Here is a 72,089-nt window from a genome sequence, read left to right on the forward strand (position 1 = left end):
TATTTCCCTCCCACCTACCTATACTAGGGGCAATTTATAATGGCCAATTTACCTATCAACCTGCAAGTCTTTGGCATGTGGGAGGAAACCGGAGCACCCGGAGGAATCCCACTCAGACACAGGGAGAACTTGCAAACTCCACACAGGTTGGAGGACAGAATCAGGTTTGACTGTGAAGATTAAGGGGGTAATGTAATCGAGGTGTATAAGGTGATTAAAGGGGTTAATAAGGTAAGTAGAGAGAAACTATTTCCTCTTGTGGGGAAGTCCAGAACAAGGGGATATAATGTTAATATTAGAGCTAGCCAAGAAACACTTCTTCACACAAAGGATTGTGGAAATCTGGAAGTCTTTCACTGCAAAAGCTGATGAGGCTGGGAGTCAATTGGAAATTTCAGAACAGAGGCAGATAGGTTTTTGTTGGACAAGTATATCAAAGATTAAGGTAGCAAGGCAGTTAGATGGAGTTAAGATACAGATCTGATTGAACAGGCTTGAGGGGCTGAGTGGCGTCCTCCTGTTCCCATGTTCCTATGTCCTGCAGGCCAAACAAACTTGCCTGGACTCATTTTGCACACAGACCTTTTCATGATCAAAAGCAAATCTTCCAAGTTCTGAAAACAACTTGCACAGATCCTGTTTGTGGGTTTTTGTAATGTTAAACTGAAACAGGAAGTTGTGTGTCGGGGACTTTCCACTCCAGGTTGTTGCCAAGTGATGTGTTTCATGAAAGAGGAATGCAGTAGGTGGAATCAAATTCCCAAGTACGGAGTCCAACTCTGAGGACCATGTTCATTGAATGATAGAACAAAGAAGGAGGCCATTCAGCCCATCATGCCTGTGCTGGCTCTTTGAAAGAGCTATCCAATTTGACCCCCTGATCTGTCCCCACTGCCCTGTGTTATTTTTTTTATCCTTTTCAAGAACTTATCTAATTCCTTTGTAAAGTTACTATTGAATCTGCTTCCATCACCTTTGCAAACAGCACATTCCAGATTGCAACATCTGTTGTTGGTGGGACCGATTTTAACTCGGTCAATCTGGTAGAAGGCAGAATAGAAATATCAAATTCTGGAAATATTCAGCAGGTCTGGCAGCGTCTGTTGTGAGGGAAACAGAGTTAATGTTTCAGGTCGATGACCTTTCCTCAAGGGGCAGGAGGGCAATGGCGGAGCTGTATTCACTGTTGCTGCACTTACAGCCCATTCTTGGTCAGATTCCGTCTGCTGCCATCTTTGCCGTGGACATCCGGTCATCATGTCTCGGTGGGTAGCTCTCTCGCATCTGAGTCAGAATGTTTTTTTATTCATTCATGGGATGTGGGTGTTACGGCAAGGCCAGCATTTATTCTCCATCTTTAACTGCCCTTGAGGAGATGGTGGTGCTGACAACTGAGAGGTGAGGCCTTTTCAGAGGGCAGTTAAGAGTCAAACACATTCTTGTGAGATCAAGTCCCACTCCAGAGACTTGAGCGCATAAATTAAACTGATACTCCCAGTGTATACTCAGGGAACGCAGCACTGTCAGAGGTGCCGTCTTTCAGATGAGATATTAAACCTCCATCCACTCTCTCAGGTGAACATAAACAATCCCACAGCCCTATTTAGAAGAAAAACTGGTGGCCTGGGCCAATATTTCCCACATTGCAGCAGTGACTACATTTCAAAAGTTCTTCATTGGCTGAAAAGTGCTTTGAGATGGCCTGAGGTCATGAAAGGTTCTATATAAATGCAAGTTTGTTCTTCTTTCTTGATACGGAGTGATATCAAGATTAAAACAAATAAGTTTTACAATGCAATAGACGAGAAAGTATGATGTGGACCCTTAAAAACAGGTGCATGTAATCTTGAAAATGAAATAAGGAAATATCAGGCTGGTTGAATAATTACCATGGAGGAAGCAGATAATGGATCTGACATTGCAGGAATAGTAACAAGGAAACGATGACCTGAAAGTCACTACAGTTAACCTCAGCAAGAAAAGCATATTAGAAAAAATAATGGCGATAAAGAGTGACAAATCCCCAGGACCTGATGGTTTCCACTCTAGGGTTCTACAGAAAGTTTGTGATGAAATTACAGATGCTTTAACCATAATCCTTTAAAGCTCTACAGTGTATAGTTTTGGTCTCCTTACCTAAGGAAGGATATAGTTGCCGTAGAGGGAGTGCAGCCAAGGTTCACCAGCCTAATTCCTGGGATGGCAGGATTTTCCTATGAGGAGAGACTGAGGAGACTGGACCTGTATTCTCTAGAGTTTAGAAGAATGAGAGGTAATCTCATTGAAGTATACAAAATTCTTACAGGGCTCAACAGGTTTGATGCAGGAAGGATGTTTCCCCTGGCTGGTGGGGGTTCTAGAACCAGAGGGCATAGTCTTAGAATAAGAGGTAGGCCATTTAGGGCTGAGATGAGGAGGAATTTCTTCACTCAGAGGGTGGTGAATATTTGGAATTGTCTACCCCAGAGAGCTGTGGAGGCTTAGTTATGAGTATATTTAAGACAGAGATCGATAGATTTCTAGATATTAAAGATATCAAGAGATACGGGGACATTGCGGAAGAATGGCATTGAGGTAGAAGATCATCCTTGATCCAGTTGAAAGGCGGAGCAGGCTCGAGGGGCCGGATGGCCTACTCCTGCTCCTATTTCCTATGTTCCTATCTTCTCTTGATTCAGGAATGCTTTAGATTGGAAAATTGCCATATGTAACTCAAATATTTAAGAAAGGTGAGAGAGAGGAACCAGGGAATTATAGATCAGTTAGTCTGGTGTCTCTAGTGGGGAAGTTATTGGAATCTATAATTAAGGACAGTGTGGCTGAACACTTATAGAAATTTGAGCTAATTACAGAGAGCCAACATGAATTTCTAAAGGATAGGCCATGTCCAATGAACATAATTGAATTTTTTGAGGTTGTAACTAAAGTAGTTGACAGGGACTGTTTAGTTTAGAGATACAGCACTGAAACAGGCCCTTCGGCCCACCAAGTCTGTGCCGACCATCAACCACCCATTTATACTAATCCTATATTCCTACCACATCCCCACCTGTCCCTATATATTTCCCTACCACCTACCTATACAAGGGGCAATTTATAATGGCCAATTTACCTATCAACCTGCAAGTCTTTTGGCTTGTGGGAGGAAACTGGAGCACCCAGAGAAAACCCACACAGACACAGGGAGAACTTACAAACTCCACACAGGCAGTACCCAGAATTGAACCCAGGTCGCTGGAGCTGTGAGGCTGCGGTGCTAACCATTGCACCACTGTGGACTGTCTGTAGACTTCCAGAAGGCATTCAATACCTTTTCACATAAGAGACTGTTATCTAAAATTAAAGCTCATGGAATTGAAGACAAATTATTGACCTGGTTAGGAAACTGGTTAAGTGGTAGAAGACAGAGAGTAGGGACAATGGATATGTTGGAGAAATCCAGATTATGCCAAATTGTTGAACAAATTCTCCGGACTCAGACTATGAGAATAAACACTTTATTTCATGATATCATGGGGAGCACACCTTACCTAAAAAAAAAAAAAGAGAGAGAGTCCAATGCTTCTCCACAGAACAAAGGAAATCCACAATGGATATACAGTTACTCAGCCCATCCCAGCTGGACACAATCCAATCAGAATGGTTATTGATTACATACATTACACATAGTACCAATTAAATTACTGATTAGGCATCATGTGGCAACGTGATCAGCTCATGCCAGCCCTGATCACCAATTGATGATCTCAGGCCCCATCAATTATCCTTGAGTCTTCCAACTGTCACTTTTAATTGGGCCTGCATTCCTGAGGGTGCCATGCAGTCTGCAGTTACACTGATAAGAGGGGCCCCTCTCGGTGTCTGTGTTATGCTGTACCAGGCTCAAACTGCAAGCTAACTAACCTGTCCCACAATGCCTCGGGTAAATACTCCATTTTGTACCAATATGTAGCTATACTTTCAACTTATATATGAGAGTATATATATATATACACATATATTCACTAGGATTATATTAATCTACTTACTCAAATAACAGTTATAGAAGCAAAGCTCAGAAAACTTCTCCCACAGGGTATGTACTCAAATTGGAAGGAAGTCACTATTGATGTCCAATAAGGATCTTGTACTGGTGCCTCAGCTATTCACTATAGTTATTAATGACAGAGACAACACAATAGAGAGCCACATATACACATCTGCTAATGACACAAAGATTGGTAGCATGGTAAGTAGTGTAGTCGGGAGAATTAAATTACAAAGAAGTATTGATGGGATACGTGAGTGGCAAAACTGTGACAAATGGATTTCAAATCAGGTCAGTGTGAGGTCTTCCATTTTGGACCAAAAAGAATACATCAATGTATTACTTAAATGATAAAAAGCTAGGAACAGTTTAGAGATTTAGTTGGTCCATGTGCACAGAACATTAAAATACTTTAGTCAGGTACAAAAAAAAATCAAAAAGGCCAGTAGAATGTTAGCCTTCAGAGGGTTGAAATATAACTACAGCTATACAAAGCCCTGGTCAGACCACAGCTGCAATACTGTGTACAATTCTAGGCATCGGACCTTAGAAAATAAATATTGACCTTGGAAGGAGTGCAGTGCAGATTCCACCAGAATGTTACCAGGGCTGCAGAGTTAGATTATGAGGATAGATTACGCAAACTTGTATTCCCCAGAATATTGATGGTTAAGGGGTCATTTGATTGATGTTTTTAGCATTTTGAAAGCAACTGATAGGATAGTTAGAAAGAAACTTTTTCTGCTGGTATGAGAGTCTAGGACAAGGGGACATAACCTTAAAATCAGAGCCAGGTCATTCAGGAGAGAAGTTAGGAAACACTTTGTCATATAGGGTGGCACAGTGGCGCAGTGGTTAGCACTGCAGCCTCACAGCTCCAGCGACCCGGGTTCAATTCTGGGTACTGCCTGTGCGGAGTTTGCAAGTTCTCCCTGTGACCGCGTGGGTTTTCGCCGGGTGCTCCGGTTTCCTCCCACAGCCAAAGACTTGCAGGTTGATAGGTAAATTGGCCATTATAATTTGCCCCTCGTATAGGTCGGGGAAGGTGGGGATGTGGTAGGAATATAGGATTAGTATAAATGGGTGGTTGATGGTCGGCACAGACTCGGTGCGCCGAAGAGCCTGTTTCAGTGCTGTATCTCGAAATTAAAATAAAATAAAGGATGGTAGAAGTGTGGAACTCTCACAAAAAGCAGTAAATGCTGGCTCAAGTAATAATTTTGATGCTGAGATCAATAGATATTTGCTGGCCAATGGTAAAAAGGGAAATGGAGTCAAGGCGGGTGGAATAGAGTTAAGATGCAGATCAACCATGATCTTATTGAATGGTGGAATAGGCTTGAGGGGCTGAATGGCCTACTCCTGCTCCTATATTCTTTCTTTCTCATTGCTACATGCGAATTGGGGTTATGTAATCCTGGACCAAGTGCAAGGACTCTCTAGCAGTAGTGGGCAAGAGAGACAAGGGCCGCTAAGGTATGTCCAGAATTATATTGATGGGCCAGGGAGAAGCATTAGTCCTCCAAGGTCCTTAAAAATATTGTGGGTCACTGTGCCCTTTTCCAGGCTTTCTTCCCCTGTCTTCACTATCAGCCCTGTGCACCATCATCCTACCCCTCATCGCCAGATCAATACTGTGAGGGCCTGGAATTGGCCAGTGTTATGACCAGGTGTGAAAGGAGTCTAGGGTTCCCTTTCAGCCTTCACCTGGTCTTACTATAACAGGGTTTAATTTTAAACACACCGTGTTTTTTAGCTCCCCCTTGATGAATCCTTGTTCACCGCTTTCCAATTATAAGGCAAAGAAATGAGCACAAACAGGCTTTCTTAGGTTGAAAGAAGAAAAGTTGAAATTTATTAAACTTAAATATAAACTCTAATTCGGTTGATGCCTACAGATACATGCCGCGCCCCACGCTAGCATGCATACGTGATACTCGCATGCAAATAGAGACAGAAAAGAGCCGAACAAAAATAAAGTGGAAAGGTTTGAGGCAATATCTGAAGAGTATTTGTTATGGTTCTTTGAGCTCATTGTAGAGTCCTTGATTGTAGGGAGATCTTGCTTTTCGTTGGGGCCCAGTATTCTTCTTAAACCTTGTTCACTGTAGGAGACTTTTCTCTCTTGGGATTCATGGGCTAGATTTTACATTGGGCGGTCAGGAGCTGGTCACCGACGTAAAAGCCAGTGGCGGACCTGATTCTGCCTAGCCTGGGGATCCGTCCTGCATTTTACAGATCCCCAGGCTTTAATTGTTCCGAGGAAGGAAGTCCCACCTCAATGAGCTGCCGGCCAATCAGCGGGCCGGCAGCTCTTAGTCCCAGCAGCACCACTGGGTGTGGTGGTCACTGCTGGGACTGCAGCCCAGCCGAGGATATGGAGCCAGGAGTCCAGGTAGGTTTGGGTTGCCAAGCTGGGGGTCATCGGTCGGGCCCTGACAAGGCAAGGGTGGTCGTTTGGGCGGGAAGGGGCTCATCCTGGGTCCTGGGGTGGTTGGGGAAGCAGGGGCGGCCCTCAATTGGGCACCCTGCGCCCAATTATCAGGGTCACCCCCGGGGCGTGGAGAGGCCAACAGCTTTTCCCGGGCGGCCTTTCCCAGCTCCAGGGCTCCTGCTTGCCACGCGTAAAATCTGTGTGGAGGCGGGCGAAGGCCCTTAGGTGGCTAGTAGTTGGCAACGTAAGCACCTTGATTGGCCTGGGGGGGTGGGGGAGTGGCCCATTTTTTGCCCACCCCCCCGCCCTACGTAAAGTGGGGTGGAGGCGGAAGCGGGTAGGGAAGGTCTCCTGGAGCCTCCCGCTCCATTTTACGCCACCCCCCACCCCATCCGGCTCGTTGGGGTGGCGTAAAATTCCAGTCCATGTGTCTTCAGTGGATTCAGAGGCTTGTGAGAAAGAGGTGGGAGCAAGCAGACAGGAGAGGCTGTGGCGAGCAAGCCAGCAGAGATCTTCTCAGTCCAGGAACATTCTGCTTTCTGCCCAAACTGTGTTGTACAATTTCAAAAAACTCAGGTTGCCCAGCAGGTTAGTCATGTGACTAGCTGGTTTGACCATGTCTGTTTGTGTATTTGGCCATCTTAGCAGTCAACCTGGATTGCGAGCTCCCCCACCTTCATCGTCTGGTGATCAAAAGTCCATTGTGGATTGATTGTGTCAGGGAATGGCTGCTTTGCCCTTCCAAACACTGTCTGTTAATATGCAAATGTCTTTTCCAGCCACGGCTGATCTGTTTAACGAGTCTTCTTCACTCCAGTAACTGTTTAAAATCAATGTTCGTGACAAAGTTAATGTGCCTCATTCTTGGCAGGTGGGGGCCGAGCATGACTACAGTTATAGTGGGATTCCCAATTGTAATGCTGTTATTTCACCTCCTATGTTCCTCAGTGCCAAGGCAGGTAAAGTCAATGTTTAATTCAGTCGGCGATAAAGGCATTAGTGTCGGTTTCCGAGTGCAGGGATCGCGATGCAATTGAGGTGACGCTGGCAACACACAAACTTTGTGCTGCCGGCTCATCTCGATGATTGTGCCCTGCAGCCCATTGCTAAACCCGCAGCTGACTGGCTGCACGCTCAGCAGAGGACCCAGGTGCCTGAGTGTCTGGCACAAATTTCAGCTAACCTGCATTTCTTGAAGGCAGCCTGCACCTCTTCAAGGGGAGGTACATTGTGGCTGCAACACTGAGTGGAACTGTCTCCAAAAGTGTTTGTAACAAGTCAGAATGCATAGCAATGGAACAGCAGGTCAGAGAGAATTCTCCCAGGTTTCCTAAAGAAATAGGAGCAAGTGGCCTCTGAGGTCCATGCAAGGAGTGTGGCCCCCAGGACCTGGCTGAGGTGCGCAAAAAAGTTCATTGACCTCACATGAGTGGTCAGGGTCAGTGAATGCATCTTCAAATGCCACCTCCTACCCACTGCACCACCAACCTCACACACTGCTCAATGAACCATATCCCCATCACTCACCCATCAACAATCTCTGGCAATCGGCACTCATGCCCAACATTCAAATGTTCCACCTCATCCGCGCATATTTACCATTGCTGAAAGCCTCACACCCACATCGTGCAGCTTCCACATACTTCCAGCTATTCAGCACATCACCCAAACTCATTGCAATGCACTCACTGGCACTCTTCCCCTCCCTTGCAGGAAAAGGTGGCATGTCACAGGAGGGAACAGCAGAGAACTGGCAGAGGATGGCACAGCCACATCTCCTGAGCACCTTGACTGCAAATTATTGGTGCAGCAGCGATTGATGCTGTTACGACCAGTGTCACTGAGAACATGCAGAATGGCAGTATGTTCCTGCCTAATGCACTTTCTCAAATCCTGCTATCTGGTATGAAGAACAAGCTCCAGATGGTGTGAGCATGGGCCTCTTCCTTTCCACTCATCCCACCTCCCTCACCCCAACCCTTCCCCTCTGCTTTTATAGGTACTATAGAGATGGGATCAGCATGTGGTGATCATTGGGCATGAATGGGCCGCAGACAGGCCAAGGGAAGGGATAGCACCTATGTCAGCTCAATGGCGGGTGAGGTTGCACAAGAGTTCGGCTACAGAGGACTCAGATGAGGATCAGAAACTGTTTTAATTAATTTTTCTCTTGTTTTTGCTATCAGACAGCAGCTCTTCATTATTCTGCCATTCACACCTCCTCTAGACGCATCCTTTGTTTCTTTACTTGTCCCATGACCATTCCCTTCGTCCTTTAATCGCTACTGCCCTCCACCCTATCACAGACCTTCCCTTTCGTTCTTTTTCCAACCCTCCCCCATTTTACTTGCTTAAAACCGATTATACCTCGAAATTTTCCTAGTTCTGACAGAAGGTCATGGACCTGAAGCGTTAACTCTGATTCTCTCTCCACTGATGGTGCCTGTCCTGCTGTGTATTTGCAGCATTTTCTGTTTTTATTTCAACTTTCCAGCATCTGCAGTATTTTGCTTTTGTATTAGGTTAAAGGGGGACTCTAGCAGAATCTGTCAAGACTGTGAGTGGTCCTGACAAGGTAAATTATAACAACAACTTACATTTACACCGAACCTTTAAAGTAGCAAAACATCACAATATGCTTCACAGGAGTGTGAATCAGACTGGAGCTTGCAGCTGGGTATAAATTGGATAGACACTTGAAGGTGGGCCGAATGCCCTGTTTCTGTGCTGGTATAGTGTATGATTCCAAGAGAGTTCGGAAATATCAAAATTCAATTGAAGCTCAAAGTTACAATTTGCAAGGAATGTAAGAGGAAGAATATACTGACCACTTGGCTTTAACAAAAGGGAAACGCTGTTTGACAAATTTATTAGCGATTTTGAGGATGTAGCTAGTCGGTTAGATAAAGGGGAACCAATAGATGTAGAATACTTTGATATCCAAAGGGTTTTCGATAGGGTGCCACACAGACGGTTAATACGCAAGATAATGGCTCATGGAGCTGAGGGTAATATATTCGCATGGTTAGATGATTGGTTAATGGACAGGAAGCAGAGATTAAGGATAAACAAGGCATTTTCAAGTTGGCAGGTTGTAACTAGTGGAGTGCCGCAAGGATCAGTGCTGGGGCCTCAGCAATTTGCAATCTATATTAATGAATTAAACAAAGAGACACAGAGTGAAATATCTAAGTTTACTAGTGGGAATGTAAGCTGTGAGGAGGACACAGAGAGGCTGCAAAGAGATATAGACAGATTAAGTTAGTGGGCAACAAGGTGGCAGATGGAGTATAATGTAGGGAAGTGTGAGGTTCTCCAGAAGCACCACCTCACCTTATCTCAAAGCTGTTCTACTCCGCAGTTTCATTTCATCCTTCGTCTTATCCAACGCATTAACAAAAAACTTTTTTCTTGCTTTCAGATGTTAAGGAATGCAAGCTCCAGAAGCTGATGGGGACTAATGGCCCTCCAGATCCTTCTTCCCCTTCACTTCCCTCTGACCCCATCCCTTCTGATCTGACCCCTTGCCATGTATTCACCATACCCTCTGACCTTCCCCTCTCTGATGCTGAACATTCTGTACTCAGCAAAGGTCTCAGTTTTATCCCCTTACGCCCCCACCTCAATGAATTTCGTGCTCGGCATGATGTTGAGCTCTTCTTCCATCGCCTTTGCCTCCGGGCTCACTTCTTTGACCAGGAGTCCTCGCCCCAATCAGTAGACCCATTTACCCGCCTCCAGCATTCTCCCTCTACCTGGACCCCTCCCTCTGGCCTCTTAACTGTTCTTGATCTTTTCATTGAAAACTGTCGGCGAGACATTGGTCATCTCAATTTATCTGCCCCCTTCACTCACTCTTACCTGCCCACCTCTGAACTTGCCGCATTCTGTTCTCTCAGGTCTAACCCAGACGTTGTCATTAAACCTGCAGATAAGTGTGGTGCTGTTGTTGTCTGGCGTAATGACCTTTACCTTACAGAGGCTCAGCACCAACTCTCAAACACTTCTTCCTACTTTCCCCTGGACCATGACCCCACCAGCGAACATCTAGCTACTGTCCACAGGACTGCCATTGACTTCATCTCCTCTGGAGATCTTCCCTATACAGCTTCCAACCTCATCGTCCCGCAACCCCAGACAGCCCGCTTCTACCTCCTTCCCAAAATCCACAAACAGGACTGTCCCGGCAGACCCATTGTTTCAGCCTGTTCCTGCCCCACTGAACATATTTCTTCCCATCTTGACTCCATCCTTTCTCCCCGGTCCAGTCTCTTCCCACCTACATCCGTGACTCTTCTGACGCCTAACGTCAATTTGACAATTTCCAGTTTCCTGGCCCTAATCGCCTCCTCTTCACTATGGATGTCCAATCTCTCTACACCTCCATCCCCCATCAGGACGGTTTGAGGGCTCTCCGCTTCTTCCTTGAACAGAGGCCCAACCAGTCCCCATCCACCACCACCCTTGTTCTCACATTGAACAACTTCTCCTTCAACTCCACTCACTTCCTTCAAGTAAAAGGTGTTGCTATGGGTACCCGCATGGGTCCTAGCTATGCCTGTCTTTTTGTGGCATATGTCGAACATTTCTTGTTCCAGTCCTACTCAGGCCGCCTCCCCAACTTTTTTCTGGTACATTGATGACTGTATTGGTGCCGTTTCCTGCTCCCACCCGAACTGGAAAACTTTATCAACTTTGCTTCTAATTTCCACCCTTCTCTCACCTTTACATGGTCCATCTCCGACACTTCCCTTCCCTTCCTCAATTTCTCTGTCTCCATCTCTGGGAATGGGCTGTCTACTAATATTCATTATAAGCCCACTGACTCCCACAGCTACCTCGACTACACTTCTTCACACCCTGCCTCCTGTAAGGACTCCATTCCATTCTCCCAGTTTCTCCGTCTCCGACGCATCTGCTTTGATGATGCAACCTTTCACGGCAGTGCTTCTTGATATGTCTTCCTTTTTCCTCAACCGAGGATTCCCCCCCCACTGTGGTTGACAGGGCCCTCAACCGTGTCCGGCCCATTTCTCGCACCTCTACCCTCACCCCTTCCCCTCCCTTCCAGAACTGCAACAGAGTTCCCCTTGTCCTCACTTTCCACCCCACCAGCCTCCAGATCCAAAGGATCATCCTCCGCCACTTCCACCACATCCAGGGTGATGCCACTACCAAACGCATCTTCCCCTCCCTACCCCTGTCAGCATTCTGAAGAGATCATTCCCTCCACGACACCCTGGTCCACTCCTCCATTAGCCCCACCACTTTGTCCCTTCCCAAGGCACCTTCCCCTGCAATCACAGGAGGTGTAATACCTGCCCATTTACCTCCTCTCTCCTCACTATCCCAGGCCCCAAACACTCCTTTCAGGTGAAGCAGTGATTTACTTGTACTTCTTTCAATGTAGTATACTGTATTCGCTGCTCACAATGTGGTCTCCTCTACACTGGGGAGACTAAACGCAGACTGGGTGACTGCTTTGTGGAACACCTCCGCTCAATCCGTAAGCATGGCCCCAAGCTTCCGGTTGCTGTCCATTTCAACACTCCCCCCTGCTCTCATGCTCACATCTCTGTCCTGGGATTGCTGTAGTGTTCCAGTGAACATCAACACAAGCTCGAGGAACAGCATCTCATTTACCGATTAGGCACACTACAGCCTGCCGGACTGAACATTGAGTTCAATAATTTCAGAGCATAACAGGCCCCCTTTTTTATGTTTAGTAATTTTATCTTTTTTTCTTTTTTATTTGGTTATTTTATTTTAGGTTTTTTAGTGTGTTTAGTTTGTTTCTACTGTGCCTACCTACTGTTTCTGTTTTTTTTAATTTTAATATTTGTGCTTGGAGTGCTTTGTGCTTTACAATCTATTCACACCCTTTCTGCACTAACGCTGTGTCTTTCAGCACACCATTAACATACCGTTTGCCTTTGCTCCATGACCTTCTGGTCAGTTATTCTCTGTGACCTTGTCCTATCAACACCTTCTCTTTTGTTATCTTTTGCCCCACCCCCGCTTTACTTGCTTAAAATCTTTTACATTTCTAATATTTGCCAGTTCTGAAGAAGGGTCACTGACCTGAAACGTTAACTCTGCTTCACTCTCCACAGATGCTGCCAGACCTGCTGAGTATTTCCAGCATTTCTTGATTTTATTTCAGATTTCCAGCATCTGCAGTAATTTGCTTTTATATTATATGAGGTTATTCACTTTGGTAGTAAGAATAGAACCGAAGAATATTTTTTAAAAGGTGTGAAACTCGTAATTTTGATGTTCAGAAGACTTGGGTGTACTTTTTACAAAGAACACAGAATGTTAGCATGCAAGTACAGCTAGCAATTAGGAAGGCAAATGACATGTTGGACTTCATTGCAAGGAGATTGGAGTACAAGAATAAAGAGATCCTCCTGCAATTGTATAGAGCTGTAGTGAGACTACACTCGGAATACTGTGTGCAGTTTTGATTTTGCATTGGAGGGAGTACAGCGAAGGTTCACTAGATTAATCCCTGGAATGAAAGTTTTGCCCTACGATGAGAGGCTGAGAAAATTGTGTCTATATTCTCCGCAATTTAGAAAAATGAGAGGTAATTTCATTGAGACATACAAGATTCTGAGGGGGTTTGACAGGGTAGACACTGAGAGGTTGTTTCCCCTGGTCGGGGAATCGAGAACACGTGCGGAGTTGAAAGCTGGTCTCAGTAATGGTGCTATGAAGCTATCATTGATTGTCATAAAAACCCATCTGGTTCACGAATGACTTTTAAAGAAAGAAATCTGCCAACCTCACCTGGCCTGGCCTGGCCTACATGTGACTACAGACCCACAGCAATGTGATTGACTCTTAACTGCCCTCTGAAATGGCCAAACAAACCATTTATATGCTTAGTGCAATTATGCTTGGGCAACAATTCTGGCCTTGCCAGCAATGCCCACATCACATGAAGGAATAAAAAAAAAATTGCACCAACCTACTTCATAACCTGGGAATTATCATGGGGAATTGTGGCTGCAAATTTTCAGTGAATTATACCATTCCATCACACAAAAAGTCCCTCAAAACCCTTGGCCTACACCTACTCTCATTATTTCATCCAGTGATTACATCAGATTCTATTAAATGGAAATTCTATGGAACTGGGTAATTATTCTGCTAAAAGTCCACAACCATCTAGGACACAATTGAATAAAAACAGACAGACAAGGAAGACATTAGGAGGCGTGAACAACTGCTTAGTCAAAGGGTTTTAAGGAGCATCTTAAAGGAGGAGAGAGAGCTAAAGAGGCGGAGATGTTTAGGGAGGGAATTTCAGAGTTTAGGTCCTTGGCAGCTGAAGGCACAGCCACCAGTAATTAGAATCGGGTAGGTGCAAGGAGCCAGAGTTGGAGGAGCACCGAGATCTCGGAAGGCTGTTGGGCTAGTAGAGGTTACAGAGATAGGGAGGGGTGAGGCCGTGGTGGGATTCGAAAACAAGGATGAGCATTTTAAAACCGAGGCATTGTCAGATTGGGAGTCAATGTAGGTCAGCGAGCACAGGGAGTGATAGTGAACAAGAGTTGCTGTGTGATGGAATATAGGCATATTAGGCTTAATGAAGTAGAATTTGGAAATAGTGTATTACACCACTTAGAAGTAAAGATTGAATAAATGGCCAGTTTTCACACCTCACTGAAATTCCCCTTTAAGAAGGTAGAGTTAAATATTTCAAGGTCCCTGTTAGAATAGAATTTCTGTTGCCAGGAAATTGGAAGATAAACACACACATTGAAATATCCTGTGTGGCCTCATTAAGAGGTAGCAATAAACTTAAATGGACTTACAGGAATAAGAGGTCAAGTAAACACAATTATAAACATTTTGACCAGATAAAATCTCACAACTTCAAATTCCAGTAAAACATTAAGTGGAAATGGTAATTAAAGATATGGATTTTAAAAGGAACACAGGAAGGTCACATAAATGCTGGAAGTCAGATGACACCTTAGAAATAGTATAAAAATGAGAGGTTTTGAAAGCCAAGTTTAGTGGTGTTGTATCCTCAAACAACACTCCTCATCCTATGCCTTGCTTGGGGAATTTAAGGTAAAAGTTTACTTTAAATTTTGATGGATATTCTAAGATAATTTTGCTGTAACATTAGCAAGGTTAAACCTTTGGATTCTATGTTAGAAATAAGAATGTGTGATTACATCTCTTAGTAATATTTGATATTGTGATATACTTACCCACTTAAGAAGTGTATTGCATGTTAAATTCTTTAATAAATCTATAAAAGTTAATAAGTCGTCTCATGTAGTATTCTATATACAACTACAGAAACCCTCTCTCTGTGTCACTTTAAGTGGAGAGATACGTATTGAAAAGAGTTTCCCAGACCCTTATAATAGCTGGGATATTTATGGCTTAGCCATAAATATTAAGAATAGGCTATCCAAAAGATGGTAATATTCTCTGTTGGTTTTCTTTCTTTGAGGGAAAGCCAGTACAATTCTTTGGACTCAAATAAGTGTCTCAGAATTTGTCTGGTTTGAACTTGATTAAAGGAGATTTATAGGGATGTACTCCTGATTTGGTTTAGTCCCTATAAGGGATTAAAGTCATAAATCACTTCAGCTGCACATTCGGACATGGGCAGCAGAGTTTTGGATGAGCTGAAGTTTACAGAGGGTAGCAGATGGGAGGCCGGCCAGGGGAGCATTGGAAAGGTGGAGTCTGGAGGTAACAAAGGCATGGATGAGGGTTTCAGGAGCTGATGGATTGATGCAAGGGGAGACTGGCGATGTTACACAAGAAGGACACAGTCATGTCATTTTTTCTGACCTTTATTCTTCTGTTTCTCCTTTACAACAAATCCAAATCTTTTTTCTTTTACAAATCACATAAATCAGAAGCCACTCTCTTAGCTCATATTAATTTCGGAGCCTTTTTCAAAATCTGCCAATCTCCTGAGATGGATTCAGCATTGTACCACAGGCAGCAATGACGTAGGTGTTGCTTCAGGTACACAAGTCATTGCCCAGAGCCCCTTGGGAGACAGCAATGGTCATTCCTACATAAGTGTACATTCGAGGCTAATGTCCCCGTTTCTTAACCTTATCCATCAACATTAACCCAACTATAGGCCATTACCTGCAGTAAACCTATATTTAAGCGATCTTTGTTATAATGTGCAAATCTTAAGCAACACACCTTTAAAATGCAAAGCCACGCAAACTTCATCAAGTGCAGCGATGATTGGTTAACTCTGATGCAATCCATGCCAACCCAAATTAAAATGGGTTAATAATCCAGGAAAAATCTACTGCTTTTCAGAAAAATTCAAGTTATAAATTTGTCACTGCCAAAAATATTAAAATAGCAGTTACTTTTTTAATATAAGTTGCAAATCAGCAAAAAACAAGAGCCCCTAACACTAAATCGCCAGAAACGTTGTCCACTGCAATGCACTGTTATTCAAACTCAAGATTATAAAGCAAAAATTATGCAATGATATATGTTGTTTAAAGCTGGGACGAATCCAGAGACCCATCTTGCACTGACAGAAGAATTGAGAAAATTGTTTGCCAAACTGCCCAGTTCAACAGGGACGTCCTGTAATTGGTTGATTGCTTTGGAGGCCAAGATGTTAATGAGAGTCATGGTGTGACCTGTAAGAGGTGGTGAAATAGCTTTGGGTCACTTTATATGAAGGGCAGCCAATTATCGAGCTTAGGGCTTAACTTCCCACCGTTTCAATTAAAAAGCTAACTCCGGCCACAGCTCGTTGCCTCGGCAGATTATTTGGCAGATTAACAATGCTGTTTCTGGCAAACACCCAGCGTAGGATTTGATTGGTTTAGATTTGGCGTGTTGTCTCTATGAGAGGATCAACTGGAATGAACATAGAAGAGTTTTCACCCTTGAATATATATGCAATGAGAAAGTCAAAGTTAAACCTTCTGATCTCAACAACGGTCAAGAACATTAATGCGTTTGCAGGGAATTTGTCTGCACAGGGCCTTAAAAGCTGTACAAATTTTGTCCAAATGGAGGATTAAGGAATTTCATCCCAACCCATTAATGTGTCATCACTAATATCGCACAGCACGATCCCAACCTGAACACTGGGTGAATTAGCCTCCCTACCTACCAAGCTCCGAATGGTTGAGGCCAGTGAACATTCTTTTCACCTCCTAGTTATTGTGTTCCTGTTCTGAAAAATCCCAAATTCCCCAAATCTCTCATGCGCATCAAACCTGTCATATCTGATGGCTCCAGTCCTGAGTTTCCCAATCAACTTCCAACTCAATGCATGAGGGAGAAAGGAATAGTGTGATAGTGTGAGATGAAGTCAGGTGGGAGGATGCCCATGTGGAACGTAAACAGTGGCATGGACCAGTTGGGTCAAATGGCCTGTTTCTGTGCTGTATATTCTATGTAAATAGTCACATATTTCCCCTCAACGTTCTCTCAAGTTTATTCTAATGCATCAATCATAGACAAAACAGCATCACTGAGAAAAACACTGAAAACCCCAAGCGAACATCTCAGTGTTTCTGCAAGGCAAGTTTTGAATCTCCATGGAAAGGCTTGCAAATTCAACTTCCTTTTTCTATGATAAACCTATTATGTTTCGCAAGTTCTTCTTAAACATCTGAACTACACCCTTTATATTTTTCAGACTATTATGAAAGATGACAGAGCTCTATATCTCCCTGGTACACGATGCATGATTAAGCCACTAACAGTCCCTCTTAATACCACATGCTTTTGTGAATTCAATTACTTTTTCTACTAGCTTTACTCCTGTCCCATATTTGAAGTTTTGCTTCTTCACCTGGGTTTGTCGATGGAAACAATTCTGTAGGCTTTTTTTAACTAATGCCCATTCTAGAATAAATTTCAAAAGGAATTGGATATATAAATTTGAAAAGGAAAAAAAAAATGAGAGGGATATAGGGAAAGAGCTGAAGGCAATGGGACCATTTGGCACTTTCAAGGAGCAAGCACAGGCACAATGGGCCGAATAGCCTCCTTCTATGCTATAAGATTCTTGAAATGACATCTTGGGTCTACTCAACAAGAATTGGATCTCACTGGCAACTGTGCAGAAGTTCACCTTTCATCTGTGAGATTAGATAAACGTGATTTAGGCATTGTTTTTTTATTCTAGAGATACAGCACTGAAACAGGCCCTTCGGTCCACCAAGTCTGTGCCAACCATCAACCACCCATTTATACTAGTCCTACATTAATCCCATGTTCCTACCTTCCCTTAATTCCCCTACCTATACTAGGAGCAATTTACAATGGCCAATTTACCTATCAACCTGCAAGTCTTCGGCTGTGGAAGGAAACCAGAGCACCCAGCGAAAACCCACACGGTCACAGGGAGAACTTGCAAACTCCACACAGGCAGTACCCAGAATCGAACCCGGGATGCTGGAGTTCTGAGGCTGCAGTGCTAACCACTGCACCACTGTGCTGATCTCTTACAAAGGATTGGCAAAGTCAATTTACCTTCAAAGCTACTTCATGACTGTTCTCCTGAGCGATTAAGATTTAGCAGGTGGTAGACACAAGGTGAAACTGGCTCTTTATACCATTACCCTCCTTGGTGTCTGCTTTTCACCATGACTCTGTTCTTTTTTTATACCACACGTGGTTCATCGGAGAATAGAAATATCGAGAAGACTTTGTCAAGTTTTTATTTTCATGGCCTTTAGGTCATTTTTCTTTACTAAACATCTTGTGTATGTGAAAATACAGTAAAAAAAAAGACAAAAGCACTGACAGCCAATAGACTCAGATTCCCAACTCTGGAATTCCGGGAGGCTTCATCACATGACCTCCTACCTCCAGCCCTGCCCCTGCACACTTCCACCATTGGTCACCCAACATGACCATCCGCACACCCATCAGGAAACAAATAGGCTCTTAGTTACCCAATTGGATGATGCTTGAGAGTCAGTAAACAGGTTTGTTATCCCATCTCCACTTCAACTAATAAAGGCTCAAACAAAATGAAAAAAAAAGACACACAGAATTATTTTGAAATATACCTATGATTCTTCCCTGGGGTTTATTTGCTCATAGCAGTGTCCTGGTGATTACTCTTTAATTTTTGAAGCCTCCAAGACAATCCTGGAAGTTTGGCAACCCTACACTAGAACGTTCCCATTCACTGCTCATAATACAAAGACTTGTTATTGGATTGAGGCATCATTGTTAGGTCTCATGAACAGGGCAGAGGCTTGACCCTGTATTTTTCTGTCAGCCAGATATAGGTGCTTCTATTGTCCAAAATAAAACACAAGAATAAAATTCCCTCCCTTTATTGCAAAATAATTTCCCCATCTACAGTTAGCAATCACCATTAAGTAACAGATAAAGAGATCAAAAAGCAACATTATTGTTACGCAAGTTGACTATAGGCAATACTAGCTTAAGACAAAGTGATCAATAACCAGTCATACAGTATAATCTGGATGTTTCTGTAAGGTGTGGTAAAGTTTATTTTAGGGATATAAACTGGTACTGCTATAATTGGCTCAAACCTTGAATCCCAAAATGTGGGGATGGGGATAAACTCACTTCGTGTAAAAAAAAAAATGTAAAGGAACAACTTTTAAATTAAATTATCTACTTTTGAATTTGGATGTGGGTGTTACTGGCAAGGCCAACATTTATTGAGCATCCTTGGTTGGTCTTTGAGAAGGTGGTGGTGTGCCTTCTTCTTGAACCACTGCAGTCTGTGTGGTGACGGTGGGTTCACCGTGCAGTTAGGGAGTTCTAGAATCACTACCCAATATAAATGAAGGAACAAAGGTTTTAAGTTCAAATCGAGATGGTGTGCATGATTAATGAACAGGTCAGTATCTAAAGGAGTTCGGCAGATTAATGTAACAGTTGGGAACAATCATCAGGATTGAGTCCAAAAAGGGTCCCAACCTCAAACCATTCCAGATGCTGTGCATCACCAGAACCTTATTATTAATCTCAGATTCCATCATCCAGTTATTCGTTTTCCCTTGTACCAGTCTAGATCCCGTTTGGATTCCTGTGATTGAACCACACCTGTGTGACATTTTACTATTCAGGCCTCCTGCCTTTCTCAATGAAATTGTTTTTTAAAAAAGGGTTTTTTAAAGCTTGTACAGAAAGTCCTGAAATTCCGCAGGTATTGTTCTCCCGGTCTCCTGCCGTAACTCTGGCAGGAGTTCGGCAGAAACCCTGGGCTGGGGAGCTGTTGTACGCAGCCACATTTAGACACTCCCCCCAGAGAATGGGATTAGAGTATCCCTATGGAATTTCCTGTGGGAATATATCCTGTTTTTTGGGAGTAAAGTGAACAATGTCAAAGCTCAGGGAAATTTGTTTCTCTGTTAAAACACCAGGAAGGACAAATCTTTAGCAAGGATGGGAAGTACATTATCCAGGTAAAGGACCAGCTCTTAACAGTTATTGATCATACCCTAGGTTAATTTAAAAAATCAGTATTTGCAATTAATGTATGATTGTGGAGCGAAGCCAGTCAGGATGTGCTTGTCTGTCCACCATGACTCCATCTTCAGCCTTAATCCACTGTAATGAAACAGAAATAGTTTACGTGAGTTTAAAAATTACTCCCAAAATGTTGCTGTTTCAACAATTTTCTTAGCATCAGTTTCTTCTGGATTCTGTATGCAAACATTTTGTAAAGGTGTTTGCAAAAGAAAGAGTTGCATTCTATGCAGCGTCTTTCACGACCTCAGAACATCCCAAAACGCTTCACAGACGATGAAGTACTTTCGAAGTGTAGTCACTGTTGTAATATAGGAAATGCAGCAGCCAATCTGTGCACAGCAAGATCCCACGAACAGCAACGTGATAATGACCAAATAATCCCAGTTTTACTGATGTTGCTTGACGGGTAAATATTGACAACAACACTAGGAATAACCCCCCTTGCTCTTGTTTAAAATAGTGCCACGGGATTTTTTTACATTCAGCTGCGAGAGCAGATGGGGCCTTGATTTAACATCTCATCTAGGAAACAGCACCTACAACAGGGCAGCACTAGGAGTTTCAGCCTGGATTTTGTGCTCAATTTTCAGGATGAGAAAATGAACTCACAACCTTCTGACTGAGAGTCAAGAGTGTGACCCGTTGAGCTACAGATGACACAAATGCCCCACTTAGGTATTTCATTTGGACTGTGTTTGCATTTTCCATTGCCCACTAAGCATAAAGCTTTTGTGACACATTTACAATATTATCACTAATAGTGAGCAGAACAATTCCTTTCCCTATCCGCTAACACCCCACTCGCACTCCCGCCTTCCAGGGTTAAATTAGGAGGCCAGGTTGCACAGATAAGGATGGAAATTTTAAAATCAAAACATTGCTTAACTAGGAGCCAATGTCAGTCAGCAAGCAAAGGGGTCACTGGTGAATGGGAGTTGATGCAGGTTAGGAGGTAGGCAGCAGAGTTTTTGATGAGCTCAAGTGCAAAGGAGGGAAGATTGAAACAGCATTATACCATTCGCAATAGCTTGCTTGAGCATTAGAATGGTCATAACTAGAGGCATAAAAAGGAAATAGATGCAGTTTTCAGCAGTAGATGAGTAGAGGCAGGACAGATATGGGTGATATTACAGAGGTGGAAGTAGGCTGTCTAATTCATCCAATAAGGAATTCAGGAGAAACTTTTTTTTATTTGTTCCTGGGATGTGAGCATCGCTGGCCAGGCCAGTTTCTATTGCCCATCCCTAATTGCCATTGAGAAGGCAGTGGTGAGCTGCCTTCTTGAACCCCTGCAGTCCATGTGGGGTAGGTACACCCACAGTGCTGTTAGGAAGGGAGTTCCAAGATTTTGACCCAGCGACACCGAAGGAACGGTGATATCATTCCAAGTCAGGATGGTGTGAGGCTTATAGGGGAACTCACAGGTGGTGGTGTTCGCATCCACCTACTGCCCTGTCCTTCTAGGTGGTAGAGGTTGGGGGTTTGGAAGGTGCTGTCGAATGAGGCTTGGTGAGTTATGCAGAGTGGTTAGAACGTGGAACTTGCTATCTCGTGGAATAGTTGAGGCGAAATACCATAGATGTATTTAAAGGGAAACTAGATATGCACATGAAGGAGGAAGGAATAGAAGGAGATGCTGATAGTTTGAGATAAAATGAATGGCACAAGACGAGGTTCATGGGGAATATAAATAGTGCATGGACCCTTTGGGCCAAATGGCCTCTTTCTGTGCTGCAAATTGTAAGTAACTTGAGGAACTTGTTAAAAAAAATCACTGGTTACTTACTTGCTGCCAAACCAGACATGTTCATATCATTAGCCTTTCTATAGCCTGAAGATTGAAAGAAACCATAACTGAACATGAGAAACTAACATTGCAAATAAAAGTGATAACTTGTTAGAACTTCAATAAAATCCAGTCTGCTCTAGGCAAGGTCCAATTCCTGATACACTATACATTTGAATCTTTGATAGTGGAGGACAGTTGAATAATTTGAAGTTGAATCTATTTGGGGATCAGGGAACATTTATATAGAATGTTCCCTGAGGAACATAAATAGGTGGGTTGAACTCATGATAGAGTAGAGTGTACAAAGCCTGTGGCAAGAGATTGCTGGGTGGGTAGAGTCCATGATAGGGTAGAGTGTGCATGGGCTGTGGGAGGAATAGGAGTAATGGATTGAATAGGCTTTTCCCAATCCATGCTTCATTCAGTTCTTTTGTTAGTGCATGTACAAGTGCAATAGTTCTTCCTAGTCTGGTGGCATTGTAGCACCAAGTGGTTGTACAATCCGCAGACTGTAACACAAGTGTGCAGTGGCTCTACCCTTGTATCTCTGCAGGCAAATCTTTGCAAGATTACAGAATGGTTTCACTGACACAATGGAGTATATGTGAGCTACAGTTTCAGTATTTGGATATGCACGTCACAGGCCTGAAGACAAGCATTGAAGAGTTGAAGAAAATCCAGCTCTAGTCTAGGCTTTGGACCAAATGCTGGAAGGTGGGATTAGAATAGATGGATTGGTTACTGGTCGGCACAGACACGATGGGCCAAGTGGCCTCTTTCTGTGCCTTAAACTTTCTATGATTCTATTCAAGAGTCCAAATCATCCTAAAGGCCATCCTCAAAATGTATTCTGCTGGTTGCCATGGGCTGCAGTAGCATTTTGGGGTTCACTGTAATTGGCCTCAGTAGCTAAGAGTTTTCACTCCTGATCCCTGTTGGGTGACTTCTTCTGGAAGGTTCCAATGCATGGGCCTTGTGCGTGCCTGTCATTGGGCGTGGCTGAATTTGTATTCCCCTGAGGGGTGATCTGATTGAGGTGTTTAAAATTATTTGATGGGGTAAATACAGAGAAACTATTGATCCTGATGGTGGGTGGGGGGAATCAAGAACAAGGGATCATAATCTTTAAAATTATAGCAAGACACATTTAGGAGTGAAATCAGCAAGAACATCTTCACACAAAGAGTAGTGGAAATCTGGTACAGTCTCCCTACTAAATGTTGTGGATGTTGGGGGCCAATTGGAGCTTTCAAGTCGAAGACAGAGTTTTTTAAGGTAAGGGCATCAAGGAGTATGGAGCAGGAGTTGAGGTACAGATCAGCCATCATCTAACTGAATGGCAGAACAGGCTCCAGTGGCTGTTTGGACTCTTCCTGTCCCTTTAGTCCTTTCATTCATTCATGAGATGTGGGCATTGCTGCCAAGGCCAACATTTGTTGCCCATCCCTAATTGCTCTTGAGTGGGTGATGGTGAGCCACCTTCTTGAACCGCAACAGTCCATGGCCATGTGGTGTAGATACACCCACAATGCTGTTAGGGAGGGAGTTCCAGGATTTTAACCCAGTGACAGTAAAGGAACAGTAAATGTAGTTCAAAGGCAGGATGGTGTGTGGCTTGGAGGGGGATCATGCAGGAGGCGATATTCCCATGCGCCAGCTACATTTGTCCTTCTAGGCGGCAGAGGCCATGGGCTTGGGAGGTGTTACTGAAAAAACCTTGGCAAGTTGCTGCAATGTATCTTGTACACACTGTTACCACCGTGTGCCAGTGATGGAGGGAGTGAATGTTTGAGGTGGTAGATGGGGTACCAATCAAGCGGGCTGCTTTGTCCTGAATTGTTTAAAGCTTCTTGAGTTTTGTTGGAGCTGCACTCATCCAGGCAAGTGGAGAGTATTCCGTCACACTCCTGACTTGTGCCTTGTAGATCGTGGACAGGCTTTGAGGAGACAGGAGGTGAGTCATATGCCTCACAGAATTCCCAGCCTCCGACTTGCTCGTGTAGCCACAGTATGTGTGTGGCTGGTCCAGTTAAGTTTCTGGTCAATGGTAACCCCCAGGATGTTGATGATGGGGGATTCAGTGATGGTAATGCCATTGAATGTCAAATAGAGATGGTTAGATTCTCTCTTGCTGGAAATGATCATTGCCTGGCACTTAAGTGGCACAAATGTTACTTGCCAGTTATCAGCCCAAGCCTGAATGTTGTCCAGGTCTTGCTACATGCGGGCATGACTTTCAGTATCTGAGGATTCATATCCTTCAAAAGGGGGATTTTTTAATCACATTCGTACGAACAGCAGATCAAGAAAACTAAAACGTACTTTCGCAGCCTTCTAATCGGTGACGAGTGGCTGTTCCTGGGATCTCAGTTCCATTCAGGTAAGTGCACCAACAATATCCAGTGCTCGGCCAACACTGCTTTGACTCATAATTGCCCTTCTCATCACAACTGGGGCGGAAGGCTCCAGGAACAATCTGCGTCTCCTGGTGACGCTTCTCACATTCAGTGGCAACTGAACAAGGGAAAATAATGATTGCGTATTAATGGTGCTCTTCATATCCCAAGCTTCTCTGCTTGTAGCCTGCCTTCCGGATTTTAAAATTCTCACTCTTCTTTTCAAATTCCTCCATGGCCTCACCCCTCCCTATCTCTGTAACCTCCTCCGGTCCTACAACCTTGTGAGATCTCTGCACTGCTCCAGTTCTGGCCTCTTGCTCATCCTCAATTTTAATCACTCCACCAGTGGCGTCCATTCCTTCAGCTACCTGGACCACAAGGTCTGGAATTCCCTCTCTGCCTCTCTACCTCTTATGCTCCTTAAAAGCTACCTCTTTGACCAAGCCTGTCCCAATATCTCCTTATGCGACCTAGTGTCAAATCTTGTTTGATGATCACTTCTGTGAACCCCCTTAGGATGTTTTACTATGTTAAAGACACTATTTAAACGCAATTTGTTATTGTCACTTCCTCCATGTTAAACTTGATACCTCTGGGACTCCTTTCAAGGCACACATAATTGGGAGATGTTGCTGGAGCTGGGATTTGTAACTATACTGACTCCATGCTCTCCTAGTCAAATTGAAGTCAATGGGAATCGGGGGAAACTCTCCACTGGTTGGAGTCTTACCCAGCCCAAAGGAAGATGGTTGGGGCTGTTGGAGGCCAATCATCTCAGCCCCACGTCATCACTGCAGAAGATCCTCAAGATAGTGTCCTAGGTCCAACCTTTAGTTGCTTCATCAATGATCTTCCCTCCATCATAAAGTCAGAAGTGGGGATGTTTGCTGATGATTGTACCATGTTCAGTAGCATTCGCAACTCCTTAGATCCTGAAGCAGTCTGTGTTCAGATGCAGCAAGACCTGGACAACATTCAGGCTTGGGCTGATAAGTGGCAAGTAACATTCACACCGCACAAGTGCCAGGCAATGACCATCCACAATAATAGCAAATCTAACTAGCTCCCCTTCAATATTGCGGAATCTCCCACTATCAACATTCTGGAGGTTCCCATTTACCAGAAACCGAACTGAAACGGCCACATAAATACAGTGGCTGCAAGAGCAAGTCAGAGGCTGAGGATTCTGTGGCGAGTAACTCACCTCCTGACTCCCCAAAGCCTGTCCACCATCTACAAGGCACAAGGCAGGAGTGTCATGGAAAATTCTCCACTTTCCTGGATGAGTTCGGCTCCAACAACACTCTGGATTCTTGGCACATCCAGGACAAAGCAGTCCACTTGATTGGCACCCAATCCACCAACTTAAACATTCACCCCCTCCACCACCGAAGCACAGTGGCAGCAATGTGTACCATCTACAAGATGCACTGCAGCAACTCACCAAGGCTCCTTCGACTGCACCTTCCAAACTCACGACCTCTTTCACCTGGAAGAACAAGGGCAGCAGACAAGTGGGAACACCACCACCTGCAAGTTCCCCTCCAAGCCACACACCATCCTGACTTGGAACTATATCGCTGTTCCTTCACTGTCGCTGGGTCAAAATCCTGGAACTCCCTTCCTAACAGCACTGTGGGTGTACCTACCCCACATGGACTGCAGCGGCTCAAGAAGGCAGCTCACCACCACCTTCTCAAGGGCAATTAGGGTTGGGCAACAAATGCTGGCCTGGCCAGCGATGTCCATATCCCATGAAATGAATACTAAAAAAAGGAAATGCAATATTCTGAAGGCAGGGAGAGAGAGAGGTTGTATCCCAACATTCACGGTAAAAGTGAAGAGGGCATTGAGCATGTCTCCAGGGTGATAACAAAGAACTTAAGAGTTCCCTCTTGAGAGGGTGTAGAGGTGAAAATTCGTGCCTTAATCAGTCAATGGTGCAGCATTCTAGAACATTGCTGACAGTTGTCCTCGTGTGAGCCATTCCTTTGGATTGTAGCTTTCCATGGAATAAGCAGGACAGTCTTGAATTCAACAACGTGGAGACTTGGTGAGAGCAGTCTCATACCTCTGGGATAAAGTGGAACCCCGAAACTGGGCAAAAGTTTCCCCTCACTCACATATGATGTGAAATGAGCTTCCAGCAATTCTTCAGACCCCTGATTAATAAGTTAACAGAAGCCCAGCATTGAATAATAGAAATGAAAGATGAATTAATATTGTAGAATTTTCCTTGATGGACATCAGGGAATATTTATACAGAACTTCCTTTTTTCAGGAGATTAAATGGGTCGGTAGAGTCCATGATAAGGTGGAGTGTACATGGGCTGTGAAAGGAGATTAAATGGGTGGGTAGAGTCCATGATAGGGTCGAGTGTACCTGGGCTGTGGGAGGAGATTAAATGGGTGGGTAGAGTCCATGATAGGGTAGAGTGTACATGGGCTGTGGGAGGAGATTAAATGGGTGGGTAGAGTCCATGATAGGGTCGAGTGTACCTGGGCTGTGGGAGGAGATTAAATGGGTGGGTAGAGTCCATGATAGGGTCGAGTGTACCTGGGCTGTGGGAGGAGAATAAATGGGTGGGTAGAGTCCATGATAGGGTAGAGTGTACATGGGCTGTGAAAGGAGATTAAGTGGGTGGGTAGAGTCCATGATAGGGTAGAGTGTACATGGGCTGTGGGAGGAACATGGCTGATTTGCTTTTCTATACCCATGCTTACACTACAACAGTGACTACACTTCAAAAGTACTTTATTGGCTGTAAAGTGCTTTGAGACATCCAGTGGTCGTGAAAGGCGTCATATACATGCAAGTCATTTCTTTTTTTTTGTTTGCAGGATCACACGCTAAATACGATACAGAGGTTATGTTACTGGACTCGTAATCAAGACATTTGAACAACTAATCTCAGTAACGTGACTTCAACTCCCACTACAGCAGTCTGAACATTGGAGTTTAATTTAAAAATATAATCCTGAAAGGAAACACTGGTCTCAGTAAAAGTGACCATGAAGCTGTTCGATTATCATTGAAACCCAACTGGTTCACTAACGCCCCTTCAGCAAAGGAAACCTGCCGTCCTTACCTGGTCTGGGCCTATCTGCGTCTCCAGTCCTACACCAACATGGTGGACTCTTAATTGCCTTCAGAAGTGGCCTATCAAGCCGCTCAGTTTCTTCAAAGAATATCACATGGAGTGCAGGGGTTCAAAGAAGAAGGCCTACCATCATCTTCGCTAACAACTCCCAAACCCAAGAATGCATCATTATCACCCCTACAAAAATGGTGTCTATTGCTGTTTGTGACCGAAGTTGACTTTCTTTACTTTTGCATTTGGCAAAGCACGTGTGGATAGAACCGCGTTAGCTTTGCTGAATTATCAAATGGTCATCAGTGATGATTCAGAGCTTCTTGTGTCAACTGGTGTCAGCTTGGCTTTGTGGCTGTAGAACCTCATGGTAGAGCCATACAGCTTTAAGCACAGGAGGAGGCTATTCAGCCCATCTGGTCTGTACCCTCTTTGCGAGACCAATCCAACCTAAAACAAACAGCCAGGTTTTCTCTTATCGCCCTGTATTTTCAACATCAAGTATTTATCCAGTTTTTTCTTAGAAGCAATTGTCCCTGCCTCAACAATTCCCAGTGAAAGAAATTCCCACACTCCAGCTATGCTCTGCGTAGAGACATTTCTCCTAAACTCTCTTGCCATTGACTCCCGAACAGTAGGAAACAATCTTTCCCCTTCTCTTCTCCAGTGCAAATAGTCCCAATGTCTCAAGCCTCTCCTCATAATCTTACTCATCCCCAGTATCATTTTGGTGAATCTAGCCTGTACACATTCTATGGCTTTAGCCTGAAGCCCCACGTGCATGATACAACACTAATGAAAGGTCACTGATCTGAAATGTTAACTCTGCTTCTCTCTCCACAGATGCTGCCAGACCTGCTGAGTATTTCCAGCACTTTCTCTTTTTATTTCAGACTTCTAGCATCCGCAGTATTTTGCTTTTACAAAACTAATGGAGTCGTTTGCTAATCATAGCAATCAATCGCTATCAATGAGTCTACAACAGAGCTGGACATGACATGAGGAAAACCCCCACTGGTGGAGAGCTTAGAGAACCAAAGGTCCAAAGTCCAATCCGCCCAAGCACTTTACACTCACCTCATGTCATGCCTCAAAATTACTCATAGACTGTAGCAATGGTGGTGATCTGCTTACTTCCCATGCCTCCCGGTCCTGCGCTTTCCTCTTCAGTTGCTCCTGAAAGCCTCCCATTTTTTAACTTCCATGAGAAATAAACAATATGACTAGGGAAAAAGTACATGATGTGGTTTCCCGTTGCCTCATTCACGTGTGCTTTAAAGGAAATACAAAGCCTCTTCCTGAAGGATCCTCTGCCCAAAGCAGCCATTGTCCCTCAAGGTTTCAGCTCTTCCACCATCACCATGGAAAATTCACTGGTTCCGCCTTTGGCCATGGCTCGTAACCCTGAGCATGGGGCAACTCACCTGGGCCAACTCACAAAAGGGCAGGAAAGACCACCCCCTGAGGTCACAAATGACCCTGCTCTCCTATTAGACCCCCATATATAATTTTCTGAAAGAAATCTATCTACTTTTCATGTGACTGAATCTATTCTGTCTCCTTCCACCATCACCCTAGGGAGCCTGTTCCATAGATTGACCACTCGTTTGCTGAAATATTATTGCTTCCAAGGATTAGTTTTGAATTTTTTCCCTTTCAAACACAGGCCATGCTCTCTGGTTCTGCTGTACTGGACAATCTGATTGTGTGTGAGTGAAGAGTTTCCTGACACCATTCCAAAATTTGTCCTCCACCCAGTTTGAAACTGTTCCCCTTGTGCTAGTCTCATGGTTTCAGACGCCCAACCAGTGAACCACACTGGCCGTTCTCAATCCTGTGTTTCCTATGGATGAAACATTAGTTGCCATAGTTACCCCGTGATGCACGCACAACTTTGGGAGCTTGGCCCTCCTTAGGGTCAGTTGACAACGGCAGGTTGACCATCATTGGTTTCATAGCTAAGCTTGAATATATCCTTCGCCCTGTTGCAAACAGAAATGATACAGCAGTTTCAAACATGTAGCATAATATTATAGTGAAATATTCCTCACCATTTATTGAGAGCGCGTTGGGATGGGTTGACGTGATTCGCCTTCTACACCCTTCACCCTCGGTGCTCGCTGACCTACATCGGATCTCAGTCCTCAGCTTTTAAAATTCTCACCCTTGTTTTCAAATACCTCCATGACCTTGTCCCTCCCCATCTCTGAAACCTCCTCCAGCCTCACAACCCTCTTGAGATATCCGCACTCCTCCAATTCTGGCCTCTTGCACATCTCTGATTTTAACTGACCTGCCATTGGCAGCTGTGCCTGCAGCTACCTGGGCTCTAAGCTCTGGAATTCCCTCCCTAAACTTCACCACCTCTTTATCTCTATCTCCACCTTTAAGACGCTTCTTAAACCTACCTCCTGGTCCCAGTTTTTGGTCAGCTGTCCTATTATCACTCTATGTGGCTCAGCGTTAAATATTGTCTAATAACGCTCCTGTGAAATGTCTTGGTATATTTTACAATAATAAATATTCTTTTTTTAACGTAAATTGTTTTATATCCATGAACAATTTAAAGGAAAACGTTATGGCAACCAAGCAGCAAGTGATGTACTTGAGAATGTTCTGTGAGTTTTTGAGCGTGGGAATCGCTCAGCACTTTCACCCCAGGTTCATACACTGGACCTTGTAGTGGGATCACTGCACAGGCCTGGCAATGACCTCATGGAGTCTGGTAAATGGGATTTCGCCTGTTGCCAGTTTGAAAGGATCAAGAACATTTGGGCCAAGGAGGATGAGTTGGCATAGGGAGCAAGATAAATGGGCATCTGGGAGATGTGGAGGTTGCTCGGAAGGAAGGAAGCTACAGCTGTTCTGGGAGTAGAGGCCACATCGTAGGATCATAGGATCATACAGCAAGAAGGAGGCTATTCAGCCCATCGTGCCTCTTTGAAAGAGCTATCCAATTAGTCCCATGCCCACAGCTCCTTCCCCATAGATTTTTCCTTTTCAAGTATTTAGCCAATCCAGGGATGAGCTAATCACCAAATAATTTGTGTCTTTTTAGTGATGTTGGTTGAGGGATAAATATTGGTCAGGACACCAGGAGAACTCCCCTGCTCTTCTTCGAAATAGTGCCAAACGATTTTTTATGTCCACCTGAGAGACTACATTTTTAAAGTACTTCATTGGCTTTGGGACATTATGAGATTGCGAATGCACTATATCAATACAAGTCATGTTTTGTAGCATTGATCCCTTAACTGAAATAGATTATGTGCTTGTGACCTCATTTTGTGGTTGTGGGAACTTGGTGTACGCACATTGATTGCATTACGTTGAGTGTGGCTCACTTTGGGATTCCCCAAAGATATGAAAGGCACTACATAAATCCAAGTTCTTTCTTTTTTTTCTCCGCATACTGAAGGTGCGCTAGCTGAGTGGGATGACAGCTTCAGGAGAAGAGGCGATAGAGAGCGAGGGCAGAAATTGTTGAGCTATGTGTTTGAGAAAGAGAAAGAATAAAATATATGACTGATACGTACCACTGGGGATGGGTTTGGGTTCAGGTTCAGGCTGGGGTTTGGGTGCGCTGGTTGGTGGAGTCTTCTCTTGTATGAGTTGGAAGAGAAGCCAGTTTCGGAGCCAAGATTCAAAGTCCTGTAAACAGTGCAGTTAAAGACAAACAATATATCACATGATCAGTACCTAAGAATTTGGAACGGGCTCCTTCAAACTGAATTGTGGGGTTACTTTAAACTGGAGAATGAAATTTATTGTACTTGTTAAGTATGGAAGCACCTCTCATATCAAACTCAAACACTGAATTGCAACAGTTTCCTCAGTAAAGTCTTTAAAATTATGAAGGGATTCGATAAATGCAGAAAATATGTTTCCACTTTATCATGCAAAGGGTGGTAGAAGAGTGGAACTCTCTTCCACATAAAAGCAGCAGATGCTAAAATCTGAGAGCGATAGATTATTGCTAGCCTGGGGGATTAGGGGTTATGGAGCCAAGTAAGATGGATGCTATTAAGATACAGATCAGCATGTTCTCACTGAATAGCAGAACAGGCCTGAGGGATTGAATGTTCCTGTGCTGTGGGAATCCAAAACTGGAGGAAATCAATGTAAGGCAGTCACTAATAAATTCAATAACGAATTGCTACAATTGTACAGGGTTTTGGTGAGACCACATCTGGAATAAAGGCCAGCTACCCAACCCGAACACGACGGGACCCGATGACATGTGTTGGGGTCGGGTCGCACTTCCGGTTCTGGCACTTGGGCTCGGGTCGGGTTGGGTTGGGCCGGACACGCTCTATCACAGGCAAGTGGCTTCTCTGTTAATTTACTTTTTGGGCTTGAAAGGTGGTTTTGTTACAGTTATTTTGAGCTTATGCAGATCAGCAACAAAGTGAAAAACGGATGGTAGGTTCACTGACGGTCGGGTCAGGTCTGGGTCGGGTGCGGGAAAAAATGGAAGGACTCGGGCTGGGGCGGGCTCGGGGTTGGACGTGGTTCTGTCAGGCTCGGGTCGAGTTTAATTTGCAGACTCGACCAAGCCTTTAATCTGGAATACTGTGTGCAGTTTTGGTCTCCACATTTAAGAAAGGATATACTTGCACTGGAGGCGGTGCAGTGAAGATTCATTAAATTGGTTCCTAGGATGAGGGGGTTGTCCTATGATGAAAGGCTGAGTAAATTGGGCCTATACTCTCTGGAGTTTAGAAGAATGAGAGGTGATACAATTGAGACATACAATATTATGAAGGAGCTGGATAGGGCAGACTGAGGGGGTAGAGATTGTTTCTGCTGCTCAGGGAATCTAGAACACGGGGGCACAGTCTCAGGATAACGGACCAATCATTCAGGACTGAGATGAGGAGAAATTACTGCACTTAAAGGGTTGTGAATCTTTGGAATTCTCTACCCTATTTGGTTGTGGATGCTCCATCATTGAATACATTTAAGGGTGGGATAGATAGATTTTTGGTCTCACAGGGAATCAAGGGATATGGGGAGCGGGCAGGAAAGTGGAATTGAAGCCCAAGATCAGCCATGATCGTATTGTGTAGCAGAGCAGGCTCGATGGGCCATACAGTCTACTCTTGCTCCTATTTTTTATGTTCTTGTGAATTCAGGAGGAAATTCTTTACCCCGAGAGGGTGAGAATTTGGAACTCGCTACAACAAGGAGTGGTTGAGGTGAATGGCAGAGATGCATTTAAGGGGAAGCTGGATAAACACATGAGGGAGAAAGGTATAGAAGGCTATGCTGATAGGGTGAGATGAGGTAGGGGTGGGAAGAGGCTTATGTGGAACATAAATGCTGGCATGGATCAGTTGGGCCGAATGGCCTGTTTCTGTGCTGCACATTCGATGTAATTCTTTATAACGAAGCTGTATCAACCACTAACCTGCCAATCGGATTCCTTCATGCTCTCTTTCAGCAGGTTGAAGTTGGCGGCAAAGGTGCTGTTAAATTCTGGAATTTCCTCAGTTGTGTTCTCCTTCTGTCATTGAAAGATCAAGAAAATGTCATACTTTGCCATCTCTTCTACCAAAGATATAGTCAGACCATTGTTCAATTATGTTAAATCTCCCGCTAAAGTAAAGTTGGTGCCACATTCAAACAGTCTTAAAGTCCATCGAACACTTTGTCTTTTCTCATGGTTGGGAAATTTGGATAAATGATCAAAACCTTCAATACCTTGGGCCATTTTTCTACATTCAAGTCATGATATGAAAACATGTTGGTGCTATAGAGCCATTCGGCCCATCATGTCTCTGCCAGCTCTTTGAAAGAACTATGCAATTAGTCCCTGCAAATTTTCCCTTTTGAAATCACTTCTAAAAACCTTCGTAAATCACTGGTTTGGCCCCACAGCTCAATCTTCACTTTATGAAGGATGTTAAGGCCTTGGAAAGGATGCAGAGGAGATTTACTAGAATGGATTTGGGGTTTAATAATTTCAGTTATGTGGAAAGACTCGAGAAGCTGGGATTGCCTCCTTGGAGGGGAGAAAGTTAAGGGAACATTAAATCGAGGGGTTCAAAATTACGAATGATTTTAATAGAGTAAATAGGAAGAAACTGATTCCACTGGCAGCAGGGTTGGCAACCAGTGGGCACAGATTTAAGTTAACTGGCAAAAGAAACAGAGGAAAAATGAGGAGTTTTGGTTTACACAAGTTGTTATGATCTGGAATGCACTGCCTGAAAGGGCTGTGGAAGCAGATTCAATAGTAACTTTCAAAAGGGAATTGGATAAATATTTGAAAAGGAAAAATTTGTAAGGCAATGGGGAAAGGGCAAGGGAGTGGGACTAATTGGATAGCTCTTTCAAAGAGCTAGCATAGGCATGATGGGCCAAACAGCTTCCTTCTGTGCTGGATCTCTGTATGATTCTACAATAGCTTGGAAAGATTCCCTCTAACAGTACCTTCAGCAGCTCCTGCACTTGTTCCAGCAAAGTCAAAGGTTTAGCGGAAGTGGGTTTCGGAGCCTGTGAAAAAAACAATCACAAAAACAAATAAGATTTTTATTATATATTTAACCATCATAAGCTGCTCGCAAATCAAGATACATCATAATGTCCTGGACAGATCCTGGCTGCAGCATCACACATCAGGATATACTGGCTCAGTGGGTAGCACTAGTGCCCATAAGTCAGCAAGTTGTGGGTTCAAATCCCACTCCAGAGACTCAGATATAAAATCTAGCCTGATGTGCCCAGGACTGAGGGAACACTACAGTGTCAGAGGTGCCCTCGTTCGGATATAACATTGAACCAAGGCTCCTCTCAGAGGCAGATTACAATAGATCCCACAGTGCTATTTTGAAAACGAGTAGGGTTGTTCTCTGTTTAAGCCTCAGATGAGGCTGTGAAAGGTTCTGTGCAAGTACAAGCTCTTCCTTCTTCCCATTGTTTAACACACTGTGCAGGTGGTCGTGATCGAAAGCCCGAGTGCATCCACCCTAAAATAAACACCAGGTAAAAATAACTGAAAATGGGTGGGGATGCCCCAAATTGGTGAAATTAGATGTTCTGATCTTAGCTGAAGAAACTGCAGTCGGTTCCTCCTACTCCTCAATCAGTATATGAACAGGGCAATTGTGTTGCAGATTAAATGGAGAACTTTGAACAGTAAGAAACCCTGTTATCTGGAGGATTAGTGGCAGTATGAGTGCAGAAAATAATGGGGACATTACAAACATCCCACCTTACAAAGTTTCTCCAAGTCTCTCGGAGTCTGGATCCAGCACTTAATACAAGGTGGTACCACACCAATCATTCAAGATCCTAACTGAGGGAACACCCACTTCACAGTGGTGGAGCTTGGCTTGACCGACTGCTATGGGGGGGAAGGGGGAGTAGAGGGCGTTGCTGCATTTGATATTTGGCCAACTTGGCGGGGAGGGAAACTGAGTTGGGAATTGGGAACCATGGAGAATGCTGACTGAAACCAGTTGGAAAACAGAGCCAGAAAGCCACATGGGCCTGCAGGCAAACCTAGAGCCTGAAGACAGGAGTGGGCAGACAGAGGGAGGGAAATAGAGGAGTTCCTCCAAAGCTATGTTGGCCAACATCAAAATTATGACCTTTCCCTCCACTGACCCCTTAACCCCTTGCTATGCTGGTACTAGGTTGATTTGACTCCACCGAGCTTCCAGTAGGATTTAGGGCAAGGGGTCTGTTGGAACAGGAACCCCATTTCGGGACCCTTGTATTTACATAATGCTTTATCTCATTCTCAGAACATCTCCATGCCCCATGAGTTCGTTTTGAAGATCAGTCACTGTTATTATGTTGGCCAAAATGCAACAACCAATGTAGCGCAGACCAAGATCCAGCAAAGAGAAAATCAGATGACTAGTCATTTAATGTGTCTTTGGTGATGTTTTTCCATTCACAGAAGTGAAAGTTCTTTTCTTTAATTTCTGAAAATTACCTTTGGTTGTTCCATCTTTGGGTCAATGTATGCAATGGGCATGTCCATCATCATAGGCCTGATATGCATCATCGTTTTTGGCTCTGAAGAAATAAAATGCAATGAAATTTTTATTCGAACATCTTAGCGACAACACGGACTTGGGAATCGTTCTTGTCCTGGAGTTTGGTTTTAGTTCAGCTTTGCGTCAGATTACTGTTGCTAACATTGTTTTCTCCACAATCTATTCACTGTTTGGTTAATGTTGTGTTATTCTGCCTCGAGGGCCCTCAGATTTATTTCGACTTTAACCAAAACAGTTCAATTTGAAAGATTGAAAAGGAAAGAGGATGTACGTACTGACGGGGCCCCTGCTTGATGAGTATTTGTTTTCAATTCTATCTGTTGTCTTCTGCAGATCCGTTATCTTGCCCTGTTGTTTCAGCAAGAACATAACAGAGACAACTTGCCCAGCGATCAGCATAGCTGCCAACACGGTCACACCAGTCCAAAGGAGGCTTCGAGAGCATTTGCTGTTGCTGAAATATAGACCAGACAAGATGGAAGAATGTCTTAACGCTCTATAAGGTCTAAAGGGCTGTCAAACTCTATCTGGATGTATTCCTGAAGATTCCATCACATGACCTTTTACCCTCCAACTGCTCCCATCTCCCACGTTCTACCGCTATTGGTCGCCCAACATGTCCATTCTTGCAGTGTTCCACCTTCCCACGGCCAATTGGGAAGTCAACAGACTCTTCGTTACTTGTTTGGATGATTGTTAACTGTCGACCAAACAGCCTTTGCTTACACACCCCCATCTCCAACATTTTTATAACTGAGAATAAAAGTGTTAAAAGAATCTGGAGGTTAATCGTCAGTTCCTGCAAATTCCAGGGCAATCCTGGAGGGCTGACGCCCCTACTAAGGTCTCCCCTTGTCTTAACTCTAATCTTTCTTTATAACTCAATCATCTAACAACTAGGGATTAGTCTTTTGGCTGCTCCCCATATCCCTTCCAGGACTGTTTGCCCCTGTGTCTGACCAGAGAATGAAAGTGTTTCAGTGTAACAGACTCAGATTCGTGATCTATTGATCAGGAGACACAGCTCAGCTCCCTATTTTTGCATTCATGCTGTTCTGCAATAGGTGGTTAAGTCTCCTCTCATCTCCAAATCTCTTTCAACCTCTCCTCTAGTTAGTTCATTACCATTCAATGAGTTACTGCAGCTGCCCATTCTTTCCCCCAATGTGTAAGATCTTGCATCTTGATCATGATTGAACTTGTTCTGTCAAGTATTATTGGATGTTGTCCAGTGGGATAATTCCTTGCCTGTTTCATTATACTGAAAATTATCTGAGAACTTGACCAATCGACATCGTGTTTCTAGAATTCAGGTTTTTGCAGGTCAAAGATTGGACTTGGTGATTTATTAAAAAAATACATATCAGTTTCAATGGATAATTGTGGAACTGAGTCACAAAGGATCAAGAAAGTCCCAAGGATTTCTCCACTCAGCTAGTGCTAACAATGGACCATTGTCACAGTGGTACAAGGGGCAATGGTCACTGGGCTAACAAGGGGCAATGGTCACAGTGATACAAGTGGTAATGGCCACTGGAACAACAAGGGGCAAAGGTCAATGTGCTAACAATGGGCAATAGTCATTGGGCTAACAAGGTACAATGGTCACTGGGCTAACAATAGGCAATAGTCACTGTGGTAACAAAAGGAAATGGTCAATGTGCTAACAAGGGGTAATGATCAATTTGAGGAACACAGAACCCTTGGAGAGTTTTGGGCTGGAGGAGTTTACAGAGATGCTGGGGGTGGGTTGTGGGGGGTGTTGCCGTTGGGGGTGAAACCATGGACGGATTTGAACAGGAGGATGAGAATCCATTAGTTACAGGCCCAAGGTTATTTTTCGACTAGGTAATCAACAAGTGGCCATTTTGTTTGATTTGTATGAAGCAGTTTCTTGAATAAGGATTGTGCTAATGACTCATTTTATATTTTACTAAGGATGTTATCAAAAATTGGACCATGACATGGAAATCCCCTCCTGTCTAAAAGTGAAACCATCACAACTGGCAGTCAGGGCTTCAGGAAACTTCCACTGCTCTGTAAAGTAATTCAAGGGACATCTAATCAATATTTGTTGCTTAACCAACATCAGTAAAACAGATATCCTGACCATTACCTCAGTGTTGTCGGTGGGACCTTGCAGTGTGCGCAAAATAGCAGTTGCATTTCCCTCATTACAGCCGTGACTGCAATTCAGCAAGTATTTCATTGTCTGCAAAGTGCCTTAGGACATAACGAGATCGTGAAAGTTGCTATAGAAATGCAAGCCTCTCTTTCAACTAGAGATGGGCAGCAAATGATGGCCTTGATGGCATTACCCACATCCTAAACATGAATTTTAAAACATGCAATTATATAGTGTTTTATCATGCCAAAATGTCTCAAACATGTTTCACAGTATGTATTAGGGAGTGACTTTATGCAGGCAACTGCCAGTTTATACCAGTATGTCAAAGACGCCAATATTTTGATCTGCTGTACTTGCTTGAGAAAAACCATCAAGAGCAGTCCATGAGACAAAGTAAGGGTAAGAAAATGATTTTAAAATGATCAAATGTCCTGGGTGACAAATCGGAGAGAATGTTTTTTTTTTAAATGAGGTAAACATTGTACCATTCACACTCCCTGCATCACCACATAACGGGTGGTCCTCGTCAAAGTGGACCGATCATCCATTATAGAGCCCGTCCAATTCCATCCCATTAAGATAACTGAGCAGGTTCTATAATGTGTGGGGGTACAATTCGTTCTACCGGATTACTGTCCGTTTGGGAGGGAAGAGAGTTTACCCCAATGCTGTGAGTTTATAAGATCGACTTAAATATTCAAAGCGGTTATAGAATCATGTCGCGGGAGACGAGGCCACTTTGCAGGAGCGAGGCCTTCGGGTTAATTTAATTATAATCTTTAAATTATGTTGCGATGTGTATATATACTCATATTTTTTTTTCCAAAAAGGAAACCAGTATTAAGTGCCCAGGGTTCCACGAGATAGAATCTTATAGCACTGAAGAAGACCATTCGGCCCATTGCGCCTGTGCCAGCTCTTTGAAAGAGCTATCCAATTTAGTCCCACTCCCCAGCTTTTCCCCCCAGAGTTAGTCCTCTTGTTCTGGTTGCTGTGCACTTATAAGGAACACACGAAGGGGATAACAGAGTAATTAGAATCAGAGACAATAAAGATTTCCTCCACTCACTGAGCACCAAAAGGTGAAGGGATGAGTGGCTAAATTCAAGATATAGGAAACCATTATGAGTAAAGGGAAAAAAAATACAAGACTGTAGAACATAGAACAGTACAGCACAGTACAGGCCCTTCGGCCCACGATGTTGTGCCGAACCTTTAACCTATTCTAAGATCAAACTAACTACCTACCCTTCATTCTACTATCATCCATGTGTAGGTATTTTCACAGCTGAATTCACCCTTATTAGAATTAAATTAAGATTTTTGATTAATCTTGTTGAGTAAATTATTTACCAAAATTATTATACCCTCCTCAGTTTTCATAATTTCTATGCTGCAACCTTTGACAGAATTACAGCCATTTTAGAGTCATTGAAAGGCTTTTTATTTCTCGGAAACAATTCTCAAACAAAATGGCCACTTATTGATTACCCAGTCGAAAAATAATCTTGGGCCTCTGCTTAATGGATTATATGTGACTGCTCTGCATTCTGTGGGGACAAACTTCATGGAAATTCCTTCCCGGACCAGATTAAAATAAGATATCTCAAAGAATAGCAGGGCGGCCATTTTGTTTGACATCAATCTCAGAGCTGGTTAATAAGACTGTGCTCGCATTAGCCCTTCCTGTTTTTGATGACTGCATTCTGGTTAGGAGCTGAGTACCTAATTTTATTTTAACCTGGTATTAATGAAATCCGAGGGAGAGAGAAAGATTTTCAGGAAAGACGGGAGGTGCCAAATGCACCCCAATCTACGTTCAATACCAAACAAAGCTAATATAAGGTAGACTCAATGCACTTCTGTCCGCTGATCAATACCCCACCCTCCAAACTCATCCACTCCCCCAGAGCTAAAAGCCTTCCCAATACCAACCCAACCAAATCCAAATACCTCAATACTATAATATTTCAAAGCAAATCCCTTCTGGGACAATGGCAACTGAAGGTACCAAGATTCAACTAGAAATTAAAATGTTTGTAAGTACTTCAAAAAAAAAGTTTGTTGAAAAAATACGCACTCGTCCAAACTGGACGATCCGGTTTGTACCTGGAGTCAGATTCACCTTAATCTTAGGCATGACTGAAAGCTTTTCCCACCCAAAGGATTAAAGATACATAGAAAGTTCAGCAAGACCCTGGGGTCAGGAGGAAGAATCAAATTCAGCTAAAGACCTTGCTCCTGGCCAATGCCCTTGCTCCTGGCCAATGCCCACACTGAACAATGCGTAATCAATAAGTGCTTTGTGTGTGTGTGTGCATGTGCGTATTTGTCTGTGTGGCACTGTGTGTGTCCGTGTCCATTCTTGTGGGGGATGTGCGTGTGCACGCATGTGGGTGTATGTGTCCGTGTGTTCATTTGCGTATATGTTTGTGTGGCTGTATATAGGTGTGTGTGAGGTAAGTGCAGCACTGAATTCACTTGCGATATCCCTTTTGTATTGACACTCACTGTCCGGGATCCCGAGTGAAAAATGCCTACTTATAGATCATGAGGAAAGGAGTACATGTGAGGAAATGAAGACAAACCTCAGTGTCCTCAAACCATTAATATCAGCCTGGCTAAACCAATTAGAACAGAAATTTGTCAGAGAGAGAATAAATCAGGAGCTCCTCAAAGCTCACCAGTGACCTCTGTTGGAAGGATAGTGTGAGTGTGTGTGTGTGTATGTGTGTGAGTCTGAGTTTGTGTGTGAGTCTGAGTGTGTGGGCTTTATATGCATCAGTGAATTGGACAGACCATTTAAACCTGATAATGAATGATAAAACTGGGTGAGTGGTTGGGTTTGGGGGGGATTGATGTAAATTGATTGTGCGGAACTGTGCCACACTTCTGATCTTTTCCACAGCGCTAGTTTGATGTACAAAAGGGAGAGGATTGAGATTTAGCTTCAGGGAACACGGCAGACAATTTGTGCACAGCAAGATCCCACAAACAACAAGGTAATAATGACCAGATCAGAGAGGCTGACTCTTAAAGGACTCCAATATTTAAAACAAAAATAACTCCATTAAAAAAGTGAACAAAAAAAGTGAGCTCAGATATCACCCAAAAACTTTCAGATTCTGATCGAACTGCTGTTACCTTTTGACTTTAAGCACGTAAAATGGATGGTGTCACATATAAACTCTTGGTTGCCATCGTGTGGCCACTGAACTATCCCCAGAAAGTTTGAGAGCTGCCTTTTGTTCCCAGAACCTGGCTCAAGGTTTCAATTACACCTTGATGCAAAGATACAAGAGTTATAGCTGATAGAGAAAAGAATTACTGTCGCACCTTCCATGATCTCAGGTTATCGCAAGGAGTTTTACAGACAGTGATATTATTGAAGTGTAGTCACTGCTGTAATGTAGGGAACACGGCAGACAATTTGCACACAGCAAGATCCCACAAGCAACAAGGTAATAATGACCAGATAATTTTGTTTTTGTTGATGTTATTTGACCAGGAGACAAGGGAGCACGCCCCTGCTCTTCTTCAAATAGTGTCCCTGGGGTCTTTTACATCCACCTGAGAGATCAGATGTTTTACGTGCCTTAACCTATGGAGGCAAACACAACAAACCAACTTCCTTCACTGTCGTTGGGTCAAAATCCTGGAACTCCCTTCCTAACAGCACTCTGGGGGCACCTGCACCGCACGGATTGCAGCGGTTCAAGAAGGCGGGTCACCGCCATCTTCACAAGGGGCAAGCGACGGATGGGCAATAAATGCTGGCCTTGCCAGCGACACCCGCATCCGAAGAATGAGTTAACAAAAAAGACAATTCCCTGCAAGAGCCAGCAAGTAAGAGGCTGCCCCGTAACATCCTCAGGGGCCTCGCAGACTCCACTCTTCTAACTGGCTACACCTGCCAAAAATCCACTTGATTGTTAAAACACTAGACAGGAAAGCAAGTCTCTTCATTCTCTCACCAGAATTTCAACAAACAATTCCACACACATGAAAAAAAAATTGTTGATGCTCTGAACTTACCTCTGTCCAGTAGCCATTGTCCTGGTTTCCACATTGGAATTACTGACTAAATCTTGCTGCGAGTTATTCAGCAAAGAATTCTGTTGCTCGTCGGCCGACATTGCGGACACTTTTCAACACAAACTCTGCCTGCTTGACTTTAGCGAGATACTTGTAGCACTGTCCACTCTGCACTGAAGACTTCTCTCTTATGCTGAGAGAGAGGTGTGTGCGCAGTGTGATCAAGGCTCTTTTTTTTAATCTCCACTCAGCTAACACCGAAGAGGAAGTTGGCACTGACTGGCTTGGAAAGTCCCTACCGTATTTAACAGAACATACATCGATCTTAAATATAGGCACCTGGAGTGGTCAACCAGCCCTGGCTCAGAGAGTAGCAGTCTCTCCCCTCTGAGTCAGAGATTTGTGGGTTCAGGTTCCGCCACAGGGGCTTGAGTACATAACCCAGGGCTGACACCTCCCAGTGCTGCACTGTTGGAGGTGCCGTCCTTTGCATGAGACATTAAACCTGGCCATCCTCTCAGGTGGACGTTAAAGATATGAAAAAGAGCAAGGGGAGTTCTCTCTAGTCTCCTGGGCAATACTCATCCTTGAACCAACATTTCTTTATTTTTAAATCCAGTCATTTATGTCATTGCTGTTTGTGGGATCTTGCTGTGCACAAAACTGGAAGCTGTTACAACAGTGGCAACATTTCAAAAGTACTTCATTTTTAAAATTTCCAAAATATACTTTATTCATAAAAATCTGTAAAAAATACATTACCAAACAGTGCAAAGGAGATCAGTTTCCTTCAATACAATCATGAGTTGCCTCACAACCCTTCCATTTCATTTGTCATGCCATATACACTTTTACATTTTACAGCAAATGAAAATTTTCCCGATACAGTTCGAGGGGTTTTCTATGGATCCAGCCCCTCCGTTCAGCTTGGTGGGGGGACCTTACACAGTGGTCTTTTTAGTGATATTGCTTGAGGGATAAATATTGGCCAGGATACCCCTCGAGCCTGCTCCGCCATTCAGTACGATCATAACTGATCTGATTGTGGCCTCAACTCCACTTTCCTGCCTGCCCCCCATAACCCTCGACTCCCTAGTAGTTCAAAAATCTGTCTTGAATATATTCAATGACCCAGCCTCCACTGCTCTCTGGGGAAGAGAATTCAAAAGACTAACGATTCTCTGAGAGAAGAAATTCCTCCTCATCTCCGTCTTAAATGGGCAACCCCTTATTTTGAAACTGTCCCCCTAGTTCTAGATTCCCCCACAAGGGAAACATCCTCTCAGCATCTACCCTGACAAGCCCATTCAGAATCTCATCTTTCAATAAAATTACCTCTCATTCTTCTAAATTCCAATGAATTTGGCCCAACCTGCTCAACCTTTCTTCATTAGATAGCCCCTTTAACCCAGGAATCAATCTAGTGAACCTTTCTGAACTGCTTCCCTCCTTAAATAAGAAGACAAAAACTGTACACAGTACTCTAGGTGTGGTCTCACCAACGTCCTGAACAATTGTAACAAGATTTCCTTACTTTTATACTCCATCCCCCTTGCAATAAAGTCCAACATTTCATTTACCTTCCTAATTACTTGCTGTACAACTTTTTGTGATTCATGTAAGAGGACACCCAGATCCCTCTGTACCACAGCATTCTGCAGTCTCTCCCCATTTAAATAATATTCTGCTTTTCTATCCTTCCTACAAAAACTCGAAAAACTGATGCCAAGATCCCCGTGTTGCTTCTTCTCCGGAAGGCCTGCCAAATCCGCTGCCAATAACCACTTAAGTGGGCAGCGGTGGGCCTTTCACAGGATCAAGGACCCTGGCGCTGGACAGCCTTGGAGAGCTGCCAGCTAATCAGAGACTGGCAGCTGCAGCGCCATCACGGAGGCGGAGGCTGATGCTGAGGAGCTCCTACCAGAGGCCAAGGAGCATCGCTGGACTCTGGCCACAGATACGTCAGGTGGGAGGGGTCATGGGAGAGGGGGGTGGGCAGCAAGGGGCAGGGGGTTGGCCCTCAGTGGGACCCCCGTTCCGATGCCAGGTCCCTTGTTCAGGCACTGTATGGGTTTAGGCCAGAGATTAGTCATAATCTCACTAAATGGGAGAACAGGCTCGAGGGGCTAAATGGCCTAGTCCTGTTCCTATAGCACTGCAGGGTCAATTCAATGCTATGCTCCCCACTCTAAGGGATTGATAGGGCTGTAATGATGCAATGCCATTCTGGGGCCCAGCTGCCTGCCCAGTGAGGCTGCGTCTGCAAGAATAGCTTCACCAATTTTACCCACCCAGCCTTTTCCTCCTCCCATCAGGGAATGTACTTACACTCTCAACAAGTAAATCTCTTTTTCAAAGCCTAGTTGGGTCAATAGGAAAAATCAGAGCCATTTTTTATACTTAGAACTTGGGCGTGGGTGGGGGTGAAATTGTTTGCTTGTGAGTTCTAATGCAAGCACGTCTCATTTCCCTGTCTGGCCTTGTTTAGTTTCTACTGAGTAAGAACATATGAAAGAACATAAGAAATAGGAGCTGGAGTAGGCCATTCGGCCCCTCAAGCCTGCTCTGCCCTTCAATAAAATCATGGCTGATCTTCTACCTCAACTCCACCTTCCTGCACTACCCCCATATTCCTTAATTCCCTTAGTGTCCAAAAGTCTATCGATCTCAGCCTTGAATATACTCTACGGCTCAGAATTGGTGATTCCTGGGGCAGAGAATTCCAAAGATTCATAACACCCCCTGTGCAGGAATTTCTCCTCATCGCAGTCCTAAATGGCTGAGCCCTTATCCTGAGACTGTGACCCCGTGTTCCAGATGCTCCAGTCAGGAGGAAACTGCCTCTCGGCCTTTGCTCTGACCAGCCACTTCAGAATTTTATATGTTTCAATTAGATCACCGATCACTCTTCTAAACTCCAGAGAATATAGAACAAAGATAATTACAGCACAGGAACAGGCCCTTCGGCCCTCCAAGCCTGCGCCGATCCAGATCCTCTCTCTAAACATGTCGCCTATTTTCTAAGGTTCTGTATCTCTTTTCTTCCTGCCCATTCATGTATCTGTCTAGATACATCTTAAAAGACTCCATCGTGCCCGCGTCTACCACCTCCGCTGGCAACGCGTTCCAGGTGCCCACCACCCTCTGCGTAAAGAACTTTCCACGCATATCCCCCCTAAATATTTCCCCTTTCACTTTGAACTCGTGTCCTCTAGTAATTGAAACCCCCACTCTGGGAAAAAGCCTCTTGCTGTCCACCCTGTCTATACCTCTCATGATTTTGTACACCTCAATCAGGTCCCCCCTCAACCTCCGTCTTTCTAATGAAAATAATCCTAATCTACTCAACCTCTCTTCATAGCTAGCGCCCTCCATACCAGGCAACATCCTGGTGAACCTCCTCTGCACCCTCTCCAAAGCATCCACATCCTTTTGATAATGTGGCGACCAGAACTGTACGCAGTATTCCAAATGTGGCCGAACCAAAGTCCTATACAACTGTAACATGACCTGCCAACTCTTGTACTCAATGCCCCGTCCGATGAAGGAAAGCATGCCGTATGCCTTCTTGACCACTCTATTTACCTGCGTTGCCACCTTCAGGGAACAGTGGACCTGAACACCCAAATCTCTCTGGACATCAATTTTCCCCAGGACTTTTCCATTTACTGTATAGTTCACTCTTGAATTGGATCTTCCAAAATGCATCACCTCGCATTTGCCCTGATTGAACTCCATCTGCCATTTCTCTGCCCAACTCTCTAATCTATCTATATTCTGCTGTATTCTCTGACAGTCCCCTTCACTATCTGCTACTCCACCAATCTTAGTGTCGTCTGCAAACTTGCTAATCAGTCCACCTATACTTTCCTCCAAATCATTAATGTATATCACAAACAACAGTGGTCCCAGCACGGATCCCTGTGGAACACCACTGGTCACACGTCTCCATTTTGAGAAACTCCCCTCTACTGCTACTCTCTGTCTCCTGTTGCCCAGCCAGTTCTTTATCCATCTAGCTAGTACACCTTGGACCCCAAGCGCCTTCACTTTCTCCATCAGCCTGCCATGGGGAACCTTATCAAACGCCTTACTGAAGTCCATGTATATGACATCGACAGCCCTTCCCTCATCAATCAACTTTGTCACTTCCTCAAAGAATTCTATTAAGTTGGTAAGACATGACCTTCCCTGCACAAAACCATGTTGCCTATCACTGATGAGCCCATTTTCTTCCAAATGGGAATAGATCCTATCCCTCAGTATCTTCTCCAGCAGCTTCCCTACCACTGACGTCAGGCTCACCGGTCTATAATTACCTGGATTATCCCTGCTACCCCTCTTAAACAAGGGGACAACATTAGCAATTCTCCAGTCCTCCGGGACCTCACCCGTGTTTAAGGATGCTGCAAAGATATCTGTTAAGGCCCCAGCTATTTCCTCTCTCGCTTCCCTCAGTAACCTGGGATAGATCCCATCCGGACCTGGGGACTTGTCCACCTTAATGCCCTTTAGAATACCCAACACTTCCTCCCTCCTTATGCCGACTTGACCTAGAGTAATCAAACATCTGTTCCTAATATAGGCCGAGTCGACTCAATCTCTCCTCTTGATGTAAAGCTAATGTCTGTCATTGCTGTGTGGGTGAAGCGTTGGAGTTGAGGGTGATTGTTAATGGACATTAATCCACAAGGCCATGAAACAGGGCACCAAGAGAAGGCAAGAAAATGAAATTTTTGCTCTACGGAGATTGACAGGGCCTCGATGGGCCGAATGACCACCTTCAGTGTCATAATGGCTCTATGACTCTATAAAAGAAATTACAAGACCTAGGGAGCCAGCATTTGCATACAGCACCCTACATCCAACATTATTCAACAAAAACATGTATTTTATATACCAACGTTAACATGGTAAAACATCCCAAGGCGTCTCACAGGAGCTTTACCGAACAAAATTTGATATTGAGATAGGTGCAGCTCTACCAAGATCTCAGTTAATTCCAGAGCAGACTAGAAGGTTTGAATGGCCTCCTACTGTCCTTATTTTTTTTTTCAAACATTTATCAGCTTCCCCTACAGTTTCCTGTTGAATATTCCAGGTCATGGTTTTGTACAACTGAGTGGCTTGCGAGGCCATTTCAGAGGGCAGTTAAGAGTCAACTAGATTGCTGTGGATCTGGAGTCACAGGTAGGCCAGACCAGGTAAGGATGGCAGATTTCCTTCCCCAAAGGGCATTAGTGAACCAAATGGGATTTTACGACAATCGATGACAGTTTCATGGCATCATTACTGAGACTAGCTTTCAATTCCAGATTTCTCTTAATTAATTGAATTTAACTTCCTCCAGCTGCCATGATGGGATTTGAACCCGTGTCCCCAGAGTATTAGCTGGATTACCAGTCCAGTGACATTGCCATTGTGTCCCTTGATATCAAGGCAGCATTTGACCGTGTGACATCAAGGAGCCCTAGCCAAATTGAAGTCAATGGGAATTAGGGGGGAAAGCTCTCCACTGGTTTGAGTCATACCTGGCACAAAGGAAGATGGTTGTGGTTGTTGGAGGTCAATCATCTCAGTCCCAGGACATCACTGCAGGAGTTCCTCAGGGTTGTGTCCTAGGCCCAACCATCTTCAACTGCTTCATCAATGGCCTTCCTTCAATCATAAGGTCAGAAGTGGGGATGTTCATTGATGGTTGTGCGATGTTCAGTACCATTCACAACTCTTCGTACACTAAAGCAGTCAATGACCATATGCAGCAAGACCTGGACAACATACAGCCTTGAGCTGTTAAGTGACAAGTAACATTTGCACCACACAAGTGCCAGGCAATGAATATCTCCAAGAAGAGAGAATCTAACCATCTCCCCTTGGCATTCAATGGCATTACCATTGCTGAATCCCCCACTATCAACATCCTGGGGGTCACTATCGACCAGAAACTGAACTGGAGCAGCCACATAAATACTGTGGCTACAAGAGCAGGTCAGATGCGGGGAATTCAGCGGCGAGTAACCCATCTCCTGACTCCCCAAAGCCTGTCCACCATCTACAAGTCAGGAGTGTGATGGAATACTCTCCACTTGCCTGGATGAGTGCAACTCCTACAACACTCAAGGTGTTCAACACCATCCAGGACAATGCAGCCCGCTTGATCGGCACCCCATTCATCACCTTAAACATTCACTCCCTTCGCCACCAATACACAGTGGCAGCAGTGTGTACCATCTACAAGATGCATTGCAGCAATGCACCAAGGCTCCTTAGACAGCACCTTTCAAACCCGCGACCTCTACCAACTAGAAGGACAAGGGCAGCAGATTCATGGGAACGCCACCACCTGCAAGTTCCCCTCCAAGTCCCACACCATCCTGACTTGGATCTATATCGCCGTTCCTTCACTGTCGATGGGTCAATATCCTGGCACTCCCTTCCTAACAGCACTGTGGGTGTACCCGCACCAGATGAACTGCAACGGTTCAAGAAGGCAGCTCACCACCACCTTCTCAAGGGCAATTAGAGATGGGCAATAAATGCTGGCCGAACCAGCGACACTCACATCTTATGAAATGAATTTTTAAAAATCCAGGTTCCAAAAACACACAGAGTAAAAAAACTGTTCTTTTAATCTTGAAGGAATATTCCTTCCATTTACAGACTGGTACCCAGTGTGAATCATTTTCCCTATTCACCTTATCAAAATGCCTTGTTATTTTGAACCCCACTGTCAGATCTCCTCTCAATTTCCTCTATTGAATGCAAAGAAGTCAAATTTATCTGTTTTCTTCTAATAAATAAAGACCCTCGTTCCTGATCTCCTGGCTGGCCTTGCACTCTCTGAAAACCAGATCTCATCCAAAACTTTCATGCCCTTATCTTAATTTGCACCAAGTCCCGTTCACCCATCACCGCTAAGTTCGCTGACCTACACTGGCTCCCAATCAGGCAATGCTTCAATTTCAAAATTCTCATCCTTGTTTTCAAATCCCTGCATGGCTTTGCCCCTCCCCATCTCTGTAATCTCCGCCACCCGCCAGCTTCTGAGATCGCCGTGCTTCTCCAATTCTGGCCTTTTCAGCACCCCCCAATTTCGATAGCTTCACCATTAGTGGTCATGCCTTCAGCAGCCTGAGCCCCAAGCTGTGGAATTCCCTTTGCAAACCTCTCCACCTCTCTACCCTATTTGAAGACGATCCTGAAAGCCTTTGGCCCAGCTTTAGACCTTCTTCCTAGCATCTCATAGTATCTCCTCATAGGTGGTCTGATAACGCTCCTAGGAAGCACCTCGGGATGTTTTACAACATTAAAGGAGCTAGATGAATGCAAGTTGTTGTTGTTGAATTCCTTCTGCACTCTTTCCATTGCCTTGATGTACTTCCTTAATAAAGCAAGACTCACAAAACTCGGTGTAAGAATGTGAAACTCGCTACCAAGAGCAGTAGTTGAAATGAATTGCATAGATGCATTTAAGGGGAAGTTAGATAAATGCATGAGAGATAAAAGAATCGAAGATTTTGTTGATAGGGTGAGGCGATGAGGGGTGGGAGCAGGCTTATGTGGAGCATAAACACCGGAAGAGACCTGATGGGCTGAATGGCCTGTTTCTGTGCTGCATACTTGATGGAATTCTATGTAACTGCACCCTAATCAGTTACAATATCCAGAGCAAAGCTAGAAAACTTGCCATACTGGTTGGACTCGAGTTGATTCATGAATTGTCACATGATCTTCCAAAACTCAGTCTCAAAAAGCAACCTTTCCTTGGCAACTGGTGACTCTGACACTTGTGACCAACCAGTGCTTTGTATGACGGTTTTTGCTGCTGTGGTTTCTTCTGCCCCCTCCTCCTCCTTTAAATGAGAAATCTCCAAGTAAGCTCTGTAGTTTGCTTTTGAGAGAAACTGGGACTTTCAGAGACGCCTTCCAGAACGGGGAAACAAGAGGTTTTTCCGCCATTCCCAGAGTCTGACATCTCTCACCAGCAGCAGATCTCTGATTGTTAAACAGTTCGGAAGGGTGGGTGGAAGTGGATGCGGTCAAACTCAAGATTTGGCTGATTTGGAAGGGATGGGTACCGTGCTGAGAATGTGGTGGCGGGGTATCTTGATCAGCCATTGAGAGGCTGTACGGGCTGGAAGGTTTGAATGGCATCCATTTGCCCTTATGTTCCTGGATCGAAAGAGGCCCAACCAGCCACACTTTGCTGACCACCCCCATCCCCCCCACTTCACCCTCCCTTCCCCCCACACCACAGCTAACCCCACCGCAAAGCAAAACAGTCTGCCACAGCTCACTGCCAGACCTCACACATGAGGAATGGATGTGTGGGTGAGTCACTCGAGGGCTGATTCTGTCCATGGGGTCCCTTTTAGGGAAGAGTCTAGAACTGAGGGTCCAGAATTTTAAAGAAATGGTGCAACATTCAGAAAGCTCGAGTCTAGATTATCCATTGTAGAGGAACAGGATCCACTTGTCTTAAATATGAACAGGCCTCCACCCACCACACCCTGACCCTGAGCTAAAATTAAATTAGAGGGTCATTTGCTTTATTCTGGCATGTTTCCCCCATCTCTGCCCAGGGGAGCAGTGGTCAGTGAGCTACTACCGTAGGCCAAGGAGACCCAGAGCAATCTAGCGTTACCGTAGGTTACTGCACCGATAGAGCAATCCAATAAGCTGCAGGCCTTTGAACATTTCCCAATGAAGTAAAGAAAGAACTTGCATTTCTATGGCGCCTATCCTCAGGACGTCCAAAGTACTTCACAGCCAAGCAAATAATTTTTTGAAGTGCAGCCAACTTACACACAGAAAGCTCAAACAGAGCAATGTGTTAAATGACCAAATAATCTGTTTTAGTGATGTTGTTTGAAGGATAAATATTGGTCCATGACTGTGGGGAGAATTCTCCTCACTCTTCAAAATAACGCAATGGGGACTTTTACATCCATCGGGGAGAGCAGACGGGGCCTCAGTTTAACATGTCATCCGAAGGACGGTACCGACAACAGTGCAGCACACCCTCATTACTACCCCTCCAACAGTGCAGCACACCCTCATTACTGCCCCTCCAGCAGTGCAGCACACCCTCATTACTACCCCTCCAACAGTGCAGCACACCCTCATTACTGCCCCTCCAACAGTGCAGCACACCCTCATTACTACCCCTCCAACAGTGCAGCACACCCTCATTACTGCCCCTCCAACAGTGCAGCACACCCTCATTACTGCCCCTCCAACAGTGCAGCACACCCTCATTACTGCCCCTCCAACAGTGCAGCACACCCTCATTACTGCCCCTCCAACAGTGCAGCACACCCTCATTACTACCCCTCCAACAGTGCAGCACACCCTCATTACTACCCCTCCAACAGTGCAGCGCTCCCTCATTACTACCCCTCCAAAAGTGCAGCACACCCTCATTACTACCCCTCCAACAGTGCAGCGCTCCCTCATTACTACCCCTCCAAAAGTGCAGCACACCCTCATTACTACCCCTCCAACAGTGCAGCGCTCCCTCATTACTACCCCTCCGACAGTGCAGCACTCCCTCAGTACTGCCCCTCGGATAGTGCAGCACTACCTCAGTACTGCCCCTCTGACAGTGCAGCACTCCCTCAGTACTGCCACTCTGACATTGCAGCACTCCCTCAGTACTGCCCCTCTGACAGTGCAGCACTCTCTCAGTACTGCCTCTCTGACAGTGCAGCACTCTCTCAGTACTTCCCCTCTGACAGTGCAGCACTCCCTCAGTACTGCCCCTCTGACAGTGCAGCACTCTCTCAGAACTTCCCCTCTGACAGTGCAGCACTCCCTCAGTACTGCCCCTCCGACAGTGCACCACTCTGTCAGTACTGCCCCTCTGACAGTGCAGCACTCTCTCAGTACTTCCCCTCTGACAGTGCAGCACTCCCTCAGTACTGCCCCTCTGACAGTGCAGCACTCTCTCAGTACTGCCCCTCTGACAGTGCAGCACTCACTTAGTACTGCCCCTCTGACAGTGCAGCACTCTCTCAGTACTGCCCCTCAGACAGTGCAGCACTCCCTCAGTACTGCACCTCTGAGTGCACCTTTCCCTCAGTACTGCCCCTCTGACAGTGCAGCACTCTCTCAGTACTGCCCCTCTGACAGTGCAGCACTCCCTCAGTACTGCCCCTCTGACAGTGCAGCACTCTCTCAGTACTGCCCCTCCGATAGTGCAGTACTCTCTCAGTACTGCCCCTCCGACAGTGCAGCACTCTCTCAGTACTGCCTCTCTGACAGTGCAGCACTCCCTCAGTACTGCCCCTCCGACATTGCAGCACTCTCTCAGTACTGCCCCTCCGACAGTGCAGCACTCTCTCAGTACTGCCCCTCTGACACTGCAGCACTCTCTCAGTACTGCCCTTCCGACAGTGCAGCACTCTCTCAGTACTGCCCCTCTGACACTGCAGCACTCTCTCAGTACTGCCCCTCTGACAGTGCAGCACTCTCTCAGTACTGCCCCTCTGACACTGCAGCACTCTCAGTACTGCCCCTCCATTGTTTGCTCAAGTCTCTGGAGTGGGACAAGGGATATAGAGGATAGTACAAGGAAAAAATAGGAGGCTTATGGCAGATTCAAAGTGCTGCAAACAGTGGTGGCCCCAGAGGAGTGTCGAAAATGTAGGGGGATTCTTAAAAAAGTAATGAGGTAACGAAGAAGAGACATGAAAAAACACTGGTGGGCAAGATAAAGGAAAATCCCAAGGTATTTTATAAGTATATTAAGGGCAAGTGGATAACCTGGGTAAGAGTAGAGCCCATTGGGAACCAAAGTGGCAATCTGTGTGTGGAGCTGAAGGACATAGGTATGTTTTTAAACGATAACTTTTCATCTGTGTTCACTATCGAGAAGGACGATGTAGGTGTAGAGATCAGGGAGGGTGATTGTGATATACTTGAACAAATTCGCATTGAATTGAAGGAGGTATTAGCTGTTTTAACAGGCTTAAAAGTGGATAAATCCCCAGGCCCAGATCTGATGTAACCCAGGCTGTTATGAGAGGCAAGGGAGGAGATAGCAGGGGCTCTGACACAAATTTTCAAATCCTCTCTGGCCACAAGAGAGGTACCAGAGGATGGGAGGACAGCGAATGTGGTACCATTATTCAAGAAGGGTAGAAGGGATAAACCAGGTAATTACAGGCCAGTGAAGCCAACATCAGTGGTTGGGAAACTATTGGAAAAATTCTGAGGGACAGGATTAATCTCCACTTGGAGAGGCAAGGATTAATCAAGGATAGTCAGCATGGCTTTGTCAGGGGGAGATCATGTCAAACAAATTTGATTGAATTTTTCGATGAGGTGACTAGGTGTGTAAATGAGGGTAAAGCAGCTGATGTAGTCTACATGGACTTCAGTAAGGCTTTTGATAAGGTCCCACATGGGAGATTGGTTAAGAAGGTAAGAGCCCATGGGATCCAGGGCAATTTGGCAAATGGGATCCAAAATTGACTTAGTGGCAGGAGGCAGAGGGTGATTGTCAAGGGTTGTTTTTGCGAGTGGAAGCCTGTGACCAGTGGTGTACCGCAGGGGTCAGTGCTGGGACCCTTGCTGTTTGTAGTGTACATTAATGATTTAGACGTGAATATAGGAGGTATGATCAGTAAGTTCACAGATGACACGAAAATTGATGGTGTCGTAAATAATGAGGAGGAAAGCCTTAGATTACAGGATGATATAGATGGGCTTGTAAGATAGGCGGAGCAGTGGCAAATGGAATTTAATCCTGAGAAATATGAGGTGATGCATTTTAGGAGGACAAACAAGGCAAGAGAATATATAATGGATGGTAGGACCCTAGGAAGTACAGAGGGTCAGAAGGACCTTGGTGTACTTGTCCATAGATCACTGAAGGCAGCAGCACAGGTAGATAAGGTGGATAGGAAGACATATGGGATACTTGCCTTTATTAGCTGAGGCACAGAATATAAGAGCAGGGAGGTTATGATGGAGCTGTATAAAATGCTAGTTAGGCCACAGCTGGAGTACTGTGTACAGTTCTGGGCACCACACTATAGGAAGGATGAGATAGCACTGGAGAGGGTGCAGAAGAGATTCATCAGGATGTTGCCTGGGCTGGAGCAGTTCAGCTAGGAAGAGAGACTGGAAAGGCTAAGGTTGTTTTCCTTAGAGCAGAGAAGGCTGAGGGGGGACGTGATTGAGGTATACAAAATTATGATGGGCATTGATAGGGTAGAGCGGCACAGTGGCGCAGTGGTTAGCACCGCAGACTCACAGCTCCAGCGACCCGGGTTCAATTCTGGGTACTGCCTGTGTGGAGTTTGCAAGTTCTCCCTGTGTCTGCGTGGGTTTTCTCCGGGTGCTCCGGTTTCCTCCCACAAGCCAAAAGACTTGCAGGTTGGTAGGTAAATTGGCCATTATAAATTGCCACTAGTATCGGTAGGTGGTAGGGAAATATAGGGACAGGTGGGGATGTGGTAGGAATATGGGATTAGTGTAGGATTAGTATAAATGGGTGGTTGATGGTCGGCACAGACACGGTGGGCCGAAGGGCCTGTTTCAGTGCTGTATCTCTAAAACTAAAAACTTAGATAGGAAGAAGCTTTTTTCTTTAGTGGAGGGGTCAATAACCAGGGGGCAGGAGGTTTAGAGGGGATTTAAGGTGAGGGGCAGGAGGTTAAGAGGGGATTTGAGGAAAGATCCTTTCACCCAGAGGGTGGTTGGAATCTGGAACACACTGCCTGAAGAGGTGGTAGAGGCAGGAACCCTCACATTTAAGAAGTATTCAGATGAGCACTTGAAAGGCCATAGCATACAAAGCTACGGGCCAAGTGCTGGAAAATGGGATTGGAATAGATTGGCCTGATGGCTTGCATGGACACGGTGGGCCGAAGGGCCTGTTTCTGTGCTGTGTAACTCAATTACTCTATGAACCCACTACTTGCTGTGTTAATGTGTAATCTGCTACTCCTGCACAATATCAAGGACATCATCTGGCTCACTGTCACGTGACTCAACAAAACACAAGCTTCGTTGAAAACCTGCCCCTGACAACTAGTGAGTCACTGAACAGCCAATTGGCGTTCTCCTGTTTGGGTTTTCTCCCCTTATTATTGGTTTCACTCACAGCAGATGTGAAACTGTTGAACACACACAGAAACAAGACGACCTCTGTGTTCTGGCTTTGTGCCAACACTTGGCTCTCAGTTAGTCTCGAACTTTCTTCACCTCTTGGTCATAAAACAGTGTGGAATCAAATATAGAAACAGAAACATTCAGAATAGTAGGAGGCCATTCATCTCCTTCGAGCTTGTGCCACCATTCTGTATCTTAACTCTATTTACCCACCTTAATGTTGTAACCCTTCATCTGTTACCCAACAAAACTCTCAATTTCACTCTTGAAAAAACCAACCTCCAAGCCTCATCAGCTTTTTCGGGGAGAGAGTTCCCGAGTTCTACTCTCCTTTACATGAAGAAGTGTTTACTGACATCACCCCTGAATGGCCTAGCTCGCATTTTAAGGTTCTTCCCCCTTGTTCTGGACTCTTCCATCAGGGGAGGTAGTTCCTCTTGATCTATGCTGTCAAATCCTTTAATCATTTTAAACACCTCAATTAGATCATTCCTTAATCTATACTCAAGGGAACACAAGCCAGCGTGGGGGTGAACTATGTAGGAAATTCCATCTTAAAAGCAAAATACTGCGGATGCTGGAAATCTGAAATATAAACAAAAAATGCTGGAAATATTCAGAAGGTAAGGCAACATCTGTGGAGAGAGGAACAGAGTTAACGTTTCAGGTCGATGACATAGTTCAGATGTTGTTGCTTGTGGTTCCCTGGGTAGCCCTCTCATCTCGGAGTCAGACAGTTGTGGGTTTAAGCCCCACTCCAGAGACTTGAGCACAAAATCTAGGCTGACACCCCCAGTGCAGTACTGAGGAAGTGCTGCACTGTCAGAGGTGCTGTCTTTCAGATGAGATGTTAAACAGAGGTCTGGTCTGCCCTTTCCAGTGGATGTAAAAGATCCCATGGCCACTATTTCACAGCAGTGCAGGGGAGTTCTCCCCAGTGTCCTGGGGCCAATACTTATCCCTCAACCAACATCACTAAAACAAATTATCTGGTCATTTATCACATTGATGTTCATGGGATCATGCTGTGTGCAAACGGGCTGCTGCATTTGCTACATTAAGGCAATGTTTACCCTTTTAAGGAGTACTTCACTGGCTGTATAGCTCTCTGGGACATCCCGAGGATGTGAAATTCACTACATAAATGCATGTTTATTCTGTTTGGTCGCAGGTTTGTGTTGAGTTAGCTGGACTCAACTAGGGAAGAGTTGGGGTACTGCTTGGCCAGAGAAATTCAGCCAGGGCTCCTACTTTTGATCACCACTTGGTCAAATAGCTTGCCGCCACCACTCAGGGTGGCAGTACACTGAGAGGGGGGAGGTGGGGGCAGTGGGGTTGGGGGGGAAATGGCGGAGCAGGAGAGTTAGAAAAATCAGCCAATGTTCTCCATCGCTATTGGGTGCCACCTGCCAAAGGGGAATTGGTCTCGGGTGGCAATAGCTCCTGAAAACTCACCACCACCAGCCGGTCACACACGTGAAATATGGCCACTCGATTCGGGGCCGAGGCATGTGCTCGACAGCTGTGGAATTGCACCCCAACATAGAGTCAGTGCCTTCAGACACTGAAAGAAGAACCTGTGTTATTTTCCAAGTTTCACATCCACAGGATGTCTCTGAGTGGTTTGCCACAAATGGTTTAATTTTTTTCAAAATGCTGGTCACTGCAGTTTAGTAAGAAAAGGTGACCAGTATTACAACAACAACGTGCATTTACATAATGCCATTAACGCAGTAAAACATCCCATGGCGCTTCACAGGAGTGTTAGCAAACAAAATAGGACACCGAACCACATAAGGAAATATTAGGTCAATTAACCAAAAGCTTGGTCAAAGAGGTAGGTGTTAAGGAGGAAAGCGAGGTAGAGAGGTGGAGAGGTTTAGGGAGGGAATGCCAGAGCTTAGGGCCCAGGCAGCTGAAGGCTGCCAATGGTGAAGCAATGAAAATCAGGTATGTTCGAGAGGCCAGAATTAGAGGAGCAGAGAAATCTCGGGGGTTTGTGGGGCTGGAGGAGATTACAGAGATAGGGAGGGAGGGAGGGGTGAGGCCATGGAGGGATTTGAAAACAAGGATGAGAATTTTAAAATCAACATGTTGCTTGTAGGTCAGTGAGCACATGAGTGATAGCGGAATGGGATTTGTTGCAATTCGAGGGCAGCCAAGTTTTGGATGGCCTTAAGTTTATGGAGATGGGAAGTCAGACAGGAGAGCACTGGAATAATCAAGGCTTGAGGTAACAAAAGCATGGACAAGGGTTTCTGCAGCGGATGAGCTGAGGCAGAGGCAGAGTCGAGTGCTGTTACAGAGGTGGAAATAGGCAATCTTGGTGATGGTGCGGATGTATGATCGGAAGCTCATCTCCGGGTCAGATAAGACACCAAGGTTGCGACCAGTCTGGTTCGGCTCTCAAACAGTTGCCAGGGAGAGGGATGGAGTCGGTGGCTAGAAAACGGAGTTTGGAGCGGGGAGCGAAGACAATGGCTTCAGTCTTCCCAATATTTAGTTGGATAAAATTCTGCGCATTCAGTACTGGATGTTGGACAAGCGATGTGACAATTCAGAGGCCTTGGAGGGGTCGAGAGATGAGGTACTGAGGCAGAGCTGAGTGTTGTCACATTATGTAGAATGTTGGCTTAGCTTCTGTCACCTGATGCTATAAAACATGATCTCAAGCAGAGACCTCTCCCCAGCAACTAGTGAGTCACACAACAGCCAATCAGAGTTGACTGGGTTTATCTTGCTAAGATGCTGTGATGGTGCCATCTGTCTGTAGCTGGCAGCACTGCAGCCACAACAAAAAGAACAACTTGGATTTATATAGCACCTTTAATTCAGCACTGTGTCCCAAGTAGCTTCACAAGAACGTCATACAACAAAATTTGACCCCGAGTCAGATAAGGGGATACTAAGACAGGTGACCAAAAACTTGCGCAAAGAAGTTTTAAGGAATGTCTTAAAGGAGAAGAGAGAAATATACAGGCGGAGAGGGTGGGAATTCCTGAGCTTCGGGCTCGGGCAGCTGAAGGTACAGCCACCAGTTGTAGACCACTGAAAATCAGGGATTCTCAAGAGGCCAGAATTGGAGGAGCACAGAGATCCCAGAGGATGGTAGGGCTGGAGAAGATTACAGAGATTGGGAGGGAGCGAGGCCATGGAGGGATTTGAAAACAAGGTTAAGAATTTTATTTTTTTAAATTTATTTTTATTGATAAATACAGCACTGAGAGAGACCCTTCGGCCCACCAAGTCTGTGCCGACCAACAACCACCCCATTATACTAATCCTACATTAACCCCATATTCCTCATTACAGCCTTGGTTCAAACATGGACAAAAGAGCTGAACTCAAGAGGTGAGGTGAGAGTGACTGCCCTTGACATCAAGGCAGCATTTGACCGAGTATGGCATCAAGGAGCCCTAGCAAAACTGAGGTCAATGGGAATCAGGGGGAAAACCCTCCGCTGGCTGGAGTCATACCTAGCGCAAAGGAAGATGGTTGTGGTTGTTGGAGGTCAATCATCTGAGCTCCAGGACATCACTGCAGGAGTTCTTCAGGGTAGTGTCCTAGGCCCAACCATCTTCAGCTGCTTCATCAATGACCTTCCTTTAATCAAATGGTCAGAAGTGGGGATGTTCGCTAATGATTGCACGATGTTCAGCACCATTCGTGACTCCTCAGATATTGAAGCAGTCCGTGTAGAAATGCAGCAAGACCTGGACAATATCCAGGCTTGGGCTGATAAGTGGCAAGTAACATTTGCACCACACAAGTGCCAGGCAATGACCATCTCCAACAAGAGAGAATCTAACCATCTCCCCTTGACATTCAACGGCATTACCATCGCTGAATCCCCCACTATCAACATCCTGGGGGCTACCATTGACCAGAAACTGAACTGGAGTAGCCATATAAATACCGTGGCTACAAGAGCAGGTCAGAGGCTAGGAATCCTGTGGCGAGTAACTCACCTCCTGACTCCCCAAAGCCTGTCCACCATCTAGAAGGCACAAGTCAGGAGTGTGATGGAATACTCTCCACTTGCCTGGATGGGTGCAGCTCCAACAACACTCAAGAAGCTCGACACCATCCAGGACAAAGCAGCCCGCTTGATTGGCACACCATCCACAAACATTCACTCCCTCCACCACCGACGCACAGTAGCAGCAGTGTGTACCATCTACAAGATGCACTGCAGCAATGCACCAAGGCTCCTTAGACAGCACCTTCCAAACCCGTGACCTCTACCAACTAGAAAGACAAGGGCAGTAAATACATGGGAACATCACCACCTGCAAGTTCCCCTCCAAGTCACACACCATCCTGACTTGGAACTATATCGCCGTTCCTTCACTGTCGCTGGGTCAAAATCCTGGAACTCCCTTCCTAACAGCACTGTGGGTGTACCTACCCCAAATGGACTGCAGCAGTTCAAGAAGGCAGCTCACCACCACCTTCTCAAGAGCAATTAGGGATGGGCAATAAATGCTGGCATAGCCAGTGACGCCCACATCCCAAGAAAGAATAAAAAAAGAATTCCCTACCACATCTCCACCATTCACCTAAATCAAGATGTTGCTTGACCGGGAGCCAATGTAGGTCAGTGAGCACAGGGATGATGGGTGAATGGGACTTGGTGCGAGTTAGGACATGGGCAACAGAGGTTTGGATGACCTTGAGTTTATGGAGGGTGGAATGTGGGAGACCAGTTAGGAGTGCATTGGAATAGTCAAGTCTGGAGGTAACAAAGACATGAATGAGGATTTCAGCAGCAGAAGAGCTGAGGCATTGGGCAATGTTACAGAGGTGAAAATAGGCAGCCTTGGTGATTGCGGATTATATGGTTAAAAACACAACTCAGGATCAGATAGGGTGTCAAGATTGCAAATAGTCTGGTTCAGCCTCAGACAGTTGCCAGGGAGAGGGAGTTGGTGGCTCGGAAATGGAGTTTGTGGCGAGACTGAAGACGGCCTTCCCAATATATAATTGGAGGAAATTTCTGCTCATCCAGTACTGGATGTTAGACTAGCAGTGCGATAGTGCGATAGAGCTGGGTGTCTTCAGTTTACATGTGGAATGTTGGCTTTGCTTCTGTCACCTGATGCCATAAAACAGAGTATCAGCCAGAGACCTCTACCCGGCAACTAGTGAGTCACACAACAGCCAATCAGTATTTTGATTTTATTCATTTGACTGGATTTGTGTTCCTTTGATGATGGTGCCATCTGGCTGTAGCTGCAGCCATAGCAAAAACAACAACAACTTGGATTTATGTAGCACCTTTAACACAGTAATGTGCCCCAAGCCGTTTCACAAGAACGTAATAAAACAAAATATGATACCGAGTGAGATGAGGAGATATTAGGGCAGGTGATCAAAGCTTGTTCAAAGAAATAGGTTTTAAGGAGCATCTTAAAGGAGGAGAAGGAGGAACAGAGGTGGAGAGGTTTAGGGAGGGAATTCCAGAGCTTTATACCTCAGGCAGCTGAAAGCACAGCCGCCAATGGTGGAGCAATTAAAATCAGGGTTACTCAAGAGGCCAGAATTTGGAGGAGCACAGATATCAAGGGGGTTGTCAGGCTGGAGGAGGTTACAGAGATAGGGAGGGGTGAGGCCATGGAGGGATTTGAAAACAAGGATGTGAATTTTAAAATTGAGGCATTGCTAGACTGGGAGCCAACATGGATCATCAAGCATGGGGATGCGGAGCGAATGGGACTTGGTGCGAGTTGGGACATGGGCAGCAGAGTTTTGGATGATCTCAAGTTTATGAAGGGTTGAAGATGGGAAACCGATCAGGGGAACATTGATTAAAGTAAGGTGTTTATTAAAGCTTATTACCAATCTGTTGAACTAACTCTCTACTCTGGATAACTCCCAACATCTCTATATGCTACCTGAATGTGTCAAGATACTTCTGAGCATTTGACACTTCAATCACTTTTCAGCAATAGTAAATGACTTGCATTTATATAGCACCTTTCACCACCTTAGGATGTCCCAAAGCACTTTACAATTAATTACTTTTGAAGTATAGTCACTGTTGAAATGTAGGAAATGCAGCAGCCAATATTGTCATGCAGGCTCCCACCTGCCAAGAATAAGGCACATTGCTTTTGCCATATAAACATTGATTTTGAACTGTTGCTGGAGCAGGGAAATGACTTGTTGAACAGATCAGCTGTGGCTGGATAAAATATTAGCATACTAACATGACGGTACTGGTGTGGACAAAGGACCACTCCCTGACATTCAACCCACAATGGATGTTGATCACCGGATAGTGAGGGGGTGGGGAAGCACATTCCAGGGCCTGCTGGGGTGATGTAATCCACAGGAGCCAGGACTGGTTGGACCAGCTGGTCACGTGACTAACTGGCTGTTCCAGAGTTTTTTGAACTAGCCACAGCGTGTTTGGTCAAATAAAGAATGTTTGCTCCTGGACAGAGAAGACCTCCCCTGTCTGCTCCCATCTCTTTCTCACAAGCCTCTGAATTCACTGAAGACACATGAACCCCAAGAGAGAAAAGTCTCCTACAGTGAATAAGGTTTAAGAAGAATACTGGGCCCCAACGAAAAGCAAGATCTACCTACAATCAAGGGCTCTACAGTGAGCTCAAAGAACCATTACAAAAACTCTTCAGATATTGCCTCAAACTTTTCCACTTTAGTTTTTTCCTCTGTTCTTTTCTGTCTCTATTTGCACGTGTATATCGCGTATGCATGCTAGTGTGGGTGCACCATGTAGGCGTCAACCGAATTAGAGTTTAAGTTGAAGTTGAATAAATTTCAACTTTTCTTCTTTAAACCTAAGAAAGCTTGTTTGTGCTGGTTTCTTTGCCTTATAATTGGAAAACAGTGAACAAGGATTCACCAAGGCGGAGCTAAAAACACGGTGTGTTTAAAAATTAAACCCAGTTACGGTGAAGGCTGAAAGGGAACCCTAGACACCTTTCTCACCTGGTCGTAACAATATGCACACAGCAAGATCCCACAATTAGCAATGTGATAATGACCAGATAATCGAGTTTTAGTGATATTGGTTGAAGGATAAATATTGGATGCAGGACACACCGGGGATAATCCCCTCCTCTTTCTTCGAAATAGGGGCAAGGGATCTTTTACATATAATGTCTCAACCGAAAGATGGCACCTCTGGGGCAGTGCAGCCCTCCCTCAGTACTGCACTGGGATATCTAGGGAATGGGACTTAAAATAACAGAAGGAGCTTTGTTTACCACCTTCTGCAAAACACAATCTCAACCGGAGACCTCTCCCTGGCAACTGTTGAGTCACACAGGAACCAATCAGCGTTTATCATTTGGATTAGCAGCATTGCAGATGGCGCCTCAACTCTCAGAGCTTCATTTCACTCCCCCTCTCTGCGTGTGTTTCCTAAATCCGGGGCATGTCTAAATGTTTATCATGTGTCTAAAACACGGCATTTCTCCAATCAACCTTAATTGTACTTTCTGCTCCATTATCTGTCTGCTTTTCTATATTCCAGCTGTGTGTCTCTATATGTATAAGTGCCTCTGCGTCCTCTGCTGGCAGTGATTATTGTAGCATAGAAACAATTACCATAAAATCCAGACTGTGGCACGCACCTTCACATATAAGTCAGCCACTCATTTTCATTGGGGTGTTATGTAACTCCAAGGGTCGGTACAGCATGTATCACAGTACTGAGCCAGAGTTATAGATTTAATCTATAATCATAGAATCACCCAGCAAATGAGGCCATTCAGCCCATCATGTCATCTTTGGAAAGTCTATCCAATTCGTCTCACTTCCCTGCTCTTTCCCCATGGCACTGCCAGTTTCTCTCTCTCTATATATCCAAGTATAATCTGTATTGAAGTAACCCTAAAGGGCCTTTAACAGAGTAAAGTGTCCCAAGACGCTTCATAGCAGTGTAATCAAGGTCAAAAGCTGATGCCAAGCTGGAGGAGATAGTAGGTCAAAAACTTGGTCAAAGCGATTGATTTTAAGGATGAAGGAGAGGCGGTGAGGTTTAGGGAATGAATTCCAGAGCTGAGGACTTGGGTGGCTAAAGGCACAGCTGCAAATGAAGGGGTGGTAGTAATATGAAAGACTTGCATTTCTATAGCACCTTTTGCGACTTCAGGATGTCCCCAAGAACTTTACAGCTGATGAACTACTTTTGAAGTGTAGTCACTGTTGTCATGACCAGGTGAGAAAGAAGTCTAGGGTTCCCTTTCAACCTTCACCTGGTCTTACTGTAACAGGATTTAATTTTAATTTTAGCTCCCCCTTGGTGAATCCTTGTTCACCACTTTCCAATTTTCAGGCAAAGAAACCAGCACAAACAGGCTTTCTTAGGTTTAAAGAAGAAAAGTTCAAATTTATTAAACTTAAACTCTAATTCAGTTGATGCCTACGGATACACAATGCACCCACGCTAGTATGCATATGTGATACACATGCAAATAGAGACAGAAAAGAGCTGAAGAAAAATAAAGTGGAAAGGTGTGAGGCAATATCTGAGGAGTTTTTGTTACGGTTCTTCGAGCACACTGTAGAATCCTTGATTGTAGGTAGATCTTGCTTTTCGTTGGGGCCCAGTATTCTTCTTAAACCTTGTTCGCTGTCGGAGACTTTTCTCTTTTGGGGTTCATGTGTCTTCAGTGGATTCAGAGGCTTGTGAGAAAGAGATGGGAGCAGACAGGAGAGAGATCTCAGTCCAGGAGCAAACAGACACTCTCCCCAAACTGTTTGTACAGGTGAGACCCAAAGTAGTAGTCTCTCAGATGAGATAGTTGAGGCAAATGTAGAGGTTAAAGCAAGCAAGTCCAGTTGACAGGCCGAGCAGGGGCAGGACAGGGAGCGTGGAAGGTCTGGTAGGCTAAACTGCATTTACTTTAATGCAAGAAGCCTTACAGGTAAGGCAGATGAACTCAGAGCATGGATCGGTACATGGGATTGTGATATTATAGCTATTACGGAAACGTGGTTGAGGGATGGACAGGACTGGCAGCTCAATGTTCCGGGGTACTGATCTTTCCAGCGTGACAGAGGTGGAGGTAAGAGAGGAGGGGGAGTTGCACTATTGATTAGGAAGGACATCACAGCAGTACTTAGAGAGGATATCCTGGGGGGGAATGTCCAGCGTGGCCAAATAGGTAGAACTTAGAAATAAGAAAGGGGTGATGACTTTGATGAGATTATACTATAGGCCCCCCAATAGTCAGAGGGAAGTGGAGGAGCATATATGTAGGGAAATCACAGATAGGTTTAGGAATTATAGGGTTGTAATAGTAGGTGATTTTAACTTCCCTGATATTGACTGGGACTCCCTTAGTGTTAAGGGATCAGATGGGGAAGAATTTGTTAAGTGTGTCCAGGATAGTTTTCTAAATCAGTATGTGGATGGCCCTACTAGAGAAGGGGCTACACTCGACCTCCTCTTAGGAAATGAGGCTGGGCAGGTGGTTGATGTGTCAGTGGGGGAGTACTTTGGGACCAGTGGGCATAACTCTATTAGCTTCAAGATAGTTATGGAAAAGGATGGGATTGGTCCTCAGGTTGAAGTCTTATATTGGGGGAAGGCTAATTTCGATGGCATCAGACAGGAACTCTCAAAAGTTGAGTGGGAGAGGCTATTTACAGGTAAAGGGACGTCTGGCAAGTGGAAGGCTTTTAAAAGTGATATAGGAAGAGTTCAGGGCCAGCATGTTCCTGTTAGATGGAAGGGCAAGGCTGGCAAGTTTAGGGAACCTTGGTTGACGAGGGATATTGAGGGTCTGGTCAGGACAAAGAAGGAGGCATATGTCAGGTATAGGCAGCTGGGATCAAGCGAGTCCCTCGAGGAGTATAGGGGATGTAGGACTATACTTAAGAAGGAAATTAGGAGGGCGAAAAAGGGCCATGAGATTTCCCTGGCAGATAAGATAAACGAGCATCCTAAAAGATTCTTTCAGTATATTAAGAGTAAAAGGGTAGCTGGGGAGAGAGTAGGTCCCCTTAAGGATCAGTGTGGCAATCCATGTGTGGAGCCACGGGAAATGGACGAGGTCTTAAATGAATATTTCTCGCCCGTATTTACCGTGGAGAAGGTCATGGAAGCTAGTGAGTTCAAGGGAGGGAACACTGATATCCTGGAGCAAATCAACATTACAAAGGAGGAAGTGTTGGAGGTTTTGAAGCGCATTAAGGTGGATAAATCCCCAGGGCCTGACCAGGTGTATACTAGGATGCTATGGGAAGCAAGGGAGGAGATTGCTAGGGCCCTGGCAGATATTTTTCTATCATCGTTAGCCACGGGTGAGGTACCGGAAGACTGGAGGATAGCTAATGTTGTTCCTTTATTTAAGAAGGGCAGCAGGGATAAGCCAGGGAACTACAGGCCAGTGAGCCTTACATCAGTGGTGGGAACGTTATTGGAAGGGATTCTGAGAGACAGGATTTATATGCATCTGGAAAGGCATGGTCTGATTAGGGATAATCAGCATGGCTTTGTGCGTGGGAAATCATGTCTCACGAATTTGATTGAGTTTTTCGAGGAGGTAACCAAGAGGATTGACGAGGGCAGGGAGATGGACGTTGTCTACATGGACTTTAGCAAGGCCTTTGACCAGGTCCCGCATGGTAGGCTGGTCCAGAAGGTTCGAACACATGGGATCCAGGGTGAGCTAGCAAATTGGATGCAAAATTGGCTTGGTGATAGGAGGCAGAGGGTGGTAGTGGAGGGTTGTTTTTCAGATTGGAGGCCGGTGACCGGTGGTGTGCCGCAGGGATCGGTGCTGGGCGCTCTGTTGTTTGTCATATATGTTAATGACTTGGATGTGAATGTAGGAGGCATGATTAGTAAGTTCACAGAGGACACCAAAATTGGTGGTATAGTGGACAGTAAAGAAGGTTGTCTAAGGTTACAACAGGATAAAGATCAACTGGGAAAGTGGGCAAGGGAGTGGCAAATGGAATTTAATGCAGGCAAGTGTGAAGTGATGCATTTTGGGAAGTTAAACCAGGGCAGGACATATACAGTGAATGGCAGGGCACTGGGGAGTGTTGTCGAGCAGAGAGACCTTGGGGTGCAAGTACATAGTTCCCTGAAAGTGGCAACACAGGTAGACAGGGTGGTGAAGAAGACGTATGGCATGCTTGCCTTCATCGGCCGAGGCATTGAGTACAAGAGTTGGGACGTCATGTTACAGTTGTACATAACGTTGGTTAGGCCGCATTTGAAGTACTGTGTGACGTTCTGGTCACCCCACTACAGGAAAAATGTGATTAAGCTGGACAGGGTGCAGAAAAGATTCACAAGGATGTTCCGAAGAAGGGTCACTGACCAGAAACGTTAACTCTGCCTCTCTTTCCACAGATGCTGCCAGACCTGCTGCGTGATTCCAGCATTTTTTGTTTTTGTTTCAGATTTCCAGCATCCGCAGTATTTTGCTTTTATTCACAAGGATGTTGCCTGGTTTAGAGGGCTTGAGTTATAAAGAGAGATTGGATAGGCTGGGTCTGTTTTCCCTGGAGCGAAGGAGGCTGAGAGGGGACATGATAGAGGTATCTAAAATTATGGGAGGCATAGATAGGGTAGATAGCCAGATTCTGTTTCCCATGGTAGGGTTGAGTAAAACTAGAGGGCATAGATTTAAGGTGAGAGGGAGGAGGTTTAAAGGGGATCAAAGGGGTAAATTTTTCACACAAAGAATAGTGGGTATCTCGAATGAGTTGCCTGAGGAGGTGGTGGAGGCAAGAACAATAGCGACATTTAAGAGGCATCTGGACAGGTACTTGAATGAGCAAGGCATTGAGGGATATGGAATTAATGCAGGCAGGTGGGATTAGTATAGATAGGCATTATGGTCGGCATGGACGCGGTGGGCTGAAGGGCCTTTTTCTATGCTGTACGACTCTATGACTCTAAGTTCAAAAAACTCAGGTTGCCCAGCAGGTTAGTCATGTGACTAGTTGGTTTGGCCATGTCCGTTTGTGTATTCGGCCATCTTAGCAATCAACCTGGAATGCAAGCTGCCCCACTTTCAACGTATATTGATCAAAAGTCCATTGTGGGTTGAACGTCAGGGAATGGCTGCTTTGTCCTTCCAAATACTGTCTGTTAATATGCAAATGTCTTTTCCAGCCACGGCTGATCTGTTTAACAAGTCCTCTCCTCACTTCAGTAACAGTTCAAAATCAACGTTCATGACAAGTTTAATGTGACTCATTCTTGGCAGGTGGGGGCCTTACACGACATCTCCATTCGCCAGCGGAATAAAATGTGACTTGAGAAAAGGCGCATTTCATTAAAAGGGTGGAGAAAAATGTAAGATACAGAAAAAATCATGCATTGCTCTCATTCATTCCTAAATCTTAAAACTGATTACAGCCTGTCTTCTCTTGGTGCCAGTGCTGCATTATTGCTCCCTTTTTGGCATCCCAATAAACATGTGGTTCTTTTTTTTTGGAAGTTTCTCTTCGTTTTAACCATTTCCATGGCTGCCTAGTGTCTTTCTTCCTGCTGAGGTAATTTTTTTTTAAAGAGTAAGTAGTGGGAGGGTCTACCCTGAACTCTCTTTCAGTGCTTTGCTGAGTCATGCAAAGGCTTTTGACTTCACTTTTTATCTGACTGTGGAGGAGGATTCTTTGCTAATCTCCCCTTTGTCCCAGAGGACACTCCTGCCTGCAGGTATTTGTGCAGACCCTACTGCACTCCCCTGTGGCACTTTGACTAGGTGTGATATCACCCTCACGGTTTCTCTGTCCACTAGAGGTCTTTCTTTGTCTCTATAGGTTCCTGTAAATGCTGTTAGCAACTCTGGTTTGGTGCTTCTCATGTCTGCATTTATGTAGGAGGATGTGGGGTCTAATTTTTCACATTTTTCAGGGTTGGCTGACTGGACAGCATGGGTTTTCATCCGGGATTCCTCCCAGACTTCCTTTAACCTGCCCTCTTGGTCACTTTCCAGCAGTCAGCTTTTAAATGCCCTGCTTTATTACAATGGAAGCACACAGGTCTCCGGTCTCACTCTTGCTCACAGCACCTTCATTTTTGGTTAGAGGGGGGCCCCAGTGTCTCCTGCTTTCCTTTTTCTCCCAGGACTGCTTGGACTCCTATCACCTTCCCACCTTTGTCCCTTTCGGATTTGTGGAGTTGATCAGGAAAGGTTCTCCCCTGGGAAACCGACTTATAAATTAAAGCAAACTCATCGGCCAGGACGGCCGCTTGCCAGGCTCTCTGGACCCGCTTTATGGAGAGTGGGACATGGGTCTTTATGGAGAGTGGGAGAGAGTGTTTAACTTCCTCTAACAGAATTACTTCTCTGAGACTCTCATAGCTGAGCTGCACTTTAAGAGCCCTCAGCCACTGGTCAAAAGCCAGTTGTTTACTTTTTTCAAACTCCAGATAAGTTTGATTAGCTTGCTTCTTGAGGGTTCTAAACTTTTGGCGATAGGCTTCAGATACTAATTCATATGCCCCAAGGATAGCATTTTTGGTCAGTTCATAATTTGATGAACTCTCATCTGGCAACAGGGAATAAACTTCATGGGCTTTTCCAGTTAGCTTGCCTTGTAATAAAAGAGGCCACGTCTCAGCTGGCCATTTTAGCTGCCTTGCCGCTTTCTCAAAGACACAAAAGAATTTCTACATCCTCCTCATTGAATTTTGGAATTAGTTGAGCTAGTTTTAACAATTTTGTATTCAGCTCTGAATTGTGCTCTCCATATTGGCCATGCTTTCACTGGGGTTATTCTGTTTCCCCCTAGTTAACTCAAGCCGCTTCAATTCTCTCTCTTCGCGTGCCTTCTGGAATATTCTTTCTCTCCCCCTCTTCTCAAATTCAAGTTTCCTCTAGTTCCAATTGTATCTTTGCTAACAATACCCTGTCTGGGTCTGCTTCGAACCCTGTTTTTGCTTCTTCAGATTCAAGGGAAAAATGGTTGACCACTAGCCTTAGAAGTTCAGATTTCCTAGCCTTGCCACGTACAGTGATCCCACACTGCTCAGCCATTTTTCTCAACTCCTCCACAGACAGTACTTTTAACTTATCCCAAGTTACTTCACCCTGGCTTGGGGAGCTGCTAACTTCCGTCGCAAACATGTTATTATTCTAGCACACACAACCACAAGAAAACCTGTACTGAAATCTTGCTCTATTTGATTGGGAACAATTTGGCTTCCCACTTCCAATTTCTCTCGTTTGTCTGGGGTAAAATTCCAGATGCTGGCACCCAAATTTCTATTACGACCAGGTGAGAAAGAGGTCGAGGGTTCCCTTTCAACCTTCACCCGGTCTTACAGCAACAGGGCTTAATTTTAAACACATTGTGTTTTTAGCTCCCCCTCAGTGAATACTTGTTCACCACTTTCCAATTATAAGGCAAAGAAACTAGCACAAACAGACTTTCTTAGGTTTAAAGAAGAAAGGTTGAAATTTATTAAACTTAAACTATAATTCAGGTGACGCCTACGGATACATGCTAGTATGCATATGTGATACACACATGCAAATAGAGACAGAAAAGAACAGAAGAAAAATAAAGTGGAAAGGTTTGAGGCAATATCTGAGGAGTTTTTGTTACGATTCTTTGAACTCACTGTAGAGTCCTTGATTGTAGGTAGATCTTGCTTTTCGCTGGGGCCCAGTATTCTTCTTAAACCTTGTTCACTGTTGGAGACTTTTCTCTCTTCAAAGTGATTCCTGACAACGCAGCCGGCCGCTGATGTCATCAGGCTGCGCCAAAATGCTCACATGCATAGATGGGCTCCTGCTCTCTGCGTGTGCATTGCGTTCTGACTTGCCAGGACTGGCTAGCGCATACGCTGACAACGTCATCACCTAACGTGTAGAACTTCGTGCAACGTGCCTGGTAGGCTCCGCTCCCCCCCACCCCACCCCACCGCTTTCTCCAGCCGCTCTGCTCCCCCCCTAACCCCGCCACTCTCCCCCTCCCCGCCGCTCTCTTCGGCCACTCTGCTACCCCCCCCCCCACCCCGCCGCTCTCCCCCGCCCGCCACCCGCTGTCTCTCCCCCCACCACCCGCTCTCTCCCCCCCGCCATCTGCTCTCCCCCGCCCGCCACCCGCTGTCTCTCCCCCCGCCACCCGCTCTCTCCGTCATCCCTCCAGACGCTAGCTCGAAGCAGCGCCGCTTCCCTCCTCTCTGCCACATGCTCCTACATCGCCTTGCTTCTTACGGCGGCGCGGTGCGGGAAGGAAGGAGGGGGCAGGGAGTGAGTGGCCAGAGCGGAATGACACTGAAAACAATTAGAATTGTGCAGCACTGTCAGAGGTGCTGTACTTTCGATTTCCATTGCGTGCTGCCATAGGTTTACTTTGTCATTCTGTGATTATTTGAGCAGCGCCATCTTTAGCCCTGGCAGCTGCCTTAACGTCACAGACTGACGTTTCAGTGGAACAGCCTGCATTTGCGCATGTGCCAGTACAGCGCTACTAGTGGTTGCGTTGTCAGAAAATGCAGCCTTCTCTCTTGAGTTTCATGTGTCTTCAGTGGATTCAGAGGCTTGTGAGAAAGAGATGGGAGCAGACAGGAGAGATCTTCTCAGTCCAGGAGCAAACATACTTTCTGCCCAAACTCAAACCCATAAATTCAAAAAACTCAGGTTGCCCAGCAGGTTAGTCACGTATCTAGCTCATTTGACCACGTCGTTTGTGTATTTGGCCATCTTAGCAGTCAATGCGAGCTCCTCCACCTTCAATGTCTGGTGATCAAAAGTCCATTATGGGTTGAATGTCAGGGAATGGCTGCTTTGTCCTTCCAAACACTGTTTGTTAATATGCAAATGCCTTTTCCAGGCACGGCTGATCTGTTTAACAAGTCCTCCCCTCACCCCAGTAACTGTTTAAAATCAATGTTCATGACAAAATTAATTTGCCTCATTCTTGGCAGGTGGAGGTGTCACGGTCCTGTAGTTTTTTTGGGAATATGCAGTTTGCCTTTAAGGCTTGCAAGGGATCAGTATTGCTTTAAGAGCCTGCAAGCCTCAGGAGTTATAGAAAGGCGCATTTTCGGTTGCCGTTAGAAACAGCCATTTGGAGACTGCAATTCAAAGGGTGCATTCTCGTTACCATAGATATAGCCACTGGGAGTGAGTCTGATGCGATACATTTGTTACAATTCAGTTTTGAACTGGCTCAGTAGTTGAAGACAGTTTGTTCTGACACACAGACAGAAGACACAGACAGCTGTGATGAGCACACCCGAAAAAGAGCTCTGAACCATTTTAACTGAAGGAATAGGATTCTTAGTCTGTTTAATTATTATCTCTCAAAATTCTAAGGAAAAGTCAAGCCAAAACAGAGATCTCTAGTAATTTAAATTGAAGAAAGGGAAGTTAGAATCTTTTATCCCTCAAAAACTTTAAACTCAGATTGATTCTGTTGAAAGTTTTGGCAAGTCGTTAATCGTTGAAATTGGCTGGAGAAGGAAAGCTACATTCTGGGAGGACTTCAAGCAACAGTCCGTGAGGAATTCGAGCAACATCCTGTAAGGGCTTCGATCAACATCCTGTGAGGACTTCAAGCAGCATTGGACTGTAAATTTGCAAGGACTCTAATTTGTTTTTATTTAAATGTTGTTTATATCTTCATAGTGTTTAAGAATTTTTTTATTTTAGAGATACAGCACTGAAACAGGCCCTTCGGCCCACCGAGTCTGTGCCGACCAAGAACCACCCATTTATACTAACCCTACAGTAATCCCATATTCCCTACCACCTACCTACACTAGGGGCAATTTACAATGGCCAATTTACCTATCACCTGCAAGTCTTTGGCGGTGGGAGGAAACCAGAGCACCTGGCGAAAACCCACATGGTCACAGGAAGAACTTGCAAACTCTGCACAGGCAGTACCCAGAATTGAACCCGGGTCCCTGGAGCTGTGAGGCTGAGGTGCTAACCACTGCGCCACTGTGCCACCCTAGTTTAGCTCTTCTAATTAAAGAGTTAACTTGTTGATTTAAAGACACCTGGATGGTTAGCCTCATTCGGGGGGTAATAGTACAATTCGGTTGGGTCTTTCTTTAAATTGGAAAGTTTTAAATGAAATGTCAGCCGACCTGTGGAGTGACGGGATTGAATTAACAGTGCGTTGGTCCCACTGCAATCAGAATCGTATATTTTGATTGGGGGCTTTGACAGGAGCGGTCGGTCGTAACAGGGGCCTAGCATGACACTGTTGTAAAGTAGGAAATGAAGCAGCCGATTTGTGCAAAGCAAGCTCCCACAAACAGCAATGTGATAATGACCAGATAATCTGTTTTTGTGATGTTGATTGAAGGGTAAATATTAGCCAGGACACTGGGGATAACTCCCCTGCTCGTCTTCAAAATAGTGTCATGAGATCTTTTATAGCCACTTGAGGTGGCTAACGGGATCTTGGCTTAACATCTCGCACAAAAAGCAGCACCTCCAACAGTGCAGCACTCTCTCAGTAATGGCACTGAGATGTCAGCCTGGATTTTGAGCTCAAGTCTCTGGATGAGGATTTAAACCCACAACTTTTCTGAGTCAGAGGCAAGAATACTACCCACTGAGCCACAACATAGAATTAGGATGCACAAAAGACCAGAGTCAGAGGA

The 72,089-nt window shown here is 45.0% G+C and overlaps 1 protein-coding gene across 3 annotated transcripts; it reads right to left on the minus strand.

The window, feature by feature from the left end:
* Window positions 1-15,270: 15,270 nt before the first annotated feature.
* LOC137376054 (H-2 class II histocompatibility antigen gamma chain-like) lies at window positions 15,271-54,842 on the minus strand. Of its 3 annotated transcripts, none has more exons than XM_068044039.1 (10): window positions 54,734-54,842; window positions 35,514-35,692; window positions 35,175-35,257; window positions 33,665-33,727; window positions 32,640-32,735; window positions 30,766-30,880; window positions 29,104-29,211; window positions 24,061-24,252; window positions 21,736-21,780; window positions 15,271-20,027 (listed from the first exon to the last, which is right to left on the minus strand). In XM_068044039.1, exons 2-10 carry the CDS (start codon window positions 35,635-35,637, stop codon window positions 20,020-20,022), a joined length of 834 nt encoding a protein of 277 aa, XP_067900140.1. In that variant the 5' UTR covers window positions 35,638-35,692; window positions 54,734-54,842; the 3' UTR covers window positions 15,271-20,019. The 3 variants fall into 3 exon arrangements, with proteins under 3 accessions (XP_067900140.1, XP_067900139.1, XP_067900141.1); XM_068044038.1 differs by lacking the exon at window positions 54,734-54,842 and adding an exon at window positions 41,402-41,634; XM_068044040.1 differs by lacking the exons at window positions 24,061-24,252; window positions 54,734-54,842 and adding an exon at window positions 41,402-41,630.
* Window positions 54,843-72,089: the final 17,247 nt, after the last annotated feature.

This window comes from Heterodontus francisci, chromosome 12 (assembly GCF_036365525.1).
Source record: "Heterodontus francisci isolate sHetFra1 chromosome 12, sHetFra1.hap1, whole genome shotgun sequence".
Lineage (NCBI taxonomy): Eukaryota > Metazoa > Chordata > Chondrichthyes > Heterodontiformes > Heterodontidae > Heterodontus > Heterodontus francisci.

Coding starts and splice junctions, on each gene's coding strand:
- LOC137376054 (XM_068044038.1), bottom strand. CDS start 41,502: ATGTCGGCCGACGAGCAACAGAATTCTTTGCTGAATAACTCGCAGCAA. Junction 33,728..35,174: donor CAAAGATGGAACAACCAAAG/GTAATTTTCAGA, acceptor TTTTTTTCACAG/GCTCCGAAACCCACTTCCGC. Junction 29,212..30,765: donor ACCCAAACCCATCCCCAGTG/GTACGTATCAGT, acceptor TGTTTGCAACAG/GGCGAAGGATATATTCAAGC.